Source organism: Ictidomys tridecemlineatus, chromosome 4, assembly GCF_052094955.1.
Source record: "Ictidomys tridecemlineatus isolate mIctTri1 chromosome 4, mIctTri1.hap1, whole genome shotgun sequence".
Classification (NCBI taxonomy): Eukaryota; Metazoa; Chordata; class Mammalia; order Rodentia; family Sciuridae; genus Ictidomys; species Ictidomys tridecemlineatus.
Window position 1 is genome coordinate 18,579,317 of NC_135480.1, and position 72,089 is coordinate 18,651,405.

General features: G+C 38.4%; 6 protein-coding genes across 6 annotated transcripts; 1 reads left to right on the plus strand and 5 right to left on the minus strand.

Annotated features, from left to right (window-relative positions):
• Positions 1-2,979: 2,979 nt before the first annotated feature.
• On the minus strand, positions 2,980-3,888 carry LOC144376760 (olfactory receptor 4C3D). Its single transcript, XM_078045044.1, has one exon. The coding sequence runs from the start codon at positions 3,886-3,888 to the stop codon at positions 2,980-2,982; it is 909 nt and encodes a 302-aa protein (XP_077901170.1).
• A 17,625-nt stretch (positions 3,889-21,513) lies between these two features.
• LOC101955793 (olfactory receptor 4X1) lies at positions 21,514-22,446 on the minus strand. Its single transcript, XM_005330073.1, has one exon. The coding sequence runs from the start codon at positions 22,444-22,446 to the stop codon at positions 21,514-21,516; it is 933 nt and encodes a 310-aa protein (XP_005330130.1).
• An 8,349-nt stretch (positions 22,447-30,795) lies between these two features.
• Positions 30,796-31,725, minus strand: LOC101969305 (olfactory receptor 4X2). The gene has a single exon (XM_005329959.2). The coding sequence runs from the start codon at positions 31,723-31,725 to the stop codon at positions 30,796-30,798; it is 930 nt and encodes a 309-aa protein (XP_005330016.2).
• Positions 31,726-38,654: 6,929 nt separating this feature from the next.
• Positions 38,655-47,204, plus strand: LOC144376645 (olfactory receptor 4B13-like). The gene is made up of 2 exons (XM_078044903.1): positions 38,655-39,570; positions 47,173-47,204. The coding sequence occupies exons 1-2, from the start codon at positions 38,655-38,657 to the stop codon at positions 47,202-47,204; spliced, it is 948 nt and encodes a 315-aa protein (XP_077901029.1).
• LOC101956091 (olfactory receptor 4X2) lies at positions 43,776-44,736 on the minus strand. Its single transcript, XM_005330074.2, has one exon. The coding sequence runs from the start codon at positions 44,703-44,705 to the stop codon at positions 43,776-43,778; it is 930 nt and encodes a 309-aa protein (XP_005330131.2). The 5' UTR covers positions 44,706-44,736.
• A 5,347-nt stretch (positions 47,205-52,551) lies between the features above and the next one.
• LOC101969598 (olfactory receptor 4B1) lies at positions 52,552-53,481 on the minus strand. The gene has a single exon (XM_005329960.3). It carries the CDS (start codon positions 53,479-53,481, stop codon positions 52,552-52,554), a length of 930 nt encoding a protein of 309 aa, XP_005330017.2.
• Positions 53,482-72,089: the final 18,608 nt, after the last annotated feature.

Consider the following 72,089-nt stretch of genomic DNA (forward strand, 5'->3'; position numbering starts at 1 on the left):
ATATGTAGCAAAATGAAATTAAACTTCTATCTCTCACCCCGTGAAAAATCAACTCAAAGTGTATCAAAGATTTAGGCACTAGAACAGAGACCCTGTGTCTAATAGAAGAAAAAATAGGCCCAATTCTTTACCATGTCAGCCTAGGATCTGATTTCCTTGACAAGATTCCTAAAGCACAAGAAGTAAAATCAAGAATAAATAAATGGGATGGATTCAAATTAAAAAGCTTCTTTTCAGCAAAGTAAACAATCAATAACATGAGGAGAGAGCCTACAGACTGGGAGAAAATCTTTACCATATCTACCTCCAATAAAGCATTAATCTCTAGGATATATAAAGAACTAAAAAAACTTAACACCAAAAAAAAAATAACCCAATCAATAAATTGGCCAAGGAACTGAACAAACATTTCACAGAAGAAGAAATACAATCGATCAACACATATATTAAAAAGTGTTCAACATCTCTAGCAATTAGTGAAATGCAAATCAAAACTAAGATTTCATCTCACTCCTGTCAGAATGGTAATAATAAACGTTGGCAAGGATGTGAGGGAAGAGGTACACTCACAATTTGCTGATAGGACTGCAAATTGGTGCAACCACTATGGGAAACGGTATGGAGATTCCTTGGAAAACTTGGAATGGAACCACCATTTGACCCAGCTGTCCCACTCCTTGGCTTATACTCAAAGGACTTAAAATTAGCATACTACAGTAATGCAGCCAGGTCAATGTTTATAGCAGCTAAATTCCCAATAGCTAAACTATGGAATCAACCTAGGTGTCCCTCAATAGATGAATGAATAAATAAAATGTAGTATATAACTCAATGGAATATTAGTCAGCTTTAAAGAAGAGAGACATTTTGGCATTTGCCAGTAAATGGATGGAGTTGGAGAATATCATGCTAATCAATATAAGCCCATCCCCCCAAACCAAAGGCTGAATGTTTTCTCTAATATGCAGATGCTAATTCACAATATGGCAGGGGGAAGGGGACACTAGAGAAGAATAGAATTACCTTAGATTAGACAGAGTGAAGTAAAGGTAGGGGAGGGGAGAGGATGTGGGGATAGGAAAGATAGTAGAATGAAACAGACATTATTACTTTGTGTATATATGTGACTGCATGACCAATATAATTCTACAACATGTATACTCAGAAAAATGAGAAATTATAACTCATCTATGTTTATCAAAGTGCATAAATGCATTATACTGTCATGTAAAACTAATTAAAACAAATTTAAAAATTAATAAATAATACATACCTAACCATACCTGTACCTACTGATAAAGAACTAAAAAAAACTTAACACCAAAAAAATAATAATAAGGTACAGAACTTTACACCAATAGCCTTACATTGTTTTATAACCTGCTTTTTAAAATTCCATATTATATTGCAAACACTTTCTATAACAAATGTCTTTTAAATACAATCATATAATTAGTGTACCATGGAACATAAAATTGCAAATAAATGTATAACTGGCATTATATGTGAAACAGTAAAATTGCAAGCTAACGAAATCGTGGGAACTATCTAGTGTCACTACACAGAAAATGGTATCACCCACAATAAAGCTTTTCATTTTATATTATCATACTTGCAAGAAAGGAATATTTCACTCTGATATCAACAAATCCAGCCCTCAAGCAGAATAGCTGGGATAGCTAATCAGAGAATTCAAAAGGCCCAAGTTGTAGTGAGACATAAAACAAGACAAACACATCTCAATGGGAGCACAAAATCAGGGAATGGCAGTTTACCAAGTAGTTTGGAGGAATCAATACCTCCTTGATGATGAACTTAATAATAACTCTGGATTCTAAATAAATCTGGACTCAACATAACATAGATTGGCAATAAAGACATTGACAAAAAGCTTACAAGGGGAAATATGAACAAAAAAAAACACACAAGAAGATCAGTAAATCAGGAAGCTCTGTGCATTCGACAAATGCAGTTTGAAGCAAGAAAGATTCATATATAGATTCCAGCTCAACTTTGGTTAAGTAACCCAACTTCTATGAATAACTTCAATAAAGTTTTAATTTTTATTGGTGCATATTAGTTATACAAAATGCTAAGTCTCATTGTGGCATAGTCAAACATACATGAAAACATAATTTAATCAATTTCACTCCCCAATATCTCCTTCACCCTCTTTCCTCCCTCTCCCTAATCCCCTTCTTCCACTGTCATGGCCTCCCTCCTACTTTTTTTATATCCCCTTTGTCCTATTTTTCCTTGTAGTTTCCAATTTTTTAAAAGTAAAATCATGCCAATTTCTTATGAGAACTCCATGTGACCTTGCTTACCCAATGATTAGCACAACACCTAACATTAAGTCAATGTTCAATCATTTGTGAGGGAGGATCACCTGACATACCATGTCGAAATTTATTTCTGAATATATATTATGGCTTATTATATATAATCATGCTTACATTAATTTTAGCATGAGCCAGTTCTGCATACTTCCATGATTTGCATTCAGTCATTCCTAATTTCATTTGCTGTATTCTTAGTATCCCAAGCTATAGATTCTTCTCATATTATCATAGATATAAAACACATATAAGTGAACCATCAGGCACTAAAATGATCAGTATTCTGGGGTCCAGAGTTCGATGCCAGTTTGCTAATGTTTTAACAAGGGGATTGGGTTCATCAAGGACACTCAGTATCCCAGGGTGAAGCAAGCTCCCTCTTAGGCACAGGTGAGGAAGTGAGAGGTTGATCCTCCATGCTCTTCAGGTGAAACCATTAAGAAGAAGTTGAACTGTTATATATTTATTTGTCTGGAAATACTTTGGGACAGGGATAGATTTTCCAGGAATTCAAAAATTCCAATCAGTTATATTCAGAATTTTTTGTTGATCTCTCCTGTCTCATCATGACAATATTTATTCTGAGAGTGGCTTATTATTTCTTTCCCCACTGTGCCTTGTGTTGTCCATCCACAATTGTTCATTTCTTCCAGAGATTCTTCACAGCGTTTTTCATCTCTGCATTTCTCAGGGTATAAATCAGGGGATTGAACATGGGTGTCAAAATACAATAAAACACAGCCACTATTTTGTCTATGGACAAAGTGGATGATGGGCGCATGTAAATAAATATACAGGGCACAAAGAACAAGGCCACAACCGTGAAGTGGGCCCCACAGGTGGAGAGGGCCTTGCGTCTCCCCTCTGCACTGTGGGACCTCAAGGTGTGCAGGATCACCATGTAGGAGGCAGCCAGCATGAGGAAGTTCAACAGGCAGATCACACCACTGTTGGCCACCACCAGCAGACCAATGACATGTGTGTTGGTGCAGGCGAGCTCCAGCAAAGGGTACAAGTCACACAAAAAGTGATCGATCACGTTGGGCCCACAGAAGGGCAACCACAGGACCAGGAGGAGCTGAACTGAGGAATGCAGGAAGCCCCCCAGCCAAGCCACCCCCACCAGCATGGCACAGAGACGCCTGGTCATGATGGTTGTGTAGTGTAGAGGCCTGCAGATGGCCACATAGCGGTCAAAGGCCATCACTGTGAGCAAAATGATCTCAGTTCCTCCCAATAAATGAGCAACAAAGAACTGAGCCAAGCAGCCCTCAAAAGAGAAGGCCCTCCCTTCATACAAGGAGTCAGCGATGAGTTTGGGGGTCATACATGAGGAATAGCAAGTATCAATAAAGGACAAACATGAAAGGAAAAAGTACATAGGGGAGCCCAAGGTGGGGCTGAAGATAATAGTGATCATGATAAGTAGGTTGCCCCCAACAGAGATCAGGTAGACAATCAAAAACAGCACAAATAAAAATCTCTGCACCACAGGATTCTGTGAGAGTCCCAGCATGAAAAACTCTGTGATGTTTCGATGACTATCCATGAACCCTGAGCTGCAATAAGAAATTTATAAAGAAGATTTTGTTATCTCTCTTTAGACACATTTCAAAAACTTGAAAAAAAAATCAAGATTTGTGGAATATAATTAACCCAAACTGTATCCCCAAAGAAATAATGCCAATCAGGTCCTGCATTTCTCATTTGGGATTTTGATTGAAAACATAATAGACGAAACTAATAACTTTCAAAACATTGCATCTTTTGCTTTTTGACAAATAAAAAGCAATTCTTTTTAAAACTAGCTCTGTTTTTCAGATTAAAAATTTCTTCATGGAGTTTTTGTAATGGTGTTCTGCAGCACAATGCAGTTAGTATCATTTATGACAGCTTATTATATATTTGATGAAGATATAGAAGAGAGGAAATTTGAGGCCCTAGCATAAAGAAATAATGAAGGAAATGCTAATTACCCTGACTTGATCAGTGCATGCTGTGTGCCTGTGTTGAAATATCACACTATAGCTCACTGACATGCAAAATTCTATCACATGTTAATCAAAAGATGCTGAACAATTCATAAATACAGGAAAAGTCATGTTGTATCCCACAAATAAGCATAATTATTATTTTCAGTTCACATGCCATTTTTAAATTATGTATTCTTTATTAAAAATAACCAATTATAGCAAAATAATTTCCCTAAATATTTTCTGCAATTTTTTGTCAGCACTAGAGTTAGGTGAATTAGCAAAATAAGGAACAACATCATAGCTAATCTCTTCTACCTTGTGTCTCAAACAGCTGCTCAATAGTCCACCTGGCAGTCACAATGTTATTTCTAGGAATTGATCATGCAAATCATTACCCAATTTAAAATCTTCGAAAAGCTCCTCTTTATCTTCTTTAGAGATAAAATACAAGAATTTTATTCTCCTTACAAGGGCCCCACTGACTTATACACCTTGTCTTTTAGGTCCCCTCTCTGTCCAATGCCATGTTCTTTAGACATACTAACTTACTCTAACTCCTTAATCAAGCCAGGCTCACTTTCAACTCCTTGCTTTCCCACAGCCTCTCTTTCTCTGCTGGCCTACTCTTATACATCCTGCAAAAACAGGCTCAAATATCACTCCTCTTTGTAAGGAATATCATCTCTTCCGCTACCCAGAGCTACATTATGAGGCTTTCCATGGCACTCCTACAGATTGCTTCTGCATCCTGATTCTTTGTACACTACTTTTTCTTGATCTACTTCCACCTGCCTTACATTTGCAATATCTTGAAAGCAGGAGTTCTGTGTGATTAATATCCATAGTGCCAGAGCCTAGAGCAGTGTCCAATGAAATGCACACTGAATTATTTAAAACTAAAACCCAAGACAAACATAAGAAGATTACAACCACTGGATCTAAGGCAATTTATAGCTTCTTACCAGAATTGTTATTCCATTCTAACAGGGCAGACTGCTAGAACTAACAGGATTCTTCACAGGTCATCTGGTCCTTTCTTCTACATCATTTGGTCTTCCTTTCCCTTCTTGGAATGACCCATATGATAAATGTCTAGACAGTGTTAAAGGATGTTCCTACAGGGAGAAAATATATGCAGTGAGAAACTACTGCTCCATAATCTCTTCTCTGAATTGCACATGTATCAAAATCTAATTGACCTGGGTTCAAAGAACAAATAAGGAATCTCATCCACTTATGGGCTACAAGGGACTTCTTGAGCCATCTCTTTTGATTTTCTTTTCTAAAAAGCCATTAAGGAAAGAGACTTGTATGATAATCTGATACAAACATCTTTGGTTTGAAAATGCTAAAAATTTTAACCTAGAAAGATTAAGTAGCTGGCCCAAGTCAAAGGACACATCCCATGCTTTCTGACTCTCCAGCCTGAACCCCCTCTTACACCACGGTATTTCTTCTCAGAACCAAGATTACTCAGCCCATAGATAGCACAAAAAAGAACAGAAGAGAAGGCAAAGTTTCTAGCTTCACACTGTGCAAAGGTGTATATCAGCAGAACCTCTCAGGAAAAAGGGGAAGAGATAATGACAATGAAAACTACCTATGATTATTGGACAGAGTTTAGAAAACATTTAAAAGGAAAACATTTTTTCCTTAGTTCTGCCATCCAAAAAAGAAAGCTACCAGCTTCCTAGTGTTTTTCATCCACTCTTTCTTCCACCTATAGATCTTTGTTCATTTCTAACTTATACTTTGTAAATCATGCCATATATTTAATGCTATCCTAATATTATAAGGTAAACATTTTTTAACCACTACTGATTTTGAACAGCTTCTTATGCTTTTCTATCCTATATAGTATCTCCTTTAGATATTATTAATGCAAAAAGGAGCTTAGTGTATGATTGGTAGTTCCCAACTCAGCCTCTCAGATGCCAACTCTTCAGGTTTCTTGCCAAAGCAGCTGTTGGAACTGGTGGAGAAATTTTTATGTCCATGTAACTGTTCTATTTGAATTTGTAACTCAGGACTTTTGTATAAGTCATGTTATTTCATCATTATAATGAGACTGAAAAAATAGGTTTATTTTTCGCTTTGTAGATGATAAAATTAACTGTTTTCACCAAAATTAGTCTCTCTACCAAAGTTTATAAGTAATAAAACAGGACTTGACCTAGAAAGAAAAAAAGTTGTTCCTCCCCTCATAACACTTCTGAGACCCTGTGTGCAAGCTTTCCATGCTAAGCAATACTCCAGTTTTCTATAGAGGTCAACCAGGTGACCTATAGTTTATTTTTATTCTGACACTAACCACTCACAGGTAGTTAGCATAGTACCCACAGGTTAGTCCCACAAGACTGCCTCCAGCTCCAGACCCCAAGAACAAGTAGTGGGTTCCCAGGTTACCCTCACTTCTGTCTGACTTGGCTACAAATCAGGGGATCCCACAAACCCCTCAGACTGTTAATGGACTTTAATTGCTCACAGAACTTAGGGAAACAGTTTACTTAAAACTCCTGGTTCCTCACAATGGATACAAATAAAGAACCAGATACAGAAATACAGGGAGTGAGGCCAGTATTAGCAGGTAATGCCTCTTTCCACTGTCATTCCAGTGACTTTTCTCTTTTCCAGTTATTCATAACTCTTACCAAATTTTCTGTAACCAACCACAGAGTCATATTTAATACTAACTCTTATTTGAATGAGTGAGGACTTCTCAATTAAGAGAAGCTCTCTTAAAACCCTAACCAAAGGTGGTTTTCCAGGATTTCAATGTGACTAGGAGATAGCAATCATCTGTTGGAAGCTCTGGATGTATCACATGATCCAGGCTCCTGCAGGGTTGAAGTTGCTGAGAAAATTCAAGGAATAAAGATAAGCTTTTCTTTACAGAGAGAATACAAACATGTGTTAATATTTAACACATTTAAGACTTTGTGCTAGGCTCTGTATTTTTTTTCCATTTAAAAGCACTCTATTGATTAAAATTCACAGCAACATTATTTCACAAAGCCACAGTACAAATGAAGGAATGAATCACTGTAAGGAAGATCAAAAGAATACTGTTAAATCATGCACAAGTCCACAGCTCTATTGCTTAAAGATTTTATTTTAATCTAGCACGTTTAATTTTTCCAAGATTAGACATACTATTGAGATTCACAATCAACTGACTGGAAACATTTTCAAATGCTTTCACAATGAAATATTTTAAACGACGAAATATCACTTAGATGTGGATGCCTTTGCATAAGAAAATGCAAATGTTCAGTTGCTTTTTTTGGAAGAAAACAACAAGATAGAGCACCACTATGTAAAACAAAAGACTTGCAATATTCTACCAAGCATATCACTGAAGTTCTACTTATTAAAAAATAAATATGTGAGGTAAGATTTTGTTGGGTACCTTTAACAACAGTTGAAACATCAGTTTTCCACATAACGCTGCATCATCTTAATGTATTTTTTAAAAATCATTCATGCTTAAGAAAAATGACTTAGAAAATGTTATCAACATGCAAAACATTTGCCAAATATAAGGTGTACTATCAATCTAGTAAAATTGTAAAACACAGAATACTAATTTAGACATTCCAGAGAAAATTTTAAAGAATATCCATTTTAACCAATACTTTAAAATATAGCACTGAATTTGAGGCAACTTGACATGCAAAACTCTTCAAATGATTATTTCATTCAATTTCCACAACAATCTTTAAAAAAAAAATAGATGTCACTTTACAATGAAGAAACAGGGTCAGAGAAGATAAGTAGCATTCTTCAACTTACTTTCCATGGTCCATAAGCAGCTGCATCTGGACTTGAGTTGATGCTATCTGAATATACCTCAGTGATTGAAAAGGAATAAGCCAGACACACCAAATTTTCAGTTGTAGTCATCTGAGAATAATAATAATATTCCTTCAAAAAGAGTGGATACTCATTCTGAATAAATAGATTTAGGAACCAGATTATCATTAAATCAGAACATTTATGGCTGGGACCCAGGATTCACAGATGGATTACATGGCTAGTTGAGACCCAGCCAGTCCCAAAGAACATCATGACCTCTTTTAAGAATGCAGATGGAGACCAGGCATGGTGGCCCATGCCTGTAATCCCAGAGGTTTGGGAGGATGAGGCTAGAGGATGGTGAGTTCAAAGCCAGCTTCAGCAATTTAGTGAAGCCCTTAGCCACTCAGTGTAGACCTGTCTCTGAATAAAATATAAAAAAGGGAGAATGGAAATGTAGATTAGTGGTTAAACCCCTCTGGGTTCAATCCCCTGTACAAAAAAAAAAAAATGCAGATGGAGAAGAATGGTGCTCATGCTCAGTTGCCCTTTTCTGTTTTGTTTTTTTTTTTTTTTTTTTTTGTGGAAAGAACTTGGGCCTGGGTCAAAAACAAAAATCACTGACATCTTAATCCAAATGAATGGTCCAATGAATATACTGTGCTCAGTGCTATGACAGAACTTTGCCAAAGGAGTTGAATGATCATGGAAGAGGAATCCCACCCAACCTGGATGCAAAGAGTAGAAAACCACCCCAAATCTACTTGCAAATGCTAAACTCAGCTCCCTATGCACCAAGTCTCACTCTATAGAACCATGCACAATTCTGGCCTCTGTCCCTTATGACTAACCCCACATGGGCCATGGTTGGTAGCTCCTTGAACCTTGTCATCCACCATGCTATGTTCTCTACCCCATCCTGGCCCTAATAATGTTACATCTCCTTTATTTACAGTTCTGAAATGCCCTTCTCTGCTTCTAAGCTCTAACTCTCTGATGTCAAAAATTACCAATTAGGGTTCATAAATTTCAAATACATGGAACCTGTTTCTGATGCTTCCAGCATTCCCCCGTAATCTTGACAGTCAAAAACAAAGAAAGCCTAAAGAAGATCCTTTACTGCATGCTACAGAATTGTTATGGAATTGCCAGGTACATTTATTGTTAGCATTTTTAACACATTGTTAGTATTTTTTTAAGCAAGGTCTTTTTAGAAAAGAGCTTCAGAAAATTCTACATTGTGTGCCTTATTATATTCTTATGAAATTAAAGAGGGCTGGCAGAGGACAATTGAATAAACCATACTAAAGAAGTACATCACGATTCCAGTGAATGGAAGACACACTACACTAGACTGGGATTTTCAGTTTCTGGGTCTAGTGGCATATCTGCAGAGCTTTCGGATTTTGAGATTCTGAATTAGACATCAAACCATGGAAGTCCCAACTCCTCAATTCAGCCAGCGTGACCTCCAGGTTCATTTGTAAAATAAAAATTTCAAAATGTAACCTACCTGCCTCTAAACATGTTGAAAAGATCAGATGAGAAAGTATATGAACAAACTGTGGACACCATAAAATTCTAGGGAAAAAAGTAAGCTATTATTATTATTTGTTGTTGTTGGTTTTGTCTCTTTTCTCAATTCAAATCCTTCTATCAAGTATCTAATATGACTTTGGACATTTTAATCAAAATTCAGCAGAGAAAATAAACAGTTTCATTACAAAGGGTCAAACAGGTTATTTCATTCCCTTTAATGTAGGAAGCAATAGAAAATTTGAATTTAACATAAAAGGTATCATGCTGATGGAAAACTTACTTGTCCAGCCAAGTTGAAAGATCTGAATAAGGTACAATTTTGTTCTCTAAGACATTTTCTCTAGGAAAAAAAGTCTAAAGCATTGCAAGTTTCTGAAATGCAGGTTGGCATTTTGGATTCTGTCTGTAAGGATGGTTCTCAAGATGCTGCATGCTGCAACACCACAGCACCAAACTCATCTGAAGCTGTTATACGTCCTGTTCTCCACCTTGCTGGCTCCCTGCAGTCAGAGAGAGAAGAGGAGAGGGGGAAGAGATGGCTGCTCTGTCTCCTAAATGATCCCTGCTCTATCCCTGGTGTATGGACTCTTGGATGAAGTCACTAAATATATGACCCAACCAGGTTAGGAACACCTTAACCCCATTGTCCTTCCTGCCCTGAAAACTAGCATAAGTCAAAGGCGCCTTCCCTGAGTATCTGAGCTGGAAATTGAGCTCTGAAAGGGACCAACCCTCTCCACCTCCCAAGCTGGAAGAAGTTGGCACTGGACCAGTAATTTAAATATCACAGTCCTCTGAGACAAGATCTCAGAGGCTACCAGGTCTACTGAGTGTGCCCAGGGCCAGGGCGTGTAAACACAGAGGAAGTGGACAAACTCTGACACAAATGCAGAGGCAGTGGCCCCAGGTTTCCCGGCTTCCCATGGTCATACTTTTCGCTATCCAAATAAAACAACTCAATACTCAGTCTTGGGTGCCTGCAGGAATCCCCTCCCACTCAGTTTCGTGTTCCTAGTTTTTCCCTTTGGGCAAATCATTTAACCTGTAACCTTCTGTGTCTCCTTCTCTTATCTATAAAATGGGGCTACAAACATTGCCTTCTTTTTAAGGTCCTTATTAAGATAAAATGAGATAGATCTAAAATGCTTAGAACAATGCCTGGCACGTGGAAATTTGTATGTAAGATTTGCTATCACTATTGATCTTTTTTTAAAAATATTTTTATTTTATTTTTACATGGTGCTGAGGACCCAACTCAGTGCCTCACATGTGGTAGGTGAGTGCTCTACCTTTGAGCCACAACCCCAGCCTCCACTATTGCTCCTATCAGCATCATCCTCATTATCATCATTAGCTACTGTTCCCTGACCTCGTATCCCTAGCCACCTCATCACCACTTCCCTATGTCACCCAGTCCTCTCTTCTATCCCTTCAGTATATGGATCCTTGGCTGAATTAGATGACTCAAGTATATCATAAAGGAAGTGCAACAACAAAAAGAAAAATCCTAAATTTTGATACCAGTCATTGGTATTTCCCATGTCCATCAGCCACTCTACAAGTCAGGGGGCCCATGGCCATGCTTGCCGCCAGACTGGGTCTCAAGATATGCTGCTACTCTATCCCATCTACTAGGTCACTTCCCCCACCCAGAGCACCAAGCTGCCTTCAACCTCTTGGAGCAAAAGAACTCAATTAACATCATTACAACTTTTCTGCCCCTGAGAGTCACCTATTTCTTTGGATTATTTGTATTTTATTATCTACTACTAATATGTATTTTTTTTACATTTTATTAAGAAAAACTGTTGAATTCTTTTTTGCCTCTCCTTCCCTTTAGAGACTTTGGACCTTGCCTTCATAAAAATCAAAGGGTTATGAAAATATTTTCCTAAAAAATAGAAGGACTCAACCCAAACATGAACTTTGCTGCCACCCTTAGTGTCTTGACTCAACTATTGTTTTTTAAAGTGTAAATCAAAAAAAATTCCAAATGTTTTGCCTTATCTATTCTAACTACCTTCTCCCAAGAATCCAGTGGCCCTCCTTCCTCTGATTCAACATCCCCATTCTCAAACATCCTCTAAGTGGTGCCTCAAAACCTAACATGCTGTCACATGATGTCACCTGGTTCCAGGATGACATGTGCATCTATTTCCTCCTCCCACTGGCCATTTATCACACAGAAGGGCGTAATAGAACTGTAAAATTAAATTCTAGACAACCTATTAAAATTTTCCTGAAATCATAGAATATTAAACTCTGATATGGATCTCTGAAAACTTATGTAGGTCAAATTTTTTTTTAAAAAAAATAGCATCTCAGAGAAATCAAGAAAGGATGGGAAGGAGGTACAAATAAAGAGGCAGGATCCATCTCAGAAAATACACAAACTTTAATTAAAGTTGCTTTCCTTCTCTGGGCTCTGTCCTTCATCTAAGAGGAACTTCTCACACATTCTCTGGACATTGTGCCTAACGAGGGCTGAGGATCAGGAATGTCAAAGAGATGGGAAATAAGCACAACATAGCTCATTCCCTCAAGCCTCGGTCATGACACATTTAGGGGGAAGTAATTTGGGATCAGAAAGCTTTTTTGTTACTCCCAATCTCATAACTCAAAGTCAGTATGGCTAAAAGGTATCAATAGAGGGATTTATGCTCTCTCTCTCTTATATGCATTACATTTTGCAAAGGATGATTTCTTCCATTAATACCTTTGCCATTAGAAGTGACATGAAAACAAGGAGCAGATGCAGTCTTCAGTGTTCTACTTTGATTTATTGTGCAATGTGGTGCCACCCCACTGACCACTCCTTAGCTCAGGGGTCTCTAGTGAGCTCCGTTCAGATGCAGACACAAGTAAATTAATGATGTTCCTCCATCATTAGCCTGGTCACTGCAGGTGACTGAGGGTATTGTTGGGAAGGAGACATTATGAGGAAGTATCCACAGAGGTAAAAAAAGACAGTGTCCAATGTAGTCCTCAGGTACAGCCAGTAGCATGACAGCTCCTGATCCTATGAATCGAGCTCTTCAGAATGGTAATGCACCCAGGCTTCCTGGGTGTCGATATCTCCATCCCTTCCATTTCTTGTTTTCTTGGATAAAGTCATTAACAACCCTGTCTGAGAACTGGGGTTGTGGCTCAGTGGTAAAAGCCGTTGCCTGGCATGTGGAGGGCACTGGGTTCGATTCTCAGCACCACATATAAATAATTGAATAAAATAAAGGTTCATCACAATTAAAAATATATTTTTAAAAAACCTATCTGTTAGCTCCTATATTAATTGAGTCAGAAATGTTGTGAATAAGTGATTAGTTTATTCGCACCAAGTCCAATAGGGACATGCTTACTCAGGCAGCTCTCCTCCAAACTGTGCTTCCTACAGTGGCCTCAGATTCCTGGGCTCTCCCAGAGTCTCTACCTGGCTAGCCAACAACCATGGGGAGATAAAGGATCAAGGAGGAAATTTTAAGGAATAAGTCTAAACTTAGATTCATCACTTCCACCCCTTAGGAGCATGCTTGTAATCCTAGTGGCTTAAGAGGTTGAGACAGAAAAAATGAGAGTTCAAAGCCAATCTCAGCAATTTAGCAAGGTGCTAAGCAACTCAGTAAGACCCAGTCTCTAATAAAATACAAAACAGGGATAGGGATATGGCTCAGTGCTCAAGTGTCCCTGAGTTCAATTGCCGATACCCCCCCCCAAAAAAAAACAAGACCCCAACTGGATACAAGAGGCTTTCTGTGTCCCCAGAAGAAAAAAATAAAAGGATTTGTTAAACACATCACACTATCTGAACACACTCTCTCATTTACTATCTTCTCTCCCACACCTTACCTCTTCAAAAGCTGTTAATAAATAACTCAAGTCTATTCAAGGAGCCTCTTACTATTAACAGTACTTCAAGGTCCAAATCATCACACAACAAGGAAGTTTAATTTTCACGTTCTGCTATAGTCTATGCCATAAGTATTTATTGTACAATACAGTAAAATTTCATGCTCTGGATCCAGGATCCATAAGTTAGGACTCTGTGATCTTGGACCAGTTATTTAATCTCTCTGTGTCTCAGTTTACTCATCTATAAGTGAGAATGAGAATTAGTTGGATGAGTAGAAGAAACAGTGAAAGATTGATAGTATAAAAAATAGCAGAGGGGCTGGGGATGTGGCTTAAGCGGTAGCGCGCTCGCCTGGCATGTGTGCTCCCGGGTTCAATCCTCAGCACCACATACAAACAAAGATGTTGTGTCCACCAAAAACTAAAATAAATAAATAAATAAATGAATATTAATAAATAAATAATAGCAGAGGAGGGGACTCTAGGATTCCATCTTCCCCCTCCAGAGGAACAACTAATGAGCTGGCAAAAACTGTCAGAATCAGCTTTTGTAGAGCCCTAGAATCTAGCAAAAACTAACAAAGACCAGGAGAAGGTTTGCTGAAGAATGAGACAGGGCTTTGCAATCAGAGTGTGATGGAGCCTTAAACTGGCTGCTTAGTGCAATTAACAATAGCCAAACTATGGAACCAGCCCAGATGCCCATCAACAGAGGAGTAGAGAAAGCAAGCTGGTATGCATATACAATGGAGTTTTACTCAACCATAAAGAATGAAATTACTTTATTTGCAAATGTTGAATGGTTGTAGTTTAATATCGAGTGAAACAAATTAGACTCAGAAAGTCAAGGGTTATATGTTTTCTCTCATATGTGGAAGTTAGAAAGAAAAACATTTAAAAAGTAACCTCATAAAAATGCAAAGGATATCAGTACAATAGAGGAAAGGATCATGGGGAGGGAGAAGAAGAAAAGGGGTGATACTGGGGTAATTAAATTTATAAATTATGTTATGTGCACATATGAATATGTCACAAGGAACCCCACGATTACCATAAAGCACTAAATAAGTAAATAACCTATGTCCCACACCCCATATCCCAAATCTCTTGCAGCTAAGAGGACAGAAACCCTCACTTTAGCCTGTTGCTAATTTTGGCTTTCTATTTTATACTGTAAGGCAAAATGGACATTCTGGATAATATTTGTCAAGGTTCTCTGAAGGATCTTCTAAATGTAGGACAGGCAGAACCTGGAACAAACACACTGACTGAAATAGTGCAGGTCTCTCAAGGATAAGAGAAGGTCTCCTACTGCATCACTAAATTACAACATTGTATATTTTTTCAAATTCAAAATCATTGATGAAATGGACTAAATATGTGCATGCATAATCTTCTACCAAATGGACTCTAAAAGTTAAGGCCCTAATAATCCTGTGTCTACTAAAGTCATTAAATCAGAGATTTAAACATCCCCAGAAAGGAATTTTTCCTAGTATGCCAGAAAAGTAATGTATCATTGCTTTTTATATTTCATCTTTTCATTACTAATGACTTATAATCTCCTAGAATTCTTGGTTTGAGCACTTTTTTACTGCAGAAAATAATAATAGCACTCAACCTCCATAAGAACTATTATAAATTAAAAATAAAGGAAATTTCTTAATCTATGGAAGTATATCTACCCCCAAAGTTCTCTAAACATTCCTATTGGAGAAATTTAGAAAAATTCCTTTTAAAATTAGGAAAGGAAAAGAATTATATTATCAGTGCTTGCATTGGACATTGTGCTAGAATTCCTATCCAGGGTTTTAAAAAGAAATAAAGATAGACTTAGGAGCAAAATCAACAGAATTCACAGATGTGACTGTGTCTAGTAAAAGACCCAAAAGTGTTTAAGGTAACCATAGTCCAGGAGTGATACAATAAAAAGAAACCATGGAACAGATTGTAAAGGTCTGGTCACATCCCTGTCACCTCCCTTACTATTGCTTTTTATGTTTATTTGTTCATGACCTTTATATGTTGTATTTCCAACAGCTAGCACCTGCTTCTGAAGTCCATGTTCCCTCTATTAAATAAACAAAAATGCCTGGGTCTTTATATCCCCTATCCAGGCACAGAGAATCCCTTAATTAATGTCTAAATAGTGTGAGAGTATAAAAACTATACTTCCTTGCCTCCAGTCAAAACAACCCTTGCCATAATTCACAGTCCCTAAGTTCCCTAAAAAATCATCAGGCTAAAGCGACCCTCTGGTGGAATTTACTTGCAACTGCATCCTGGTTTAGATTTTTTCCCAGTCCCTGACTGGCTTCCCTTTTTTCTTTACAGTTTCCCCTGGGAACATTTCTCCAATAAGTCCCTTGTACGGAACTCTATGTGTTTAGTTTTTTAAAGACTTTATTGTCCAGTGCCAAATAAGAGTTAGCCGTACCCATGAATGATTCTATCTCATAAAATATAAGTTCTTCTCAAGTTGATACAACACAATTTCAAGCAAAATTCTAACTGGCTGTTATGTGCAATTTGCAATGTAACTTTTAAAATTATCCAAAAGATGATAGGATTAGAATGAGAAAAAATATTTCTTTGAAGCATGGATTAAAAACCTTGAAACAAATAACAACAACAATAAAAAAGCTAAGGACCAGATAGAATTTCATCCAAGTTCTACCAGACCTTTAAAGAAGAATTAATGCCAGTCCTCCTCAAATTATTCCACAACACAGAAAGGGAGGGAACACTGCCAAATTCATGCTATGAAGCCAATATCACCCTGATGTCAAAACCAGACAAAGATACATCAAAGAAAGAAAACTTTAGACCAATATCCCTAATGAACATAGATGCAAAAATCCTTAATAAAATACTCACAAACTGCATTTAAAAACACATTAAGATAGTGTGCCATAATCAACTATATTTCATCCTAAAGATGCAAGAATGGTTCAACATATGCAAAACAATAAAAGTAATTCACTACATAAATAGAGTTAAGGACAAGAATCACATGATTATTACAATAAAGAAAATTTCTCTAGTTTATAAACACTAGAGAAACTAGGCATAGAAAGAACTTACTTCAACATTATAAATGCTATATATGGCAAACCCAAAGCCAACATCATACTGAATGGAAAAAAAAATGAAAGTCTTTCCTCTAAAAACAAAAACAAGACAAACATTCTACTCTCACCACTCCTACTCCACATAGTTCCTGAAACTCTCCCCAAAGCAATCAGACAAGAGAAAAAAATTAAAGGATTACCAATAGGAAAAGAAGAAGTCAAATTATCTCTTGCTGATAACATGATCCTATATTTGGAACACCCCCAAAAAAAATCCACCAGAAGACTTCCAGATTGATTTTAAAAAAAAACTTAGCAAAATAGGATACAATATCAACATTTTTCCTAAACTACAATAATGAATCTGATGAGAAAAAAAATTAGGGAAAGTATCACCTTTAAAATAATCTCAAAAAAATAAATAATTAAAAATAAACCTCACAGATGCAGTCATCCAATATACTTGACAAAGTAGCCAAAAACATACTTTGGAGAAAATATAGCCTTCTTACCAAATAATTTCAGGAAAACTGTATATCCCTAAGTAGAAGAATGAAACTTGACCCCTATTTCCACCCTGTATAAAAGTAAACTCAAAGTGGATCAAAGACCTAGGAATTAGACCAGAAACTATGCAACTGATACAAGAAAATATAGGCTCAATACTCCAACACATTGAGACAGGCACTGACTTCCCATAAAAGACTCCTAAAGTACAAGAAATAAAACAAGAATTGGGATAGCATAAATTAAAAAGCTTCTACCCAACAAAAGAAATTATTAAGAATATAAAGGAAGCCCACAGAATGGGAGATCTCTGCCACCTGTTCCTCAGACAGGGGATTAATATCCAGAATATATAAAGACTCCAAAAAACTTAACATTAAAAAATACAAATAACCCAATTAATAAACGGGTAAGAGAACAGACATTTCTCAAAAGAAGAAATACAAATAGCCAACAAATACAAGAAAAAAATGTTCAACATCTCTCACAATCAAGGAAATGCAAATCAAAACCACACTGAGACTGCATCTCACTCCAGTCAGAATGGCAATTACCAAGAATGAAAATAATAATAAATGCTGGTGATGATGTGGGGGGAAAATCTACATTCATACATTGTGGGTAAGACTGAAAATTAGTATAACCACTTTGGAAAACAGTATGAAGATGCCTTTTAAAACTAAGAATGGAACTACCATATGACCCACCTATCTCATTCTTTGTTATATATCCAAAAGAACTGAAATCAACATACTATAGTGATATGGCCACATAAATATTTATAGCAGCACAATTCACAATAGCCAAGTTATGGAACCAGTCTAGATGTTCATTAATAGGTGAATGAATAAAGAAAATGTGGTGGATATGCACAATGGGGTTTTATTCAGCCATAAAGAAGAATGAAATCATGGCATTTCTTGATAAATGGATGAAACTAGAGAAAATCAGGCCAAGTGAAATAAGCCAGACTCAGAAAGTCAAGAGTGGAATTTTTTCTCTCATAAATGGAAGCTAGAGCAATATAGGGGAAAGAAGGGGAGATCAAATATTATAAAGATATAGGGAAGATCAGTGGAGTAGAAGAAGATCAAGAAAGAGGTAAGAGGGACAGGAAGGAAATGGGAAATGAATTTAGCAAAATCATGTTATGTACATATATAAATATACCACTGGGAATTTTATCTTTATATAGAAAGCAACAATCAAAAATAAATAAATAAAAGGAGAATCAATAGGAGTAGAGGAGGGAGAATAGAGGGAAAGAGGAAGAAGTGATGAGAGAAGAGAGAATGGGGACTAAAAGATGTACATCAAATATATGTACGATTTTATCAAAATGAATCTACTATGATGTATAACTATAATGCTCTAATTGTTTTTAAAAAAATCTATTCAGACACAGTGGCACACACCTGTAATCCCAGCAGCTCAGAAGACTAAGGCAGGAGGATCACAAGTTCAAAGCCAGCCTCAGCAACTTAGTGGATCCCTGTCACAAAAATAAAAAAGGGCTTGGAATGTGGCTTAGTGGTAAAGGATCCCTGGGTTCAATTGCTGGTACAAAAAAGGAAGGAAGAAAGGAAGAAAGGAAGGAAGGAAGGAAGGAAGGAAGGAAGGAAGGAAGGAAGGAAGGAAGGGAGGGAGGAAGGGAGGGAGGGAGGGAGGGAGGGAGGAATCTAATAATAACTGATATTTACTGAGAACCTACTGAGTGCCAGGCACTAGGCTAAATACATTATCTCACAACAACCTTACAACAATGCTCCCAGGTGATGTATGTTACTACTGTCTCCATTTTACAACTGAGGGAACTGAGTTTCCAGGTCAAGTAATTTTCCCAGTGTTGTTCAGCTAGAGAGAGGAAGAACTATAATGCACTCGCACCATACAACGATTTTCAGGTGATGGCCAGTGTACCAGCTGCACAACTCAGTGCAGGCATTTGTTCTCACACCAGAATAAACTTGATCCTTTCTTGGAGTGTTACAAAAGAGCATATATAAATAATGTTCATGTTTTATACTTAAGATTTAAGTCTCAATAAAAATAAAATATGGCTAAAACTTTTTTCCATCTAAAAATGGTTAGGACACATACCTGCAGCCAAAGTCTTTTTTGGTGTATATACATGATTACACTGTTTTTGTTATAGCGTCCTTCAGTGGCAAAAACTGGCTATTTCTAGAGCTATCTTTCCTCTCCATCCTGTGGGTAAATGTAAACCATCTGTGCAAACCATTTTCAGAATTTCAGAGGAGAGTATGAGAAATAAAAATGCTACAAAACACATATATTTTTGTTGGGAAATTCTGGGAAAGAAAAGATGCTCAATATTCCCAGGCAGAACGTCTTAGGAGATGACATTTCCTTGCTCTTTTCTCTGGCATTGTTCTTCCTTGTTGTTCTCTAACATTCAGAAGCTGCTTTGTTTTGGCTCCTCTATGTAAACCCTTCCTGCCAACCTCAGCAAGTCTATGTATTTCTGCTATTCTGAGTCTTCTATGCACACTTTTCCAAGAGATTCAGGAATCAGAGCCAGTCTAAGTATTTCTAATACAGAGCAGAAGCTCTCTTTACTTTCATGTTATTAGCAAATGTCACTCTATTTGTTTTTTGCAGCCAGAATAACAAAATAATTGTAGTGAAAATAGTGCTGGGACACCATCCTTTGGGATTTCACTTCCTTTGTCCTTACTCTCTGTGAACTTGTTCTTGACAGTGAAACTTTAATAACCATTCACCACCCTCCAGTTGTTATTAATATACTCACAGTAGAACCTCCTGCCATTTTTCAAGTTTATTGATTGACCTGAAGCCCAGCTTTCTAATGCCAATCTCTCTCTCCCTTTTGATATCATTCTCTTTCTCTCAAGTCTTATTTTATCTTTACAATGTTGGGAAAGGCATTTGACAAGGATGTGAGTCGCTTAAGAACCAGTTGAATTTAATACAATTACTTATGACCATTTATTCACAAAGTTACTTTGAGCCTGAGACATCTATTATTTTATTTATTTGTTCATTTATTTGTTTAACATGTTTTTGTTATTTTATCATGTCTATGTCTGATTTGTCTGGATCTGACACTATGTATCTTCCAAGGCAAACACTTGAATGGACTCTGAGTTTGTAGCTAACAAAAGGATTTCTGCATTGTATTCTATTTCAACCATGGTATAAAGAGTTAGGAGTATTAATTCTGACTATCTGTAATTTTACCTATGAGTTTTAGAGCCTGCCTTTACAAAACAACTAAATCAATAATTAGCATTTCCCAGCATCATTGTATTAGTTTGAACTAACATATGCAATGAACTTAGCTTATTTTCTCAGTAACTATTAGTTCAATGAAATAAGATAATGTACAATTGATTCAGAAGGCAATGGGAGTCATTAAAGATTTTTGAGAAGGACACTGTTAAAATCAGAAGGCAATTAGTCTGAAAACGTGGGGAAAAAATAGATCTGCTGAAAGTGAAGGGCATTTGGTTTAGTGTTGGGGCATACATACAACTATTATGGTCTGATAGCTGTCGGAAATAAGACTATTTTGAAAGATGTTTTAAATGCTGTAGGACTGTAATAAGGGGCAACTACAGTTAAATAACCCATACCAGCAGCCCTCAAATGAAGACTGGGTGAAATGGCGCACTCGCAGATGGAGCCCAACTAGGCAGTATGATGGTATAGGAAGTGAGGCACCTGGGTGTTTTATTAAAAAGCATGTGAAGCCTAAGAAGTCAAGAGGTGGCCAGACTGAGAAGAAGGGCAGACAAAAGTGGGGAAAAAAAGTGAATTTTAGAGATCAAAATGTTAATAATACATCAGAAATAAAACATGCACCTAGAAAAAGGGCATCTTTGTCTAGTGCTTTCAAATGACGGTAAAAATCTCTTGTGTTTCCCTTTGATTCTTTAGAAACCCTAATCTAACTCTGGCACAAGCTCATGTGAATCTCCTAACAAATCCATGTCTTCTGAGGACTCCTCTAAGTCAGCTTGGCCTGCAACGGAACCCTCTCAGCAAATCCTCAGGGTGTCAGGCCAGCAGATTCCAGGCACAGGAGGGACCCCTCACTACTGTCACTTCAACACCACAGGCTCAGGCTCTGCAAATCTAGAAGACACAGACCCTGTGGGCTAAAACAGACCTCCTTCTCTCCCACCTCCCCCTTCACCCTCCCAGAATGACCTGGTTTTCTGGAAGAGTTTATTCTCTCCAGACCAGCGGAGCTGCCTCAAGGACCCTGAAGCACTAGAAGACTCCCCCATTTCATCTTAGAGATCACTTCCATCTTACTCAATCCCATACAGAGGAGGACACTGAAACCAATAAAGAAGGCGACTAACCCCAAGGCCACCCCATCAGGCGAGGTAGGGGCAGAGTGGGATCTTAGGAGCCCCAGTTTCCTACCCAGCTCCCCCAGTTTGGCCTCAGTCATCTGCTTCCCTCCCCGATTGCTCTCCTCCTCAGGAGCCTCCACGCGGCACTTTTCACCTCCGCATTCCTGAAGGAGTAAATGACCGGGTTTAGGAGGGGCGTGAGCACCGTGTAAAACACGGCCACAACCTTGTCCGCAGGGAGGGTGACGCAGGGCCGCATGTAGACAAAGGAGCAGGGTATGAAGAAGAGGGCCACCACCGCCAGGTGAGAGGCGCAGGTGGAGAGGGCCTTGCGCCGCCCTTGGGCGCTGCGGCTGCGCAGCGAGCGCAGGATGACGGCGTAGGAAGCCAGCAGCACCGCGAAGCTCAGCACCGAGATGGAGCCGCCGTTGAGGATGATGAGCAGGCTGATGAGGACCGTGTCCGAGCAAGCCAGCTTCAGCACCGGGTGCACGTCGCAGAAATAGTGGTCAATGACGTTGGGGCCGCAGAAAGGCAGCTGGAAAATCAGGAAGGTTTGCCCGAGAGAATGCAGCAAGCCCCCACCCCAGGCCGCCGCCACCAGGAGGCCACAGGCTCGCGGGTGCATGATGGCCCTGTAGTGCAAGGGCTTGCAGATGGCCACGTAGCGGTCGTAGGCCATCACCGTCAGAAGAAAGATCTCAGTGCCGCCGAAGAAATGGAGGAAGAAGATCTGCGTGATGCAGCCCTTGAGGGAAATGACTTTCCTCCTGGTCAAGGTGTCACAGATGAGCTTGGGGGCTGTGACAGAACAGTAGCAGATCTCCACCCAGGACAAATAGCTGAGGAAGAAATACATGGGCGAGGTGAGCCCTTTGCTGGCCACGATGGTCACCACGATGAGGCCATTGCCCAGCACGATGGCCGTGTACATGAGAAGGAACAAGGCAGAAATGACCTTCTGCACGTTCTGGTTCTGGGAAAATCCCAGGAAAAGGATTTCAGTCACGTTGCTTGTATCTGCCATGTTTTAAAGCACAGGAGCTGACCCCTGGAATCAGCAAAACTGTCCTCAGTCATTAGAAACATCCTTCTCGGACCTGGACATCTGTGTCTTTCTGCTCCCCTTTGAGTTCCCTTTCTGCCCTGAGTTTCCCCAGAGCATGGACTCCAGAAGACCAAATGGATAACACAGCAATTATCTGCAGTTTGACACTATTCTCAGAATCCGATTTGACTTGGTTGTGAAGCTACACTGAAGTGTTTCCTCGGATCCAAGCACAGGCTTTAGCTGATTTCATCCTCAAACAAAAATCAGAGGACATTTTATAGATAAAGAAACAGAAACAGAGAGATGCAGTCACTTGCCCAAGGTCACGTAGCTCATATTCAAACTAAGATCCATATTCTTCAAAATTTAGATGCTTGCACTAGGTCTCCTGCTATGAAGGATGACTCATAGGGCTAGGGATGTGGCTTAGAGGTAGAGCCCTTGCCTAGCAGTATGAGGCACTCAGCACTGCATAAAAATAAATAAATAAAGGTATAAAAATATTTTTTAAAAGAATGACTTACACTAGCAGTTTCAGATCAGTCTTATCTTATACCAGAACATGGTACCAATATTTTATCCCAAGTGATAGAATTTCTCAGCAGCAATTACTCTCCAGCCTGTGAAACCAACCAGGCTCCAGAGCTCATAAATGTTCAAACCAAATTATCAACTCTGAGTATAATTGATTATGAATTTATTCTGCCTTATGACCCTGTTCAGACCCCATGTGAGCACTAAGGTGCTCTTGCTGCAGGAGGCAGGTTTGACAACCCCCATTGCTGGTGCAAACTGATAGTATTCCAAGATTCTGATTTGGGCATCTTACTAGCCCTTAGAACAGTTGTCTGCTAAAACATGGGACTGCACATGCTAAGTGACTTTATGAGTTCCTTTATGCAACGTATCCAGAGTAATCAAGTGCATGGAGACAGAAAGTAGAGCAATGGAACCTTGCTTTCCAGGAGCTGGGGAGGGCAGAATGGGGAGTTGTTGTCGAACATTTAACTTTCACTTTGGGGCAGCTCAGGGCTTGTGGATGGATGGTGGCGATGATTGCACACAGTGTGTGCATGTGTATGAAATTATATATGTATAATACTATATATACATACAATATATAATACTATATATATATGCAGTGCAAACAATGTTATGTATACAATACTGTATGATTTTTATTTCTTTTTGTTTTGTTTTGTTTTGTTTCAGTGCTAGTAATGAAACTCGGGCCTCAAGCACACTAGGTAAGACTCTACCACTGAGCTACACACCCGGCCCATGAATGTACTTTAATAACAATGAACTTTACACTTATAAATGTTAAATGGTCAATTTTGTTATTTGCATTTGTCCACAACTTAAGTACTTAATTAATTAACAATTGAAACACTTCTGACATGTTACCACCTCACATCCTTCCCCCTCTCTATACCCACCTCCAAGGAGAGTAGCTGATGCTTGGAGACTTTGTCATATCCCCATACTTTTGGTTTCTTTCTTATGCCTGTTAGGGAGTCCATCTAGTCTCCTAGATGGCAGAATAATTGGGATTGAGAAATTCTGGGATTCAATGTACAAAATTCATTCCACACCGTGTTATAAGGCAAGACTGATATGATGCTCTTTTTACATAACTACTTTAAGATACTCTGCAGAAGTTATGAAAGGTGGCAGAAGCATTTACATTTTTTAAATACAGACCTTGATTCAAAAGAGCTATCTGACCTTGAACAAGTAATCAAACCTACTCAGCCTCCGTTTCCTAATCTGTAAAAAGGGATAGTATGGCCCTCTCATTATTGTCCCCTTTCCCTATACCCCACTGCCATGCTCCTCTATGCACCCAGCTGAAGTTCTGGCATTTCACACACAAGATGTGAAATAATTTTGCAGGAATCTTACACGAGAAGAACAGGTTTCATCTCATGGGGAAAAATGACTCTGAGTGAATATTATCTGTGAACTTTAGCTTCAAAACAAATCATCTCTGTTTATATAATTGCCTCTGATCTGGGGTAGCAATGAGACTTGTCCTCTGAGAGATTGTGAAAGGATCTCTTTAGTCTTCAGATTTAAAAAAAAAAATTATAGTTTGTTTTTATTCAAGACTGTTAAAGGCTAACAGAGCAAGATGTATGTACAAGGTAATTATCAAATTGTCTTAAAAAGTTAAAAATTAAATGGATTTGGAATGGAAGGAAACTAACAAATGCGGATTCTGTAGATAGAAATTTAGAACAGTTGAGAGATTGTTTCATAAAGGGATCATCAGACCAGTCATGATTTTTTGCCTGTGGAGTCTAAAATAACTTTTAATTCTGACTTTTTAATTGACAGACCAAAGCAAGAAATTCAGGGGAAAAAAAACAATGTGATTTTATGAGACAGCAAATTAATTCATAAGGTTTCCATGTTTTTCCAAGGATGGTGGTTAAGAAAACTTAAAATAGGGATGAACATAGAAGCATAAGATCTGCTGACCTCATTAAACAACTTCCATGAAAATTTTCCAAAACTTTCAAATGAATCTAGTCCCTACCTTGTGGTTTCCCATTTGACTTTTCCTATCATAGGTACTGTGTTCTATGAGGTTCTGAAAGATAAGACAGCCCCACTGGCTTTTTCCAGCATTCCCTTTCCCCCGCTTTTTCTCTAGATATCATGTCATAGAGAAACAGAGGGCCCTCTCTTTTCTAGTTTCATCTACTGAGAAAACATAGACCATTAATTTTGGAAAGAAGCTCATGGACTCCTAAATTACAGAAGAGGAATCTGGGGCCTGGAATTCAGCAGCTGCTTGTTAGAGACCTGGGAAGAAAATCAGTTTTCATGGCTCCTGCTCTACACTTGTTTCATTTCCCGTCTCATTTATCGACTTCTCTTCCTGGTGCTCATGCCAAACTGTGCCTAGAAGGGAGGGATACCATGACGAGACAAGAGAACCATGTATATAAAAAGGTAAAGCCAGGAGGAAGCATAAGATGATGATGATGATGATGATGATGATGATGATAGCAATAATAATAATAATAATAGTAAGAAAATAATAATGCAGTCCAGCTTCCATTGCTCACTTGCCCCAGGTATAATTTCTATCCAGGCAGCCTGTGCAAAGCTTAGAAATCCTGAAGAAGAGAGCATGTTTCTGGAGTCAACCAAACTGGGATGCCAAGGAAAAAACATCTTTGCAAGATTTTCCTTCAGAACTAGCGTGCTTACCTCTAGCACCTTGTCACCATTGTCTATATGGTTTACATGTATCAGTCAGGGCTCTCCAGTGAAAATGTAAGCTCTTGAAGGCTGTTGAAGTATCTCTTATATCCTATCCTTCAAAGCACTCGGCACAAATCTGGGAACACAGAGTAGATGTTAATGCATGTTTTATTGTGATGTCTCATTGTTCCATCTGCTACTCCAGCTATTTCAAAGCCAAAATAACTCTGAGGGTGTCCTATAAACAGTACATACATGAAAGTTCACAGAGGAAGGGTATGTAGTCTCAAAAATAAGATATTTTTTTTAAATAATTCTCAGCATGTCCCAGGAGAATTGGTGAAATAATCTTACCTTGAATATGGTTTGTTACCTTGATTCTTAATCTTATTTTCCAGATCTTTTGTAGTCAGAAAATTGATTCACTTGCACCAACTCACCCTAAGAAAACAGGATTTTATTTAACTCACAATGTCCAAAGAAAAAGTTATCAAAGAAATAGAGTATGCTAGTGTTTACTGGTCTAAAATTTGGAAATCTTGGTTCAAGATTGTTCCTCAGCAAATTTTGGGCTTCTGCATGGGCTAATCTCCATTCAGGCTCAACTGGAGCTAATACTTTTATTTCTCCCAGAGAAGGTGATGTAAGGATGTCTTAGGCAGGTCCCTTGAGTTTCTGAAAAGAATATTCCTGAAAATTTTGTTATTCAGAATTTGACTTAGAAAACTAGCTTTGCAAATTATTCTGTGCTGACCATGTTACCAGTAGCTCTGAGGAGAACGACTGTAAAATCCATTCTAAGCCAAGGTAACTTTCTTGTCCTGTCATTTAATCAGACAGGTTTCAACAACCAAAGTTCTGCCCATCAGACGACAGTAAGTCTAAGAAAGTCTGCCCTTGAAGGGAGGTATGTGAAGCAAGATTAACACCAACAGAAAGTGCCAAAAATGTGCATAAAAGACCTCACCTGAGGGTCTGCTCATCCTTGAAGGGGCCCAAGGTTGGACTCAGAATCTGCTTCATCCATAAAAGGCACTGATAAGTGCTGACCTCTCCCATCCCCCACTTCCATGTGCCAACTCCAGCACTTAATGACTTTTTCACGAGGAGAATTATAAGGAAATAGAACAGGGTCGGTCTACCCTAAAACCTCCATGAAGAAGAGCTGGAAATGTTTGTTGGGCTAAGAAGCCTAAAACATTTAAGGTGTATGGAAAGGGAAAGCTGAGATCAGAGAATTGAATTCCCTGAAGTTTTCTAGCATCCTGCATCTGGGGAGTTTCTGGGAAAAGCAAAAATTTCCCAGTTGCTACATTCAGAGGTAAAGGAACCTGTCTCTCTAATTAACCCAATTATAAAGATGAGACTTCTGCTTGCCCTCATGATTGGCCCCCTCCTGTTCTCAAGTAAGTGGCAGAGAAGAATCCAACATCAAATCACCCACAGGTCCCTACCATACACATCCTGAAGGGGCTCTTGGTCTTCTGCCCTTACACTTTATTGGACAGTAATGTCGGTGAGTTCCAGTAAGACTGTAACCAAGTGGATCAGGACCACTTCACACAGTTTCTTTGGACAGTCTGAACAAAAGAATTCCAGACAAGCAATGACCTTCTAGTCTAAAAGGAACACTGACATATATGTTGGTAGCTGGATAAACCAGCAGTCATCTAATTCCTATCCTAAGGGTTTTCCCATTGCTCACTGTAAAATTATAAGCATTTTGCCACAGATTCTCAGCTCATGCTTTTCTTGTGCAGGGGCTTCTAGAAGTCTAGAGTCTAGAAGTCTAGAAGGCTAGAACTCCTAGCCATCATTTCCCAAGCAAAAAAGATTATTACATCTTTTGACTATTCTAATCTGCTCTGCATAGCCATGCTGCTTCTCCAAAGTTGTATATCTCTGGTGAAATGAAGAAGGAAATATAGATGTACAGAAATATGAAGTATAGACATGGCATTTTGTTCCTATTCATACCCCACCAGAAACACTATGGAACTCAAATTCTGTCTTTAAAGCCCCGTCTGCACTATTTAATGACATCTATTAAATCTTTCTGTATATCACCTTCACAAGCCCCTAATTTATTAGTTTCAAAATAAACAGCATTGTCTTCTGTCACAGTCACATCCTTTCCCAACTTCTCAGTAACACACCTCTGAAAGAGAAGAAAAAAATGTTGCAAAACTCACACCAATGAAAACAAATGAGAAGAATTTTTTTAAGTTAATAAAGACTGGCTAAATGGCATGAAGAATCAGAACAGATAGCCCATGCAGGCATTTCTACCAGCCTAAAGAAAAAAAAGGAAAAGAGCTGTTTCATTCTGCCTCTTGTCTCACCACACACACACACACATACACACACACACACACACACACACACACACAATGGAATACTTAATAGAGACCTATTACTCTGCTAAATATGTTGCATGAAATTTTATGTAATCATCAAAGGAATCCATGAAATAATTACTAGTGCTGCCCCATTATGTAGATGAAGAAACTGAAGTATAAATTTATAATAAACTACTGAAGGTCACATACACCAAGTGACAAAGGTATAATTTAGAAGTCAGGATTCTGATTCCAGAGCCTATGTTCTAAACCTCAAATGACAGCTGACCAGTCCTTACTGATTTTTAAATAGACAGTGATTTTGCATACAGGATGAAATAAGTTTAATTTTTTTCTTCTTTTGCACTCTTCTTTTTCTTCTTTTGCCGATGGATATACAGTTTTCTCAACAGCATTTATTGAAGAGATATTCTTTTCCATTCTGTACTCTTAGCACCTGGTTAAAGTAAGTTCACCAAATATGCACAGATTTGTTTGTGGACCTCAATTCTATTCCATAAGTCTATATGTTGGTCTTTATTCCAATACCATGTTTTGGTTACTACACCTTTGTGATATGTTTTTAATTGAGAAAAAGCGAAACATCCAGCTTTGAAATATACACATGAATGCAGTTTCATTTCTGGAAATGTATCTCACAGATTAGCTGCACGTGTTTAAATCAAGTTTAATTGCTTATAAGACTATTTGAAAATAATCCAAATATTCATTAGTAGGCGACCTCTTAGGTAAATAATGATACACCCACTCAATGAGTATCAGGAAATTATAAGAAAGAAATGGGGAAGTTCTTGTGTTAAAATACAAAAATCTCCAATAGGCACAAAACAATAAAGCAAGTTTCATATCCATTCATAGTGTGTTATTATAAAAGGTGAAGATGAATGAGAAACTACATATTACATGTGCATTTGCTCTTAAAAAAAACTCTGAAAAATATAGGAAACTGAGAAAATAAAAGTAGAAAAAGGGAAGGAAGAAAGGGGAAATGAATAGAAAGCAACTTTTTACTTGTGTACCTTTTCATTTTGTTTATTTTTAAACTTCTGAGTATGTTACTTTTCCACTAATTAAATTAAAACTTTTAAGTAATTTTAAATAAAATATGAATTTAACTGATGGCATAAGATAAATGGAATAAATCAATACAAAAATCTAATCAATTTTACTTAATAAAAATGTAAAGTTTATAAACACTGAAATCTTGATAAGATTCAAAACCAATCAAACATGAGAATATCCATCTTCACAAAAGTATCAAGGAAATGCAAATCACACAATAAGATTTCTCTCTAGTTTGCAAAACATTTTAATATTTTACTGTAAAATGATTTGCCTTACAGGGAAAAAAATGAAAACTAGAAAAAAAGCTGTTTCCCCTTAATCTAAATTTCCCAAATATTACATTTTTTCCAGATTTTCATTATGGTTTATTCTTAAAAATTAAAAGATATACAAAGAGATGGATAGAATTTTTCTCATAAAGCGGAAAAAAGAAGTAGGTTGGAGAATACAAATTTTTAGTTCTATAAGATAAATCACTGTACCAATCAAAAGTATAGCATGGGAACTATATCTAACAATGTTATGTATATATTAAAATTTTGCTTAGAGTAGACTTTAGTTACACTTACCACAAGAAAAAGCTAACTTTGTAAGGTGATGGGTATGTTAATAGACTTTGCTATATGTGATACATTTTGCTATATATGTCTAACAGGATGTATTCAGCATGTACTCATCTTAAAATATGCAATAAAAATAACGAATAAAAAAATAAAAACATTTTTCTAAAATTTTTGAAAGTTGCCAACAAAATGCCCTTTTACAATTCTAGCTAAGCAATGAACAATTCAAAAAGCCAAGGACATTCTCTAATATAAGCAAGAAATTATTTTCAAAATCAGCAAACTAATATATGTGCAATTATTTTATCTCATCTATAGTTTTTCCGCTAATGCTCTTCATTTCCCACTAATGCATTTAATTGGCATCAGTCTTAATCTGCAACAATTCTTTTATCTTTCTTTGTCTTCACACATTTGAGGAGTGAAAGGCAATAATTGTTTCAGAATCTTTTTAAATTCAGGTTTCCTTAATGCTTTTTTCATGACTGCACTCAGGTTATGTGCTTTGGTAGGAATACCACAGTAATGATGCTGTGTGCCTCATAAGTACATTGTATCAGGAGGCACGTGGCATCAATTTGGGTTATTCCTGCTAACATTAACTCTGGGAAATGATGAGAAAGGACTATGACATTATATTTTTCCATTTTAATTAATTACTATCTTGTTTGGAGACACTTTGAGCTTAGTTACAACATGATTTCTTAATAAGCAAATAATTAATGGCAGAGTTGCCTTCTGTTAAAACTTTCATAAGATACGTGACTCAATCGAAGGCTGTACACCAAAAAGTCTTTAGGATCTATAATACAGTAAACTTACCATAGGAAGCAAGTCTACAAGAAAGTCAGAAGTATAGGCGAATATCTCTAACCAAGAATATTTACCACAGTGTCATGAAAGATAGTTTTAAAAAAATAGAAAAATTCTAAAATGGCCGGTTATATTTTTGGAACATCCATAAGGAAATATTTTATACACAATTAATATGAAAGTTTTAAAGAGGGGCAAAAGATAAAATACCACTAACACTTCCAGATAGCTTTCCTTGTACCTATTAAGCCCCATCAGTTGGGACTCACATCATTCCAAACGCAAGGACCAGTACCAAGTCTCAGTCTCTATTTCTCATCTAGTTTCATTGTCCTGATCCACAGCCTCTTCATGGCCTTCTTCACCTCAGCATTTCTCAGGGAGTAGATGACAGGGTTGAGGAGTGGGGTTATCACTGTGTAGAACACGGCTACCATCTTGTCTACAGGCAGAGTGGTAGATGGTCTCAGATAGATGAAGACACAAGGTGCAAAAAATAAGACAACCACGGTGATGTGGGACCCACAGGTGGAGAGGGCTTTGCGCCTCCCCTCAGAGCTCCGAGTCCTCAGATGAAGCAGGATGACCACATAGGACACCAAGAGGACCACAAAGCTGATCACAGACAGGGTCCCCCCATTAGCAACAATCAGCAGACCAATAAGGAAGGTGTCTGAGCAGGCCAGTTGGATCACGGGAAGCACATCACAGAAATAGTGGTCAATCACATTGGGGCCACAGAAGGGCAGTTGGAAGATGAGAAGGATCTGGGAAAAAGAATGCACAAAGCCACCCACCCATGCCATAACCACCAGGACCATACACACTTGCTGGTTCATGATGGTGGTGTAGTTGAGGGGCTTGCAGATGGCCACATAGCGGTCATATGCCATCACCGTGAGCACGAACATTTCTATGCCACCAAAGAAGTGCATGAAGAAAAGCTGTGTCATGCAGCCCCACCAAGATATGGTTTTCCTCTCAGCCAGCAGATCTGAGATGAGTTTGGGGGCTATAGTGGAGGAGTAGCAGATCTCCACGAAGGAGAGGTAGCTGAGGAAGAAGTACATGGGGGATCCCAGACTTCTGCTGGTCATGACAGTGAGCACAATGAGGGAATTCCCCAGGACAATGGCCATGTACAAAAGCAGAAAAATCACAAAGCAAACTCTCTGCACCTCCCAATTGGGAGACAGTCCCAGGAAAATGAATTCAGTCACGTTGTATGTATTAGCCATAAGATCACCTCCAACAGGCAGCTATTTGGGTCTCGTGACCTGAAATTTGTCCTGTAAAAAAAGGATGTAGAGTAATTGAGGGGTTTACAGATGGCCATGCCACCAAAAATGTTTATCAACTGGAAAGTAAAATCATTTTGTATACAGAGATTGGACTGGTGGAAACAGAGCAGAGAAGGGGTGACCTATTAAGAAGTCAGTAAATAACTTCATTAGACAATTTGGTGCAAAGGACAACGTGACTGTCCATGTAACATAACTTTCTATTGTCTTCAACTATTGTCTGCAACTTTACCAAATTGCTCTTCTCTGCTTGTTTCCCAAAATTGGTTTCCAAAACATTGTTCTCAACCTGTCCACATGCCCCCTTCAGAGGCTTCAGAAGAGATGTCCTTTGGTGCACCTCCCTGGACTCAGCACCCACAAAAGGACCACAAAACTTTGTCTGGATTCTAATTTTGTCCTCCCCTCCTATTTCTTATCCTCCATACTTGGTCACTGTGTCCTGTTTGCTTTCTAAGGATCCATTTAATCCATGAGCAATTCTCCTCTTTGAATACATTTTCGTTTCCGCCAATCATATGGGTCCCATGTCAACAAGTTTCCCACAGCCCTCCACCAATGCCCACTCATTCTGTGACTCATCCTTCTCTACATCACAGTCTTTCCACACCTTGTCATCCCCAAGATTACCCACTGATTGGCTTGAAGACTGTCCTGGTCCGTATTGGATTTTGGCTGAGCCAGCTGTGGTCAACATGGTCTCATACAGTAGCAATCCAGAGTCCCTGAACCTGGGAGCCAGACAACTTGCACTCATGCCACAGAGTTTCCTTTCTTCACAGATGGAGATTAAGATGGTTAAAGACCACCAGGAGGCAGAGGGAACTCACTGAAAGAACTTACAGAAACAAAAGGCAAGGTCCATACCTAAAGTCTTAGATCACTGGGCAAATCCAGGAAGACATTCATGGAAGAAAGCAGTGCTAACAGTCTGGACTCCTGGGTTCACATTCCAAGTTTTGCAGATAGTAACTATGTGATATATAGAAAGTTGTCTTATTTTTGTTGCTGTTGTTTGTTTGTTTCTTTATGGTACCTGCTAAGTAAGCACTATACCACTGACCTGTATCCTCAGTCTTTTATATTTTTTTTTATTTTGAGACAGGGTCTCCCTAAGTTGCTCAGGTTAACCTCAAACTTGTGATACTCCTGACTCAATACTCCTGAATAACAGATTACAGGCTTGAGCCACTAAGCCCAGCTACAGCTTTTTAAGTTCTCTGACACAGGAAGTTCAAATGAGCATGCAGTTCATACCTACCCCACACACAGAAGCCCTGAATTCCACCCCAGCAGCATACTAAGTTGTCATCCTCTGTACTGCCTAGATCTGTCTAAATACAAGAAACCCATGTCCAAAGACTACAGGCCCTCAGAACCATGTCCCTTTTCTAAGGTTATTTCAGAATCACAGGAGTTCACAATGGCTTACATTGTTTTAGGTGGCCAACTGCCCTACTGTAGTCTAAGCCTCCTGAGGAGAGATTGTATCTTCTCACCACTGCATCTCCAACGCTTACTCCAGTGACATCCATCTAATAGCACTCAGTGAGTGTCACTGGGGTGACAGTGGGTATACATATTTCCTGGCCTTCTTAGCACAGTTTTTGTTATATTATAGGTTTTTAACCAGAATTGTAAGAACAAAGGCCCCCAAGGATCAAGACTATTTCTGAATCCCAGAGCACAAAACTGGCGCTAACACCAGACCCACAAAAAAAAAGAACTTTGCAAACATTATGAGCCTCAGAGCCCCATTTCCTTTGCCTTAAAAGTGAAATCAATCATCACATACCTAAGAAGTTCATGTTCACAAAACAAAACTGACACCCGTGTTTCTGTTCTGAAGCCAGAGATTCAATTCCCTCCCTGAGAACAGCCCTGGGCTCATGCGAGTTGCCAGTTAGCCAAGGGAGAAGTATTAGGCCAATCGAGGACCAGGACTCCTACTTGCCGGAGTCCCAAGGCAGGGGATCTACTACCCGTGCAGCCTTAGACTTTGGAATGTGGGAAACTGAGGCCCCAGAGTCTCAGATCCACCTGACTTAAAAACAAAAGCAAAAGATTTGCACCTCGGGTGCTCCACCGAGAACTAAGAACCCTGGCAGCTCAGCCTTAGGTCCATGCTGCTTAAGGGACACCTGGGGGGGAGGCATGATCAGGTGAGAGGAGGTCTCCAGGGACCTGTACCCTTTCCCCTTCCTAATCAGGCAGAAGGTCTCAGGGGAAGCAGGACCTGCACAAGCCTAGTAGGAAAAAAAATAATTGGGAAATGTGAACAAATTAAATTGTCCCATAATTCACAGGGCACTCCCCTGCATGGAATTGTTCACAAGGCAATGATCCTTCTCCTGCTCACCAGGAGCTTGATCCTGGGGCTTGATATACAATGAACAGTACTTAAGAGGGTGGATCCAAGGAGTATGGAAACTGAAATAGCTCATCTCAAAGCCTGTGGTGTAGAAGGGGTATAGATGGGTGGTTCCCAGCCAGGGGTGATTTACCCCAGAGGACACTGGGTAATGTGTGGAGCCATTGGCTGTTGTCCAAGATGACTGGTGAGGGAGGGGCTCCTGACATGAAGCAGGGAGAGCCCAGGGAAGCTGTGACATCCTACAGGCCAAGACTGTCCATATAGCAGAGAATTACCCAGCCCAGTGTCCATAGGACTGCCCAGGAGATGCCCTGCTATAGCTGAAGCAGATTTGCTCTGAATTCATAAGCATTGAAATGAGGTGTGGAGAACATGGGGATTCCTTACAGTGCTTTGACCTCACCTGTGTGTGTTGTAAATTTAGTGTGGTGGAATGTTTTAGAGATGCTATAAAATAACTTTATAGAATGAATGTTCTCCACGCAAGTTCCACTCACAAATGTCAACTCAGCCTTGACTAAAATGAAAGTTGAACAAAGTGCCCTATATGTCAACTAATGATTAAGGAGAAATCCATGATGAGACATTTTAAGGTTTATGGAGATGTTTGACATGATTGTCCCTTACAAAGAAAAAAAAAAACACTGGGGAAAAGTTTAGCAAGCTATTACATAAAAGCCTTACATGTTTATGCAAAACTTCTATGTATTCTGCAATAAGTTTCATGAAGTTGAGCTTTGGTGAAAATCTGGCAAAGTATTGTCTATATGCAAAGTTTCAGCTTAATAAATCTAAAGAAGATCAATTTAGTATGTGATTATGAGTGTTTGTTTGTTTGTTTTAAGGAAACTACTGTTTTAAAAATACTTGTGTTATAAAGCTGTGCTTATTTACCTAAAACTGTAAATTGGGTTTGGAGGTTGATTTTATTTCCAATTCTGGTAAAGATTAACCCATTGACTACGAACTTTGCTATGATTTGATAGGTGATGTCCCCCAGAAAGCTCATGTCTGAGACTATGCAAGAAGTTGTTTAGAGGTAGAACAGTAGATTGAAAGAGTTGTAACCTAATCAATGGAATAATCAACTTACATGGATTAACTGGGCAGTAACTGTAATCAGGTAGAGTGTGGCTGGAGAAGGTAGGTCATAGGGAATATCCCTTTGGGGTATGTATTTTGTCCATGGTGAAAAGAATTCTCTGCTTCCTGGTGCCATGTCCTAAGCTGCTTTTCCTCCACTACACCTTTGGGCCAAGGCACTTGAGTCTGCCATCTGTAGACAGAGACCTCTCAAAGTGTGAGCCCTAAACTCTATATCCACTAATAGTAGTTGTTGGATCTTTTGGTCAAAGGGACAAAAACGCTGACTGAAACAACCTTGTTTTTCCAGTTCCAATTAGAGCCTACCAACCCTTTGCACTTTAGAACTAAGAATATATTCATATACATCCTACCTGGGAAAAGTTATTTTGCACGAATAATAGATGAATGTCTATCAGTTTATGCTTTTCTTTTAAGTTGAATATAAAAAGTGGTTGTAGCAACTTTATTTACCACAAACAAATAAGGAAATAAATGTCTACCAACAAGAGAATTTTTTGGTGAGGTGGTGTGCTCTTTCAGTGATTTATTATTTACTAAATCAAAAGAACTGGCTATTGGAACCCACAACAGAGATGACTCTCAAAAACATTACACTGAGTGAATAAAGCCATAGAACAGGTGGTGAGCTGATTTGACTGAAGCCACTGTTTATCCAGTTGAATCTCGTTACAACCAAATGCACTCCTAGCTATGTACCGAGTGCATATCACCATATCACTGGCCGTACCTCAGAGGCAGATAACACTGTCTAGAAAAAGGCTTTTAAAATTATTTGGATGCAGATAGCAATGGTTAATAATGGTTGTCTTGCATTTTTGCCTCCCAGAGATATTTGCTCTCACAATACCTCCCTTGCTCATGAAATAAAGCTCCTACCACGGACTTTCATACATAAGAACCAGGCCAAAGGGAAGAAGGCATTCAATGATGTAGAAATTGCCCCAAGATCACACTGGTGAGGAGAACCAGCCAAAACATAGATTTTTGTTTCCAAGTGCCACAGTTCTTCCCCTTCCACATACATGCTAACCCCAGAGGTGAAGTACACAAAGCCAGGATCACACTACTGATAGGTGACCAGGTGGAATTCCATTCCAGGTGATAGATCCCTAAATTCTAAACACTTTGTACTGCTAACTACTGGAGAAGGGTTGGAAAGAATACTAATCTAAACATACTATACTATACTGACCACCATGACAGGGCTTGTAATGATAGCATGGAGATAAAGTGACTCACTTAACATACAGGAAAAACACAAACAGGTAAACTTTTGTTCTGCTACATCACAGTTGACTAAAGTCAGATAGTGGTGGTGGTGGTGGTGGTGGTGGTGGTGGTGGTGTTTTTAAAAACACTAAACAGGAAAATGAAAACACAAAACAGGAAATACCATGAACAGGGTGTTTTTTAAGTTGTTTATATATTATACATATTAATCTTCTATCAGAAGAATAGCTAGCAAAGATTTTCTCCCATTCTGTAAGTTATTTCTTCTCATTCTTGTTTCTTTTGCTGTACAGAAGATTCTTAATTTGTTGTCATCCCATTTATTAACTCTTGGCATTATTTCCTGAACTTTAGGAGTCCTATTGAGAAAGTCTTTGCCTGTGCCTATATGCTAGAGTTTTTATCCTACTCTTTCTTCTAGAAGTTACATATTTGTGGTCTAATTCCTACGTCTTTAATCTATGTTAGTTCTGGGTGAGAAATAAGGGCTCAGTGCCATTCTTCTACATATATATAACCAGTTTTCCCAGCACCATTTGTTTAAAAGGGTGCCTTTCTCCAATACATGTTGTTGGCACCTTTGTTGAGGATCACATGACTGTAACTAATTCATCTGTGTATTTTCTATTCTGTACCATTAGTCTATGTATCTTTTTTATGCCATTACCATGCAATTTATAACAATAAGTCGTGTAGTATAATTTGAACTCTGACTGAGATGTCTTCAAACTTGCTATGGGGACTTAAAACTGCTTTGACTATTCTGTGTTTTTAATTCTTCCAAGTGAATCTTGAAGTTGCTTTTTCTAGTTCTGTGAAGAATATCATTGGAGTTTTCTTTCTTTTTTTATTTGTTGTTTTTAGACACACATGACATTAGAGTGTACTTTGACATATTATATATACATGTAGTACAACCTATTCCAGTTAGAATCTCATTCTTGTGGTTGTACATAATGTGCAGTCATTGGTTTTTCTAATGGGTATTGCATCAAAACTGCATATTGTTTTTGGTAGTATGGCCATCTTAATAATATTAATTCTGCTTATTCATGAACACAGGAGGTCTTTCCAACTTCAATGGGAGGTTTTTTCATCTTCAGTGTTCTTCATTGTTCTATAGTTTTCTTTGTAGAGGTCATTCATCTCCTTGATAGATTTATTCCTCTGTGTGTGTGTGTGTGTGTGTGTGTGTGTGTCTTGCATTAATATACACATTATTTTATGTTCTTCACTAGAGTTTTAGGATTTTCTCTCTGAGCATTTTACATTTCTAGTGCTTTATATTTATAAAAAGTTTCTTACTGTTATACATGCAATATTTTTCAGTTGCGCTTTCTAATCAGTGATTCCATTTGAAGTTTCTCATTATTTTACTCATTATTATTTATTATTATTATTTTTGGTGCTCATAAATCATTTAATCCATTCATGGGTTAATAGATTAATAGACAATCCAGGAAGTGTTGTAAAAGGAAGTCTTTGGCATGCTTGCTATGCTCACCACGTAATGCTCTCTACCATGCTATGACCCACAGATAAGGCCACCACTAGGTGCTGTGCAGAGACCCAGGCTACAGTTTTGGACTTCACAGCCTGCAGAATTGTGCACTAATTAACCTCTAATTTTTATGATGTTCCCAGTCTAAGGCATCCAGGTATAGCAACAGAAAATGGATTATGACATTCCCTGGAGCAAACATGAAAGCAACAAGGAACACAGGACCAGAAGTGGATCAGGGGGATTCCCCAAGAGGAAGAGCTATCAAAATGCAAGATAGGTAATAGAAATATAGGCTATTCACTTCAGTGGCTCCCCCATTCAGAATATCTTGCAGTGAATGAGAAAGATGTCTGGGCTCAAGGTCAGAAAGATTGGTTCTGAATCCCAGAATTCACCACTTTTCTGTGTAACCTTGGGAAAATGACTAGCTCTGAACTTTCACTTAAAATTAGTAAAATTAAATAAATTAAAATAATACAAAGTGTTAGATTGCTAATATTTAATGGTAAATGAGTACTTACTGAATGATGAGCCTATTATAGATTGGTTTACACTGTCTTATGTGCTTAAATGAGCTGAATCAGAGCTAAAAATCATTGCTCCATTGCAGGCTTTTCACTATCTGATGTCCAGCACACTTGAATTGGATCTATGGCCAGTACAAACAACGTGACTGAGTTAATCATCACTGGCCTTTTCCAGGATCCCGAGGTGCAGAGAGTGTGCTTTGTGCTGTTTCTCCCCGTGTACCTGGCCACTGTGGTGGGCAATGGCCTCATTGTTGTGACGGTCAGTGTCAGTAAGAGTCTGCACTCCCCCATGTACTTCTTCCTTGGCTACCTGTCCCTGGTGGAGATCTGTTACTCCTCTACCGTAGTCCCTAAATTCATCACTGACTTACTTGTTAAGGTTAAAACCATCTCTCTGAAGGGCTGTCTGGCCCAGATCTTCTTTTCCCACTTTTTTGGGGTCGCTGAGATCCTTTTGCTTATGGCGATGGCTTATGACCGCTACGTGGCCATCTGCAAGCCTCTTGATTACATGAACATTATGAGCCGTCAAGTGTGTCACATGCTGGTGGCTGGTTCCTGGCTGGGGGGCTTCATCCACTCCATAATTCAGGTTCTCATCACCATCCCACTGCCCTTCTGTGGTCCCAATGTGATGGACCACTACTTCTGTGACCTGCAGCCTTTATTCAAGCTAGCCTGCAAGGACACCTTTGTGGAGGGAGTGAGTGTATTGGCCAATAGTGGGTTAATTGCCCTGTGCTCTTTCCTCATTTTGGTGTCCTTCTACATCGTCATCCTGTTCAACCTGAGGAAACGCTCTGCAGAGGGGAGGCGCAAAGCCCTGTCCACCTGCGCCTCTCACATCACAGTGGTCACCTTGTTTTTTGGACCTGCCATCTTCCTTTATATGCGGCCCTCATCCACCTTCACTGTGGACAAACTGGTGGCTGTGGTCTACACAGTCATCACCCTCATGCTGAACCCCATCATCTACACACTCAGAAACGCAGAGGTGAAAGCTGCCATGAGGAAGCTGTGGGCCAGAAAGGGGAACTCAGGGATGGGAACATGATAAATAATATGTGTCTGATTTTTGTCTTTCTTGGAATGGATTTTAAGTTTTGTGTGATTTTCAAGAATGGCAACAACAAATATAAGAAATTGATGGTATTGCTAGGACAATTCTCCTTAGTAACTAGGACTCCCTTGTATATTGGTATAATGGTCCAAGGACAGAGGTCAAATATTCTTGCTGAACCTCATGGAACTTGGTGATTCTCTGATATCCAATAATAGAATGGTTTGGGTAATTGGAGGGACAAATCAAATGTAAATGCAAGGATAATATTTTGATGAATGTTTTGTAGGCTAAAATTACTTTCTTGCTTCCTTTTCTTCTTTTATTCTTCCTTCAATAGCAATTTTACTTATTTGTGGGGTACAGTGTGACATTTCAATATATATACACAATGTGTAATGTTCAAATTAGGGTAAAAATACATAGATATGATCAGATAATTATCATTTCTTGTGTTGGGTAAGCTGTCATTGTCTCCACTTGTTATCCATGAAATATTCATTAATTTGTGTCACTGAAAGCCACTTTACTATGTGATAGAACTTTAGGAGCTGTTTCTTCTATCTACCTGTATTGCTAAAAAGAGCTCATTGCTTGGGGTTGTGGCTCAGCAGTAGAGCACTCGCCTAGCGCGTGAGAGGCCCTGGGTTCGATCCTCAGCACCACATAAAGATAAATAAATAAAATAAAGGTGTTGTGTCCAACTACAACTAAAAAATAAAAATATTTAAAAAGACATCATTGCTTAAAATCTGTTCCTTTCCTTTTTTCCTCCCTTTTTAATCTCCCTCCTTTCTTTCGTTCTCCCTTTGTTCAACATCCTTCATGTTAACAACTTGTACTTCACATAAAAGAAGACCATCCACAGGAATTAGTAGGGCATATTTGGGTATGAGAGTATAAATCTTTTTTTCTTTTCCAATATGGACAAGAGTATCTTTAAAATTTTCAATTCTTCTTGCTGGCTCTTGGCATCTAGTACCATAGCCATATGATCATGGTCATCAGAAAAGTCCCTGGAGTTCTTTTGACATGTTGACTCACAAGGTAGAATTGGGACGTCTCACGGTGTCCAACATTGGTAAATAAAAACAATATCAAAATGGCATCAGTTGTACTTATCAATTGGGCAAAGTGAAGTCAAATTTATTCATAAAAAGGAATTTTTTTACCTTATCTAGAAGTAGAAATCATAGAATGTTAGACAATAGTTACTGTCCAATTAGAGCATGAAGGTAGGGGTTATACTGTCCATGTGTTTTCATTCTAGAACCATGTCCCTTATTTTCACTGACCATGGCACATTTATTTTTTTTTAATGCTTGTTAGCATTTCTTGTTGAAGGAATATGAGAGTCTGGGTCTATGCTGTTGTTTCACCTCTTGGGATCTCCATGTCACTCACCCTCTCACATCATTGTGAACAATTTAGAGAGTATCACAGAATTGGCCAATTTTGGAACCACAGAGTGGCACTGCGTTTGCACTGCATCCACCAACCTTTTCTGAGGATCAGGTGAAATGCATGCATCCTCCCTGGAAGAGTGATGCAGCATCCTGGGTGTGTTGGAGGCCTTGAAGATCGTTCCCTTTCTCCTGTAGGCACTAGTTCAGAATGTAGGTGAGTAGTGGTTGTAAGGCCCCAGGACATCTTCATTTTCCTTGGAGTCTCTGCTAATCATACCCATGGATGGCCATTATTAATCCCTGAAGAAATGCTGCTTGTTCTACCTGAAATGACTTCACCTTCCTTTTCCATATGCAAAATTCTATACATTTTTCAGTCTGTATTAGTCAACTTTCCACTGCTATGATCAAAGTGCCTGATAATGACTTAGAGGAGGAAATTTTATTTTGAGCTCATGGTTTCAGGGGTCTCAGTCTATGGTCAACTAACTCATTCCATTGTCCTGAGCCCAAGATGAGGCAGATCATCATGGCAGAAGGGCCTGGCAGAGAAAAATTGTTCCCCGCATGGCAAACAGGAAGAGGAGAGAGAGACACATAGAAAAGAAGGAATCAGGGACAAATATTATTCAGCCCACAGTGACTTATTTCTTCCAGCTACAACATATGTGCTTACAGTTGCCACCCATTAGTCTGTTGAAATTATTAATCTATAAAATGTACTAATCCACTAATGAGGTTACAGCTCTCATAGTCTAGTCATTTCACCTCTGAACATTGCTATAACTTCTGTTACATCAATAGATTACTTAAGTAAATGAGAACATTTTCCTAGTGTCAATATAGAAAAAAATCTCCAATATACACTGTTATGTCTATAAAGCAAATTTCATATCTCTTTATATAGCATGTTATTATTCACATAAAAGGTAGAGATATAGAAACCACCTATTATACATGCATTTGCTCAAAGAAACTGTGAAAAAATATAGGAAACTAAGAAAAGTAGGACAAGGAAAGGAGGAATGGGAAAAAGAATGAAAAGAAATTTTTCACTTGTGTACCTGTTCATTTCGTTTATTCTTCAAACCTTATGAGTATATTACCTGGGCACTAATTAAATTAAAGAATTAAGTAATTTTAAGGTAAAATATGAATTTAATTAGTGGCATAGGATATTGTAAATGCAAAACTAATGGAATAAATAAATAAAATATAGAATTATACCTTACAAAACTGTAAGCTTATAAACATTGAAAATAAGACTCAAAACCAAAGATGAGAACACTTATCCCCACCAAAAAAATCAAAGAATGCAAATTATACAATAAGTTTTTCCCCTAATTTGCAAAACATTTTACACTGTATTGTAAAATAATTTGACTTACAGAAATGTTGAAAAGTAGAAAGAGTTCCTACTTCCCTTATTCCAAATTCCCCAAATATTAGTATTTTTCCATATTTTCATTATCCTTCATTCTCAAAAAATAAAAATATACAGACAAAGGCATAGATAGAATATTTCTCATACAATGGAAATAGGGAGAAGTGGATTAGAGAATACAAATTTGTAGCTCTAAAAGATAGGTCTCCAAAGCTAATGTAGAGCCTGGGAACTACATCCAACAATGTTATATTTTCTAATGAGAAATTGCTTAGAGTGAAAATTTTAGGTAAACTTATCACCAAAAAATCCTAACTATGGAAAGTGATGGATATGTTAATTCACTTCACAGTATACAAATCATTTCATTATGTATCTATATCAAACAGTATATAGAAATCCTTAAATATATGCAATAAAAGTAACAATATTTTTCTAAACTTTCTGAAAGCTACCAACAACATGCCCTTTTATCTCTACTTAATAAGTGAATCATCCAACAGTCAAGGACATTTTCTGACACAGCAAACATAAGTTTCAAAATCAGCAAATTAATATTTATATAATTATAATGGCTCATTTACAGAGTTTTGCCCCAATATCATCCTTTAATACAGAATTCCACATTGCATTCAGTTGTCATCAATGTTTAAACTGCAATAATTAAGCCTTTTTCTTCACATGTTAGAAGAGTGAAGAGAAGTAATGTTACAGAATTCTCCTTAATTCATGTTTCCCTTATTCTCTTTTTTCTTGATTATACTCAGTTTTGTGGTTTTGGTAGAAATACTATTGATGCTTGTCTCACCAGTGAATCACATCAGGAGACATATGGCACTGACTTATGCCACTCCTAGTGATGTTAACCTTGGGAAATAGTGAAAAGCGGGCAAAACTTTTATTTTTAAGTTTTATTTTTATCCACTTGAAATTAATAACTGTCTTGGTGGGAGATTCTTTTTTATTAATTAAAATGTTATTTCTGGATGAACAAATATTTAATGACAGAGTTGAATGTTGTAAAAAGCACTTTCAAAAGACAGCTGATTCAATTTAATGCTGTGCATCAAGTGTCTTTACAATCAATTACACAGTAAATTCACTACAATAAATGAGTCTAAAATAAAAGCAGCAATAGAGGTACATATTCCTACTCAAGAATATTTACCACAATATCATGGAAGTAGTAAAAAAAATTAAAGACAACTTAAAATGGCTAGGTAGGTTATGGAATGTCCATAAGGAATTACAAACAAAATGAAATTTTTGAAGATGGAGAAAAGATAGAATACCACTAATATATCCTGTGACCTTTCCTCCTACATAGTATGCTCATGCAGTTTGGATCCCAGTATCATTATAAACCCAAGGACCAGTACCAAGGCTCAGCCTCTATGTCCCACCGAGTTTCATTGCCCTGATCCACAGCCTCTTCATGGCCTTCTTCACCTCAGCATTCCTCAGGGAGTAGATGACAGGGTTGAGGAGTGGGGTCAACACTGTGTAGAACACGGCTACCATCTTGTCTGCAGGCAGAGTGGTCGAGGGCCTCAGGTAGATGAAGACACCAGGCACAAAGAACAACATGAGCACGGTGATGTGGGACCCACAGGTGGAGAGGGCTTTGCGCCTCCCCTCAGAGCTCCGAGTCCTCAGATGAAGCAATATGACCATATAGGATGTCAAAAGGACTGAAAGACTGATTACATTCAAGGTTCCCCCATTAGCAACAATCATCAAACCAATGAGGAAAGTGTCTGAGCAGGGAAGTTCAAGTAGGGGAAGAACATCACAGAAATAATGGTCAATCACATTGGGGCCACAGAAGGGCAGTTGGCAGATGAGAAGGACCTGGGCAAAGGAATGCACAAAGCCCCCCACCCATGCCATTCCCACCAGGACCATACACATCTGCCAGTTCATGATGGTGGTGTAGTTGAGGGGCTTGCAGATGGCCACATAGCGGTCATAGGCCATCACTGTGAGCAGGATGATCTCAACTCCCCCAAAGAAGTGCAGGAAGAAAAGCTGTGTCATGCAGCCCCACCAAGATATGGTTTTCCTCTCAGCCAGCAGATCTGAGAGGAGTCTGGGGATTATAGTGGAGGAGTAGCAGATCTCCACGAAGGACAGGTAGCTGAGGAAGAAGTACATGGGGGATCCCAGACTTCTGCTGGTCAGGATAGTGAGCACAATAAGGGAATTCCCCAGGATAATCGCCAAGTACAAGAGCAGAAAAATGACAAAGCAGACTCTCTGCACCTCCTGATTGGGAGACAGTCCTAAGAAAATAAACTCAGTCACATTGTATGTATTAGCCATGAGGTCACCATTAAGAGGCAGAAATTTGTGTGGTGTTACCTGAAATGATACAAAACAACAGACTTCTTCTTGAAGTGGGTGAGTTACACAGAGACACTTGCCTGTGTCCGAGGCTTATGACCATGGTATTAAAAAGTGTGGAGGAGTAAAGTGTAGAAGGGAAGAGCATCCCAGAAATTGAGACAGCAACTGTAAATGCATCATATGTGGCTGGAAGAAAGGAAAGAATAGCAACCAATAAAAGTGTAGAGAGAGACTAGTACAGGTTAATAAAGAACTATTAAGATCATCATCATCATCACATCATCATCATCACCAAGGCTATCCTGCTCCATGCTGGACTTTGTCCAAGCTAGCTGAGGTCAACATGGTCTCATTCAAGGGAGACCCCAGAGCTGCTGAGCCTGTGAGCCTGAGGACTTGCACTCACACCACAAAGCTTCCTTTCTTTCTGGCTGGGGTTGTGGCTCAGTGGTTGAGCACTTATCTAGCATGCAAGAGGCAATGGGTTCAATCCCCAGCACCACCTAAAAATAAATAAATAAATAAACAGAAAAACGAAAGGTATTATGTCCATCTACAACTAAAAAAATATTTTAAAATAACATTATGGGTTTTTGTTCTACAAAATACAGGGATTCATCAAGTATATTTGTCACTTGGAAAGTAAAATCATTTTGTATTCAGAAGTTGAACTAGTGGAAACTAGTTAACCACGCAAAGGAGTGGTTAACCTATTAAAAGTCAGTAGGTCCCCGCATTGGACAATGTGGGGCAGACAGGGTGTTCCTGTGTCTATGTAATAGAGCTTTGCATATTTTTAATTATCCTTTAACTGGAACTTTCTTACATCATTCTTCTCTTTCTTGTTTCCTAAAATTGGTTTCCAAAACAGTGTTCTCAACCTGTCCACATGCCCTTCAGAGGCTTCAGAAGAGATGTCCTTTGGTGCTCCCCCAAGACAACCAATTTCTCTGAATCCTTATTTCTGTCTCACCACCTATTTCTCATCCTCTAAACTTGGTCTCTGTGTGACTTATTGCTTTCTTAGGATCCGTTCAGTACATACCCAATTTTCCTCTTTACCAGCATTTTCCATTTCTTCTAATCATTATGCATCCAGTGCCAACAAAGCTCCCCCATCTCCCGACTGTCCTGCTCCATGCTGGACTTTGTCCAAGCTAGCTGAGGTCAATGTGGTCTCATTCAGGGAGACCCCAGATCTCCTGAGCCTGGGACTTGTACTCACGCCACAAGGCTACCTTTCTTTCTGCAGTGATTGAAGACAAGCGAAGGTTGTTAAAGACCACCAGGAGGCAGAGGGGACTTACAGAGAGGACTTACAACTACAGAAACAAAGAGAAGGCAAGGTCCATCCCCAAGTTCATAGATCAGTGGGGAATTCTGCCAAGTCATTCATGAAAAAAAAACACTGCGAACATTCTGGACTCCTGGGTTCAAGCTAAAGTGTTTTTCAAATACTACCTATGTGATAAGTTCCTTAGCCTCTCTGGACTCATGATCCAAACTGTAACATGCAAATTATTCCTAGCTCAGAGGAAGACACCACCAATGCCAATCCCAGTACGATTCAATGTTATAAAGTTGCCATCCTGTGTGCTGCTGTGAATTCCTCTCAGGTAAAAATCCGTGCTATGAGACCAAAGGGTCTCACAGCCAGTGTCCCCCTTCCCCTCAGGACATTTGGCAATCACAGGACTTCACAATGGATTAGATTGTTTTATATGCCCACCTGCCCCGCTGCCATCTGAGCCTCCCGAAGAGAGACTGCATCTTCTCACCACTCCATCTCCACTGCTTGCTCCTGTGACCATCACCTAATAGCACTCAGTGAGTGTCACCGGGGTGAGTGACAGTGGGTGGGTAGTATTTGCTATATCATGTTTTCAGTAAGTATTGTAAGAACAAAGGTCCCGAAGGACCAAGACTACAGCTTCTCCATTCCTGAATCCTGGAGCCAGACACAAAGCTGCCACCAGCACCGGACCCACGGAAGAGAATGTTGAAAACCATCCTGAGCCTCAGGGCCCATTCTCTTTGCTTTAAAAGCGAAATCAATCTTCACACCCTAAATAATCTCATGTTCACAAAACAAAACTGGCAGCAGTGACTTTTCTGTTCTCATCTCAGAACAGAGGTGCAAATTTCTGTTCTGAACACAGAGATGCAGGTTCCTCCCTGAGAGCAACCTTGGGCTCATGCAAGCTGCCAGCTAGCCAACGGAGAAGCATTCGACCAATCTCGGAACCAGAAGCCCTGCTTGCCAGGAGCTCCAAGACAGGGATCTGCTACCCCTACAGCCTTAGACTTGAGAATGTGGGAGACTGAAGCACTTGGATCTCAAATTCCTCTGACTTAAAAACAAGAGCAAAGTAGACTCTCCTCCCCTGTGTTCCATGGAGAACTAAGAACCCTGGCAGCTCGGCCTCAGGTCCATACTGCATAAGGGACACCTCGGGGAAAGGCATGATCAGGTGAGAAGAGGGACCCAGGGGATCTGTAGCCTTTCCCCTTCCTAATTAGGCAGAATATCTCAGGGGATGCAGGACCTCACAGGCCTTTTAGAAGGAAAAAAAAAGGAATAGATGAGAAATGTAAACAAATTAACTTCACCCAGTGCTCAGAGGGCACTCACCTGCATGGCGGTGTTCACAGGGCAATGATCCCTCTCCTGCTCATCAGGAGCTTGATCCTGGGGCTTGATATAAAATGACAGTACTCAATAGTGTGGGTCCAAGGCTTAGGGAAACTGAAATAGCACCTCTCAAAGCCTGTGGTGTGGAAGAGGAATAGATGGGTGGTTCCCAGCCAGGGGTGATTTACCCCAGAGGACACTGGGTAATGTGTGGAGCCATTGGCTGTTGTCCAAGCTGCCTGGTGAGGGAGGGGCTGCTCACATGAAGCAGGGAGAGCCCAGGGAGGCTGTGACACATCCTGCAAGGCACAGAACTGTCTACACAGCAGAGAATTACCCCAGCCCAGTGTCTATAGGACTGCCCAGGAGATGCCCTGCTATAGCGGAAGCAGATTTGCTCTGAATTCATAAGCATTGAAATTAAGTGTGGAAAACATGGGGATTCCTTACAGTGCTTTGACCACACCTGTGTGTGTTGTAAATTTAGTGTGATGGAATGTTTTAGAGATGGATTATATTGTTTTATATATACAACAAGATAATATTTTGTAAAATGAATATACGTTTGTAAAAAGAATGGGCTCTAGGCAAGCACTACGAACACATATTTTCAATTCAGGCTTGACTACATTCAGAGTTGAATGGAGATGACATACATTTCAACTACTAACTAAAGAGCAACTATGATGAGACATTTTAAGATTTAAGTTCAACACAATATGTTTTGCACATATAAAGACTGAGTTAAACATTATTCTTTATAGAGAAAGAAACACAAGGAAGATAATTGGCACACAATTACATAAAAGTCTAAAATTATTGAAGAAAAATAATTACATAAAATGCTAAAATATTTAAGTAAAAATTTTAAGTGTGTATAATAAGTCCTCATGAAGTTGAGTTTCTGTGAAAATCTTTCGACCAAAATATTTTCTATGCTGAAAGTTTGTTTTAATAACTCTACAGAAGTCAATTTTCAAATTTGTGTCTGTGAATGTTTATTGGAGAAAACTACATTTTTAAAAGTATTTTGTGGTGTAAAAGTGGACTTGTTCATATAAAACTTTAAATTACATTTATCATAAGGAATTGACTTCATTTCCTAACTTGGTCAAGAGTAACCATTGATTTTGACCACACGAATCCTTTTCTTTTAGAATTAAGAATATATCCAGGCTGGAAGTGTATTTCAGTGATCAAGCACTTGCCTAGCATGCACTATCTCTAACATCATGATCAATAAATATATTCTTTAAAAAGAATTAGGAATGAATCCATATACATTCCTCCTTGTGAAAAGTTATTTAGAAAAAATAATTAACTTTATATTTTTAAAGAATAATAATTTTTTAAAAGTCTCCAGGAGGTTTTACTTCATCAACAAACAAACACTGAAATCAATCCAATATCTAACAGTGAATTTTATTTATTGTGGTATCTTCATGCAATGAAATTCTACTTAATACAAAGAGCATCCATTGTAAGGCAGAAAGATAGAGAAGGATGCAGGAACTTTGGTTTGTGTAGAAGGGAGTGAGGGAAAGGGGTGGGGTTGTGGTGATGGGAAGGACAGTAGAATGAGACAGACATTAGTACCCTGTATACATGTATGATTACACTACTGGAGTGACTCTGCACCATGTACAGCCAGAAAAAAAAGGAGAACTTGTGCTCCATTTGTGTATAATATGTCAAAATGCATTCTACTGTCATATATAACTAATTAGAACAATTTTTTTAAAAAAGAACAAATTATTGGAATCTAAAACACAGACCATTTCCAAAGACATTGTGTTGAATGAAGAAATAAAAAAGCCAGATACCAAAGCTTCCATTCATAAGTACATGGGAAGAGGCCAAATTAATTCATGATGATAGAACTTAAAGCTGGGGTTGGGGAAGGAGATACCTACAAGAGCCAAAAGAAGTTTCTGGGGTGATAAAATATCTACATCTCAGTTGGGATGCTCATTAGTTATCCAAAGATTAAAAAAAAAAAAACACTGAATTGTACACTTAAGGTCTTTACGTTTCACTGGATATAATTTTAAGTTGATTACAAAGTAAAACCTATCTGAGATAGGGAACTACAACAGAAGGAAATATCTGAATCAGAATAGTTGGATCTGGTCCCAGACATGTGCCTGATTTATCTTGGAGCAGATCACAGGTGTTACCAAGACTTGATGTTTTCTTTCCTGTAGAACATTAGAACCCCTAAAGATTTATTGGAGCAAGTGCCCACATGGAATGAAATAAAAATTATATTACCCAGGCTTCGTTATAACTTTGAAGGGATATACACTTATTTTGTCACTTCTTTTATAAGGATGGCAGGAACTTGGCTCTGAGAAACGAGCTCCAATAGCCCTCTGGGGCCATGAGGTGAACACTGGAAGGGAAGCTATGAAGGATGGAGAAACATGGTGAAGAGAATGTTTCTACCCTGAATTGTTTATTTTTTTTTTTTACTTCTCTCTTGTTTCAGATCCTGATCCTTGCAAGTAAAACGTATGTTTTATTTCTTGTTTCATTGACTTCACAGGATTTCTTCGAGACTCCAGTGAGGTAGTAGACATGAAATGGTTTTGGAATAATAATAATAACAAGGTATTATGCAAATATAAGGCATATCAATTACAATATTAACAAATCCAAATATGCCTTCTAGGTATATCCACACAGTTTGGAAAGTTGGTATTGTTTTACTGCAAGATGATGTGTGAAAACCTCTTTTTGTCAATATCTTAATTGTATCTCAATAAGAGAGTCCCCTCACTCCAAGGGACCACACATCTGACTTAAGCCCTTCCAAATGATGAAGACAAATGTTGACACAATCTTGACATTACTCACTCAGCAGCAATTGAGTGTCTATCATCTGTCGTGCCAACTGCAAAGTCACATGGAAAAGGGCACAGACACAAGAAGGGGTGAAGAAGTGAGGCTGAAAGTCAGTCTGACCCAGGTAAGTTTGGTTCACACTTGAGACATCATGCCCAGGCGGGATGTTCCTCTTCTATACTTGGAACTATACTATTCTTTGCTTGAGAAAATAAAACCAAGAGTGAAGAGAAATAGCACAGCAGTTGACTGATAATAAAACTCATCAAAAGAGACATAACACCATATATTTAATCCTTTTACATTCACTGTTTCCAAGAAGTTCAAAGACACACAAAAAGTTTCAAACTACCTAAAATCTTCCCCACAAATACATTGTTCATTATTGACCTCAACAAGACATAAGAACTACAAGTTTTATAAAGGGTTGCTGGAAACATGTTTTGATAGATCAAAAGTTCAGGACATTACTCATGTGGTAATTCACCTACATTAGCAAATTGCAATGTGAGGAATGAAATTGTAATGAATTGGCCCCAGACCTTAGGTATAGGAATACATATGCAAATAGGATCCATTCTCTGTCCTCAAAGACTCCAAGAGTAGTTTGTCCCTGATTCCCAACTCCCAGGCATTCACATCCCAGCTTTGCCTTCTATCCATCAGAGGGAGATGAAAACTGGGTCTGCTCTTAGGAAAACTGTGACATTAGGACAACCATCCTGCTCTTTGCCCTGAATTTCCAAGACAAGGTTACAGAATCATGGAAAATTTCAGTTGCCTATCTCACATTTTCTAGTCATTCAGTGGTAGATTTGGATTTTATTCAGTCAATCTGGTGACACAGTCAAATCTTTAACTACCTTGCTATGCCCAGGTGCACCAATCTCCAAGAAACCATCTCACCAAACCTCCTATGGACAGAACTCCCTCCTTCAAGGCAAACCCTGAGGTTGTTCTAATAGCAATGTGCCCAGTCAGGGCAGAAACTTTGCCTCATCTAAGCCCATCATGTAATCCCAACATCATTTCCCAATGCTCTCTTTCCCAGCCTCCTTTGCATGTAGGGGTAACCTCATGACCTCTTTCTGCTAAAAAACAAAAAAAACAAAACCCTAAAATTTTGCTGAAACATTTCTCAGAATTATTTCTCAAAATAAGGAATGGGCCTTTCCCACTCTTCATATGAAGAAGATATGAAGCTTGAAGCAGCTGCCATTCTGCATCTTGCATCCTAGGATGAAAATATAGAGAGCCGAGGAGGCACCAATCCATGTGCTGCAGTTATAGAATTAGGAAAACAGCATCAAACCATTGATCTGCAAAGTTTTCCTTTAGAAAGCAAGACATGATTCTGTGGCTTAAACCAAGACTGGGTAAACTTTTTCTATAACGTTAGAAAATAAATATTTAGGGCTTTGCAGACTCTGCAATCTCTGTCACAGCTTCTGCTAAATTTTTCCCATGAAGCATAGAAAAAGGTACAGCTTACCTATAAAATATGAGCATGACTCTCATCCAATAACTGTACTATGGACATTAAAATGCGAATTTCACATAACTTTTATGTGTTGAAAAAATCTTCTTATTCTTCTGATTATTTTTATCAATCATTAAAAATATAGAAGCACTTCTTAGGTCACAGTCCACATAAGAACAGACAGTGAGATTGGTTTGATTGGAGCTGTTCTTCACCAGGTCCAACCAAACACAGTCCTAGCTACATCACTGGCCTTCCCTCAGAGCCCAGATAACCACTGTCTACAAGAGAAGAGTCTTTTAAATTGTTTAGATTCAGATAATAATGGTTAGTAGCACTTTTCTTGACTTTCACTCACCCAGAGACATTTTCATTATAACAATGCTACTCTTACTCATGAAATAAATTTCCTACCGTAGAATTTCAGGCATGAGAACCAGACTAATAGGAGGAAGTCACCAAATATAGTACAGAAGGCTGCCTGGAACCACCCCAAGATCACACTGGTAAGAAAAACCAGCTAAAACATGGACTTTGGTCTCCAAGTACCATGAACCTTCCCCCTTCCACTACATGTTAACCACAGAGGTGAAATGAATACAGCCAAGGTGACACTGCTGAGAGGTGACTTGATGAAATTCCATTTCACGTGATCCATCTGTCAATTTTAAAGGCTTTGCACTGCTGACTATTGGAGAAGACACGGAAAGCATCCAAATGTGAACACAGTACCATATACAGATAGCTATGACAGGGTCTAAAATGGTACCATGGAGTTAAATTAACTCATTAGAAATACAACAAAATGAGGAACAGGTGAACTTTTGCTCTGGTTCTTCACGGTGGACTGAAATCAGATTGCACTTTTATTCTATCCTTGAGTTCACTTTTTTGCCCCACAACTTCCTAATGGCATTTTTCACCTCTGCGTTTCTGAGTGTGTAGATGATGGGGTTCAGCATGGGGGTGATGACCGTGTAGAACACGGCCACCAGTTTGTCCTCAGTGTAGGTGGAGGCGGGCCTCAAGTAGAGGAAGATGGCAGGTCCAAAAAACAAGATGACCACCGTAATGTGAGAGGCGCAGGTGGACAGGGCTTTGCGCCTCCCCTCTGCAGAGTGGTTCCTCAGGTTGTATAAGATGACGATGTAGGAGGACACCAAGAAGAGGAAGGAGAATACAGAGAACAATCCACTGTTGACGAACATAATAATGCCAACCACAAACGTGTCTGTACAGGCGATCTTAAATAAAGGATGAAGGTCACAGAAATAATGGTCAATGACATTGGGACCACAGAAGGGCAATGGGATGGTGATAAAAATCTGAATAATGGAGTGAAAAAAGCCCCCCAGCCAGGAACCAACCAGGAGACGGTGGCACACAGGACGGCTCATGATTGCTGTGTAGTAAAGGGGTTTGCAGATGGCCACGTAGCGGTCATAGGCCATCACAGCAAGCAGGAGGATCTCAGTGACCCCAAAGAAGTGGAAGAAGAAGATCTGGGCCAGACAGCCCTTCAGAGAGATGGTTTTGACCTTGGCAAGTAAGTCAGTAATGAATTTAGGGACCACAGTAGAAGAGTAACAGATCTCCACCAGGGACAGGTAGCCAAGGAAGAAGTACATGGGGGAATGTAGACTCTTACTGATATTGACTGTTAGAACAATGAGGCCATTGCCCACCACCGTGGCCAGGTACACTGGGAGAAACAACACAAAGCACACTCTCTGCACCTTTGGATCCTGGAAAAGGCCAGTGATGATTAACTCAGTCACGTTGTTTGCACTGGCCATGGGTTCAGTTCAGGTGTGCTGGATACCAGATCCTGAGGGAACCTGCAATAAAGCATACAGTGGTTGTATCACTTTAGAGGGTGAAAACCAGTTTACAGTATGCTTATCATTCAATCATTCATTTAGCCAACATGTAATCATTTAACATTAAATTTTAGCAATCTAACAGTAACTCATTTTAATTAATTTACTTTTATTATTAGAAAATGAAGGCTCAGAAAATCATTATTTTTCCATGACCACACAGAAAATGGTGGATTCTGGGACTTAGAACCACTCTTTCTGACTTCTATTTGAATGTTCTAATTCACCACAAGATAATTCAGAATTTTATGAGCCACTCAGGTGAATAGCCTGTATTTTTACTACATGCATTGCATTTTTATAACTCTCTCCTAATGGGAAATCCCCTTTGCACATACCATTACTCCTGTGTTCCTTATTTATTTTATCTGTGCCTCAGGAACTTACTTCTCACTGACAGCCCTCCCTTTCCCAAAATCCTCTCTGCAGTCTCCTTTCCTCCATCATACCAGTCTTCAATTCATGCAGATCTATGTTCTTCACCAATCTCACAGCTTCAGAGAGCATGTCTCTATGACAAATGCTCACACACTCTGGGGAGAACTGAATTCACTAGTCTTCCTCCATCATTCCACCATTTCACACCTACTACTACAAACTACTACTACAAACTACCATTTCACACCTACTACTACAAACTACTACTACAAACTACCATTTCACACCTACTACTACAAACTACTACTACAAACTACCATTTCACACCTACTACTACAAACTACTACTACAAACTACTGAAAGATCCTACACTCTAATAGCATGTCCTCTGAGAACTTGCTATGACTAGTAGTTGCAGGTGTGGTTCTAGGTTGATTAGTCACTAGAAAAGCATACAATAATTTCTTCTCTGGTGCAAATACTGTGAAGTTTTTACATAACTAAACACCTACCAGATTACACGGAAGAAATGCATACCACAATACATACCTCAGGATAAAAATATCATGTAACCCAAAACAGTATACTCCACATGAAGGTTCCCCAGTTGAAGTTTTAATTATATATGATCTATATTAATAGGAAAAATTTGATTCCTTACTATAAAACTTATTCCTATATTTCCCCTCTTTTTTCTTTTTTTTCAGACAAACCATGTTTTATTCAATAAGATAAAATACTTTATGCTATTTTATACTTTATCAAAACACAGCTTAATTTTCTTTTGTATATAGGATTATTTTTTCATGAATTACTATTGTTTATTTCATAGATTTTTTATTAATTTTTTAAAATTTATGTATGACATCAGAATGCATTACAATCCTTATTACACATATAGAGCACAATTTTTCATACCTCTGGTTGTATACAAAGTATGTTCACACCAATTCGTGTCTTCATACATGTACTTTGGACAATGACGATCATCACATTCCACCATCCTTAATAACCCCATGCCCCCTCCCTTTCCCTCCAACCCCTCTGCCCTATCTAGAGTTTGTCTGTTCCTACCATGCTCCCCCTCCCTACTCCACTATATACTACAAAGACACAGCCACATCAATGTTTGTAGGAGCACAATTCACAATAGTTAAATTGTAGAACCAACCTAGATGCCCTTCATTAGATGAATGGATTAAAAAATGTAGTGTCAATTATATAAGAGAAGTAATCATGAAAACATAGAAATAAGATATACTATTCAAAAGAGGATGCTAGAACAGTTGTTAAACTATTTTGGGGAAAATTAAATTTGATTACCAGACTTTCACACACATTAAAATTAATTCTGAATTAAAGCATTAGAAATAAAAATACAAATATTTAAAGAACACAAAGCAGAATTGGTAATCATGATGGAAGTCTGATATAAATGATAGTAGATAGTATTTGAATATACACAAAAAAATAAAAACTTTTGAATAAAAAACAAAAAAGCATAAACAAAACCATTACTCAAATGATAAAATCAGAAAAAAATGCAAAAATATGTATAGTAAATCTCAAGAGCCTTCTATTTTTGAAATCTTTCATATCTCTAACATGTTCATGCATTCCAAAGGAAAATGAGCAAAGATAATAAATGAGAAACTCACAAAGACTAAAAGATCAATATACATATGAAAGAATGTTCAGCTTCACGAATAATCAAATAAATACCCACAAAACATAACAAATATCACTTTTTATTTATAAGTAAAAGGTGGTCTGTGAAAAATTAGTGAGGATAAGATAGCAAGAAAGGGTTAGGATTGGTGTTAGCCTCATATTCTATGGAAGAAGTAAAGATCAGTAAAAGCATTCTGAACAGCAAACCTGATAGTGTGTATCAAATACAAATGCTCTTTCTACCTCCAATAATATATCCCAGGAGGCATTGGTCAAGTGTTGGAGGCATTAAGTGTTGGAGGCATTGGTTAAGTGTTGGTGGGACACCTCAGACCGACTTTGGGTGCATCTTTTTTCCAAATCACATTCAGAAGTGTTGCCTAGGTAGCCTAAAATCAGCTGAGCTGGGAATATATGCACACTGAAAATCAGCAAAAACTACAAAGAACTATTTCTTAAGAAAAGCCCATGGTTAAACTGTTATAGTCAATGTTTTCATTGCTATGACCAACATACCTGACAAGAACAACTTAGAGGAGAAGAAGTTTATTTTGGCTCACAGTTTCAGAGGTTTGGTCCATGGTTGGTCAACTCCATAGCACTGGCCCAGGACTGAGGCAAAACATCAGGTTAGAAGAATGCAACAGAGGAAAGCAGCTCAGGACATGGTAATCAAGAAGAAGAGTGAGGATCCACTCACGAGGGACAAAATATAAATCCCCAAATCATTCCCCCCACCCCATGATCTACTTCCTCCAGCCACACCTGCCTAAGCTACTACCCAGTTAATCCCTGAATCATTTGAAATCTCATCTTATTGTTTATCTTTGAACATTCTTGCATCATCCCAAACATGAGTTTTTGGGAGACACCTCATATCTAAACCATAACATTCCACCCTGGCCCTAAAAAACTCATGCCCATCTCACACTACAAAATATATAATACGTTAACAGTCTATTATTACCCAAAATTCCAAGTCCAAAGTCTCCGGAAAGACTCAAGACAAACTCATGGATATTTTCCCCTGTAGAGAATAAAAGCAAGCCACATATATCCAACACATAATGGCACAGAGGAAACATTGCCATTGACAAGGGAGAAATAAGGGCATAGAAAGAAGGAATAGAACCAAAGCAAGACCAAAATTCAGCTGAGTCCTGTAGCCCCATGACCAGCATCTAGGGCACATAGCATTGTGTCGTTCTCTCCAAAGGGCTTGTGTAGCTCCTGCCCTATGACCTTTCTGGCTGGAGCCCACATGGTCTCTTGCTTGGCTCATTCCTGTTTGAATCCTGCAGCTTTGTTCCACACTACTTATATCTCTTAATCTCAGGGTTCTCCACATGGTAGCCTTGGATTCATTTTCACATCCTCACAATCACACTCTCAGGGCCTGCCTGCAGGGATTTCAACTCTGCTACACTTTTCCTGGCCTCCCAGGCCATCCTTAGAAATATCAGTGGAAGCCTTCATGACCCCCTATCTCCAGCATCCTGCATTGCTGCAGAACCAGGACCACATGGTTGATGTCAAGGTCTGCCACCATTTCAAATAGTAGCCAGTCCTCCTGGAACCCTCATTGCAGCAGCCTCTAAGGATCTGAGTGACTGAGCACAGTGAGACAACTTCCTAGCCATCCTGGGCAAGCAGTGTGCCCCTGTAGTCTTTTCTCAGAGTAATTATTACTTTTATACCCTTGAACCTGGGATGGGTGTCCGCTTGCTAGTTCCTGAGATGTCCTCAAGTCACCATTCCTACTGTTTGTGTGGAAAGTACCTAGCACTTATTAAGTGGTTCTATTGTCTTTAACAACCATACTACCTCAACCCAAGCTTTATTTGCACTGCTCTGGACAAACTGCAAGTTTTTAAAATATTTCTGCTTTGCTTTCTTCTCCTCATTATCACAGTAACCTCAGCTAAAAGCCACCAACAATATCCATAGCACTACTTGAATGCTGTACTTCCTTGATATTTCCTCCACCAAATTAGTTTATTACCTTTAAATTCAACCTCATAGAAAGTCTCAAGATATGGGACAATATAGACAACTTCTTTGTCAGAATGTAACATGAATGGCTCTAGTCCGATTTCCAATAGAGTCCTCCTTCTCCCAAATCTCATGAACCAGTCTTTAGTGTTCATAGTCCTATTGGCATTCTGGTCTTTTGAGCTTCCACCAGAATCACCCATTCAACTCTGCCTACAACATTCTAAAACTTTCCTGACTTGTATCTTTAACTTTTCGAAATTCTTCCCTCAAACCAAAAACAAAAATTTCTGATCCATGTGGCCAGGTTAGTGACAGCATTGACTGCAATCTTGGTACCAATTTCTCTTTGGGGAAATTGGTCAGCTTTTGAATTGCTATGACCAGTTGCTATCTGAAAAGAACAACTTAGAGGAGCTAAAGTTTTCTTTGGCTCATAGTTTCCAAGGTTTGGTCCATGGTTGGTCAACTCCATAGCTCTGGGTCCAGGGTGAGGCAGAACATCAGTGGGGAAGGATACAGCAGAAGAAAGAAGCTCAGTACATGGCAACCAGGAACAAAAGAGAGGGCTCCACTCACTGGAGACAAAACAAAAGCCTCAAAGTCACACCCCCACTCTGTGTCTTACTTCTTCCAGACAAAGCTATCTGCCTACACCTACCATTAAATTAATCCATGTCAATGGATTAAAGCCACTGACACATTTACCAGTATATCACTTGATAAAAGGTAATGGAAGAACATTTTTTTCCACTCCTGATGTCTCCTTGCATGTGAAGGGAGTTACAAAAACAACATTCCCAGTCCCACCCTGCCGCGGGTGAGGTAGAGTCCGTTTAGAAAGAGACATTAGGCACAGGTGGGCCCTTCCACTCTCATCCTTCTCTTACATGAAATGCAGCAGGAACACACTTTATACTCAGCCTCAAGGGAAATCTCTCTCTGTTTGGGGTACAGTCTGGATCCTCTGTTGGGTGGATCCAGTGCTGCCATGACTGGGTGTGCATGTTTACCTGATTCTAGGATGAGTTTTAGGAAGGTCCCTAGTAACAGATATAATCCACCATCTCAATAATTATAGTTATCAGTAACAAAGGCAATATTTCTCCCAAATGACATATTTCTAAATTAGCTCAACATTCATACAGGGAAGAGATGCATTCAATTTCTCAAACACATCAAAATAATATCTCTCTTAATTGGTTTAAAGCAGAGAAAAAAATTTAAGCAATATTAATATATATTAAAGGTATAATAGGATTTTCTGTCTACCCATAAAGGAGTTATAGCTGTTTCATGTTTTAGACAGAATGTCTGCTACAGGGGAAATAAGAGGAGTGGCACCTGGTAGAAGAAAAGGAAATCAGACATTCATAGAAGCAGAAAGAAGTTTTTTAACCAAGAGCTAATGGTTTGTGAAAAAGATCAGTTCAGCAAAATAATTACATTGAAACCCATGGCCAACACAAGCAGCATTGTTCATCACTATTGTGTGCCCTGACCACTAAGGGCAGTGATGGGATACCAGGCACCCCGAATCACTAAGAATAACTCATCTACTTGGAAAATCAAGTTGGTGAATGAGTATAAATCGTGAGATCCTTAGAAATCACCTTTCAACACATCTCACGCACAAGCCCAGGGAAAGGGCAGACAGAAGTTAGGGTCACAGCTGACGGGACTAAGTGGTAAGGTCACAAAGATCAACAGGCAAGTGTTGTTGATACTTGGATGACTCTGTTGTGCTCCAGCTGCCCAGCCTTGTAGCTTCTATATCAGTTACGATTTGTGCCTTCCATTCATTTCCACCATCCAACTGGCCATTTCATCCCATTAATTTAACCACTGCACCACCATCCCTGGGTGCCCTTTTGTCCCCATTCCTGCTGCCATCCCCTTTCTCACAGTCATCTATGCCTAAAGTGCCAAAGCCTTAGTCTCCAGATGGGCCCTCTCCATCCCACACACTCCACCTGGAATATTGTCACCCACACTGTTCTTTCTTAAATCACTCCACGACTTAAGGGAAACTCTGAATTACTCACTTTTAATAACTTTCACATTCTGAGCCATCTCAAAAATTCACCCTTTTACCCATTCAACTTCAACTCCCTTCTATTCAACTCAGGGTCCTCTCCCCAGCCCACAAGACCACCCTGTCCATTCCCACCACAGAGCCTCCCTTCACCAGAAATGCCCTCTCCTTATCCCTTCAAATCCTGCCAGTCTTCCAGGACCAGTTCTACTCCAGTGTGCTTAGTGAGGCTCACCATAGCCACTCCAATGCATATGAATCTTCTCTGAGCAAATATGGAAAAGTACTTTAGTCATTTTCCTTAATTATGAATCTGATCATGTGACTTTTTTGCATAAAACCTAACAACAATTCCTTGTTGCCCACAGCAGGGTGTTCAAGCTCCTCATCTGAACTGACCATGATCTTCCTTTGCAAGCTATTATCCCTCCCCAGAAGAACACTATGCAGCTATTTCCTACCCCAGGATGCCCTCTCTTCCTTCTTTCTGAATTGCATACAGAACCTCACCACATAAAGTTCCCTCTTTATCATACTTTATCATATTCTTTTTAAACAATTAATAGATTGTTTTGTGATTGCAGTTTCTATGTCTGCATTTTGTACTAAGAAACATATTATTCTACTATTCAAAATTTCTAATATTATTCTTAAATCTTCGTATTTATTTGCAGTTTTGACTGGTAGCAACAACTAGCATTTCCATAGTATTTACTGTACACTACATATTTATACATGCTCTGTATGCATTAATTCACTCAGGTTTCAAAGAAAACCTATAAGATGCATATAATTATTTTCCCTCCTATATTTTTGTCATGAGAAAACAGAGATAGAGAAGAGACTTAAAAGCCAAGATTCTGTGCTTTTTTTTTAAAGGTAATGCTAGGGGCTGGGGATGTGGCTCAAGCGGTAGCGCGCTCGCCTGGCATGCGTGCGGCCCGGGTTCGATTCTCAGCACCACATACCAACAAAGATGTTGTGTCCGCCAAGAACTAAAAAATAAATATTAAAAAAAATTCTCTCTCTCTCTCTCTCTCCTCTCTCACTCTCTCTTTAAAAAAAAAAAGGTAATGCTATATCATTTGCAAGAATAGGGCACATAACTAACACAGCAGTGAAGAGTTCAAATTAAATATGACCTGCTGTTAGAAGCCAAAGGTACATTTTTGGCCAACATAAACCATCTCATCTGAGCATAAACTCAATCTTTATGTGGCCCATTAGAGCAAGTAAGTAAATGTACCTTAAACCAATCTGAGAAATCACTCCGAGATAAGAGGAAAATCATAGACCATTCAGGTTTCTCTAGGCTTTATCCCCTAGAAGAGAAATAACTGCTAGCTTTCCTCTTTGAAATCCATCTTTCCCTTTTCCATCACATCTTTCCTATATTCATTCCTCTGTCTGCTACCCCTCATCCCCATTTACCTGCTCCTACCACGTCTCCAACTTAGCTGGTGAGAAACGTTTACTTCCCCACACACACACAATGCTGCCTCACTCAGAAACCAGGGAGTGGAAAGGTGATCAGCATATATAGAAGCCACAACCAACACACCAGTGAGTAGAATACATGTCAGGGGACCTGCTGTGCATCACACCAGAGCATAATAACAGGATGCGGACAACGCCTAGAGAAAGACAGGAGAGCCTTGATGCACCCTTATGACTGACCCAAGTGAAATAGTGTAACCTTTACCCCAATCATGGCTCTCCCTTGTAATTGCTAAATAATGCCCACAGAACCTAAGAATGTAAGGGGCTTTCAAAAGTGTGGAGTTTTATGCTATGCATATTTTACTAAAATAAAAATTATCAACTTAATTTATTTTCCCCTGCCCTACCCCAAGATCATCACAACTGACCCCCTCATTTCACACGTGAACTACCACAGGTCCAAGAACAAATTTAAGATACCCAACATCCTACAGCAAACAGATTTAGAAATCTTGCAGCTTCAATACTAAATACATAAATACATACTAAATACATTTCTGTTCCCATAACCTACCTTCAGGTCAATAGAGCTGGTGTGGCTTTGCTCTGCCTTGGAAAAAGGAATTAGACCAGATGGACCTCAAAATATAGTCAAGTGTCTCCAATTCATCACGAAGTTAGCACTCCTCTGGAATAGACCATTTCTTAAGGACCTGTTCTGGTTTGGGAAAACTTATATAGGAAGGGGCATTGGATCCCTCCCTGAAAATTCTGACACTTCAGCCAATAAGTTCTCTGGGCTAATCTTACCAACCAGTAGATTTCTCACTGAGGAACCCAGTAGACAAAGTCTCAGTTAAACCGCTCTAAGAGTGGTGCTGAAATGACTTTACAGAGGTATTCCCTTCTCTTCACAGATGATGTGAGAGAGGCTAAGAGGTTTTGTCTTCCCAAAACCACACTCCAGTCATTTTCCAACCTAGGCTGTCTTCTAATGGTACTAGGTGGGAGTTGCTACTGCAATTGAAGGATAAGGTTCATCCCCAAGGACAAGCCACCAGTGGTCCTGAGAGCTTTTGAAAAATAAAGAAATGATGTAAGATAATAACAAAGAAAGAAATAATCAAAACTATTCTGTGTCAGGGTTAATATTTGGGTTTATAATTTTTAAGAAACAAACAAAAGCTATAGGAATAGCAAACCCAGAGATCTTGAGATCCTGTTTTGAGGTAGAAATCCTACCCACCCACATAAAGTCCAAAGGTTGTGATTAAATGGTGAGAGCTTTGAACTATTATAATAAATTAAGTTACATGCTATAACCAAGGGACCAACTCCCCTGCTGAATTTCTTTTCTCTACAGTGAAACTTTGACAAATTACCTATGACTTCAGGAAAGACTCAATTGTTTCAATTACTTGGTAAAATTAGCACAATTTTTATGCTCAATGACGAAGAATTAAAAGAAAAATGTTGAAATTAGGACAGAAACAAGCTTTTGGCCCGGACTTGCCTACTGAAAATAAATGCAATGATGATAATAATAATGAGAAAGAAGGTCCCTGGGTACTGGTTCTGGTTCAGTAGTTGACTAACTATCTGACTATAGCCATGATGTTTCACTGCCACCCCCCATATCTCACTCCCCCCTGTTTCTACTTCTATATAAAATGACTGCATTTGCCTAGATTACCTTCCTATTCTCACATTCCTGCCCTAACATGCATATATTTATGCATAATATTCATGTATATAATTACCCAGTCTTTCTGTGTCTCCGTCTCTCTATAGATGATAGCAGTCATAAGCATGCAATATTTTTATTATAATAATTATTAGGAGGTATTAATTGTACAAAATAATGAGAATCATTGTGAAAATTTAATATACATATATAATATACTGTGATTGTATTCATCCTCCCAATTTTCCTCTCCTCCTTCTTTCCAGTTCCCCTTCTCTTCCTCAATAGCTCCCCTTCTAGGAGAATGGTAGAGTAGAACAGGGGATCCGGGGAGGGAGGTAGGAAGGGAAAAGGAAGGTACGGGGGAATGAAATTCTTCAAATTATCTGCATGGATAAATATGTCACAATGAATTTCACTGATATAAATAAGTGTAATGCACCAAAAAAATTAAAATACTCTTCTCGTTCATGTCATCCAACTTTAAATTTCTTTTCTAAATTCAACATTTGAGAGAAAACATATGATACTTGTCTTCCTGAGTCAGGTTCATTTCATTTAAAGTGATAGTCTCCAGTTCCAGACATTTTTCTATAAATAACACATCATTCTTTTTATGGCTGTGTGTGTGTGTGTGTGTGTGTGTGTGTGTGTGAGAGAGAGAGAGAGAGAGAGAGAGAGAGAGAGAGAGAGAGAGAGAGAGATCCATTCATCTGCTGGTAAGCATATAAGATGATTCTATAACGTGGCTAATCGTGACTTGTGCCATGACAAATGTGGGAATGCAGATTTGATTATTGCATACTGACTATGATTTTTTTAGATATATATTCATGAAAGTTATGTCTAAATTATAAGGTGGATAAATTTTTAGTTGTTTTAGGAACTTCCATATTGTCTTTCATAGCAACTGCATTCCCACCAACAGTGTGTAAGGATTCCTTATCCCCCAAATACTTGCCAAGATTTGTTACGTTTTATATTCTTGATAACAGACATTCTAACTGGGGTGAGATGGAATCTCAGTGTACTTTTGATTTGGATTTCCTATTTGACTTAAGATGTTGACCATTTTTTAAATATACGTATTAGCTCTTTGTATTTCTTCTTTTTAAGATGTGAATGTTCCATTATTTTTCCCATTAATAATTTGATTACTTGTGGAGTGTTTGTTAATTTTTTTAGTTCTTTATATATTACAGGTGTCAATCCTTTATCAGATGAATAGTTAACAAAGATTTTCCCCCATTCTGTAGGCTCTCTCACTAGACTGTTTCCTTCGCTGTGCACAGTTTTCTTAATTTGATGTAATCCCATCTCTCAAGTCTTACTATTATTTCCTGAGGCAATGGAGTCCTGCTCAGGAACTTGTTGCCTAAATCTTAAGGTGTTTTACCCTTGCTTTCTTGCTAGTTGTTTTAAATTTTAGGTCTTATTTTAACGTCTTTGGTCTATTCCGAGTTGATTTTTGCACAGGGTAAGATGGAAGTCTAACCCGTAATCTTCTATCAGAGAATATTTGGAAACTTCCTCTGAAAGAGATGTCACTCATTCAAAAAATTCCATTTAGTCTTACGACGTACAAAGCACTGTCCTAGGTGCTGAAGATTTGGCAGTGAATAAACAAAGTCCCTATACTTATGGGATTTATTACCTTCATATGCCCTCTAGGACATAGGGAGGTAGAAGAGAAGCAAGCAAAACATATATAAAGCTTTAAGGTAACTCATCAATAAGGCCTCTGAAGGAAATAAAACAAATTAAGGATGACAGGAGATGCTGGGGAATGTTATTTTATAGAGAGGTAGTAAGGAAAAGCCATCTGGTTTGAGAAGCTCTGGTTGCTGTCCTGACCTGAATTAAAGGAAGTAGGAAGCATAAAGAAACCAGTGAGGAGACATCAAAATACTCCAGTCAAGAGATGATTGTAATGAGGACCTTGATGGTAGTGATGAAGCTTTTAGAAAGGTATCAAATTTGGACACATTCAAGGTAGAACTAACCAGATTTGTTGGTGTTTTGGCTGAAAGATGAAAATAGAAAATCAAGGATCCTGCCAACATTTTAAATCATCCAATCAGATCGGAGCTGCCACTTCCTGATGTGAGAATAACTTTTTTTTTTTTTTGAAAGTGGAGAGCAGGGAAGACCAGAAGTTTGATTCAGGATAAGTTCGATGAACTTGCATTTCAAAATTCCCAGCTAAGTTGTTGACTGGAGAGTCAAGTGTTTGAATCAAAGTTCAGGGATGAAGTCCAAGATATAGCCACAAGTTTGAGAGTCATCAACTCCATAATGTCATTGAAAATCACAACACTCAGTGGGTTGTGTTTAGAAACTCAGAGATGGAGCAGTGATGAGAACAAAGCTCTGGACTCATTGATGCTACGAAGGTGGAAAAATGAGAAGGAACCAGCCAAGGACCAAGGAATGGCCAGTAGGAAAGCAGCCAAGTGATAAACATTTCATGGGAAATAAGGGAAGCTATTGTTTCAAGGAGGGAATAGTTAGATGCATCTAATGCTGCAAAAGGTCATTCCAGGAAGTGGCTAAACATGAAGCAGGAATTCACAAGGACCTCAAGTCCATTCCTGAAGCAAGAGTGGAGACAGGAAGGGAGAGAGCTGACTGGTGAAGGCCCGTGGCTACTGCTGGTGTCCCTTCTCTCCAGTCACCCCGGCACCTGGTGTGGAGAATGGGTGACTATGTGAGGGTGGATTAGAAGAGCTGGTTAGTGAAAGGTAGTCACCAGGACACTAGGACAGCAGCAGTCTTGGGCCAACTCTGAGTGACAGCTACAAGTTTGAAGCAGAGGTGAAAACTTGAAAGCCTGTAGACTTCTGCTGTCCGGATTGGTAACCACTAATCATAGGTAGATATTTAAATCTAAGTTAATTAAAATTCAGTAAAGAAAAATTCATATTTGTCAGTGACAGTCCACGTATTTCAAGTGTTCAGTTGCCACATGGCCCAGGCTACTGTGTATGCATCAGAAAGCAGAATTTTTCTCTAGAATGTAAGCTCCATGAAGGGACTTTCTCTGTCTTGTGTGCCATTGTATCCCTAGCACTTAGAACACAGCCTGGAACATAGTACACATTCAATTAGTCATGTTGAGCACATTATTAAATTGCTCTAATACCCCTGGAATGAGAGACTGATTAAATTGTGTTATGAGACAATATGTGACAGCACCAAACCATTACAAATCATGTCTATGACAAAGTTTTCTTCACATGGTAAATTGCTGTAAAGTGCCTGAGAACACATGCAATCCTTACATCCATTCTCCCCTTTCTCCTTAGGAGCAAAGAAACCTGATATTTAGCTGAAAACAATTCCACACAGAATCAAAGATTCAAAGTCTGCCTTGTAATTAAGGATGGGCATGTGACTAATTTTTATCTAGTAGGATGAAAGCAAAGATGCTATGTGGCACATTGAGAGAATCTCCTAAAATGAAAGTGATCAGTTCTTTCCTTCTGCAATATAAATAAAATTCCAGAGCCAGGTTGTTCCACGTGGTGTTCAATGACCACATGTGGCTATTTAAACTTATTAGGTTAAATGAAATGAAATAGTAATTTCTCTGTTCACATTGCAAATACTCACTAGCCACTCCCTCACTGGACAGCAGAGATATGAAACATCTCCTTTGGGGCTGCACTTACTACCTATGGACTTTGTAATTCTATCCATTAACTTGCTTTGCTTTCTGGGTAGTCCAACCTAAATCTACACAGATGAAAATACCTAATGGAAAAAGAATACACTATTGCATATGAAGAGTAGATAACTACCTTCTACAAATTTCATTAAAAAGATTACATTATTTTTGAAGGTAAATTTTTAATAAGAGATTTACAGTAAAACTTTATTTCTTAAGATTAATTTATCAACATATTTTAGGTTTCAATAAATTATTTGTTAATAATAAAAGTAATGATGACTAAGACCAAAAGAAACATTTTAAATGTATGCATTGTGTACAATATAATATTATTGGTTTAACCTAGCATTATAGTCACAGGAAATTTTTAAAGCTAAATTTACATATATATTATTGCAGAGAATCATGATAGGGTAATCAATAAAAGATTTTTCAAGCATAACATTATATTACTTTGGAATACCATTCTGTAGGAGAAATAAAATGAAAAAACTTGTTCAAGGACAAAAAGCCATAAAAAAATTCCTGTTATTTTTAATGAGTAATTTTGGAACTTAAATTATTATAGTATTTTTATTTCATTAGAACATTTAAAGGAGTGGTATAACATTTTATTTTAAATCATCAATATTCATAGCATGCCAGAAGTGGCATCTTTTAAAAAAGTGTAAGTTTTTAATGGTGTTACAAAATCAGCATTTGAGTGCTCTTGAATGCAGAGTAGGATAGACTACTGTGACTTGAGAAGAGAAGTTTAAATATTTCACATTTCACACTATTCTCTAAAATACTGAAAAATGCCTTCTTCAATTTCTGCGTTTTTTCAAGTGAGACAGCAACAACATGAATAATTAGCTCTCAATAGACCCACCCCATCTCAACCCTCAGTAGGCGAAGTAATCCCTGAGCATTTTCATAGTTCAGTTACAGTAAGATTTATCAGCGTGCAATTTCAAATGACTCAAGAGTTCATTGACAATATTCTGTCTCTCTCACTGGGGAAACCAAACCATTCAGGAGTAAGCAACCCCTACCATGGCCTTTATCCTCAAATCCGCCTGATTTAAACAAGCAAGGAAGGTGTCCAGAGAGGAGCATAGTACCTTTACAAATGTTTTTAAACACACATAAAAGGGTATAAAATGCATTTAACATAAAAGATAAGGAGGAAGCTAAACTCAATCAATATCCATTTATCAAATATTAAATGAATGCCCAATGCCAAGTACTGGGTTAGGCACTAAGAAAGTAACTAAGCAACAGAGAATGTTTACCCCAAAATCCTCAAAATACAATGATTGAACTGCCAACAAGTCCTTGAAAGCCTTGGTGATGGAATTAACACCTATTCTGGTCTTTTTGCAGGACAGAAAGACCAATGTGTGGACAAGAATAGAGTGAGCACACAAAATAAAATTAATGGTGATGATCCTAAGGATTTATATTTATATAGAGCCATGTTCTCTGTACCATGTTGTTTCCCAAAAGCTTTATATGTGTGTTATTTGATTTAAAATTCAGAATAATCTTGTGAAGTTCATGCTTGGGTTCATTGAATTTAGGCAAAAATGGTGTTCACAGAAATTCACAAGCTTGGATTTTGGATTGTGTCTGACAGGCAATTGGAACAGCCTAAGAAATTTCAAAAACTGAGCTCTCAAAATAGATCTTTGACACATTCTCAAAGGCCGACATACAAATGGCTAATAAATATATAGAAAATGCTAAATATTGCTAGTCATCAGGAAATGCAGGTCAAAACTACACTGAGACACTATCTCATTCTACAGTTAGAATGAATGTTAATGAAAAAAAGAAATGCGGATGAAGATGTGAAGAAAAAGAAAAAGTAATTCTTACAAATCATTGCTGGGAATGGAAATTAGTACAGCCACTATCGAAAACAATAGGGAGACTCTTCAAAAACCTAAAAATAGAACTACCATACAATCTGCTATCCCATTCCTGGGCATAAAGCCAAAGGAAATCAGTATGCAAAAGAGATTCCTGCATACCCATGTTTCTTGTTGCACTACTCACAATAGCTAAGATATAGGATCAGCCTGTGAGACCATCAATGGATCAGTGATAAAGAAAATGTGATATTTATATAACATATATATATAAAACAGTTATATATTTTTATATATCACATTTATATATTTATATATTATATTTATATATCACATTTATATATATTGTATAATATATATATCATACATGTATATACATAATGGATTTGTTATCTGTGTGTGTTATTTTCCCTTTTTTTGTATGTCCATTTTTTTATACATGACAGTAGAATGTATTTTGACATATTATACATATATGGGAAAAAACTTCCCTTTCTTCTGGTTGTACATGACGTGGAATTACACTGGTTGGTTGTGTATTCAAATATGAACATATATGAACAGAGGTAAGTAATCTCCAATTCATTCTACTAATTTTCCTACTCCCACTTCCCCTCCCTTCCTTTCCTTCCCCTTTGTCTAGTCCAAAGTATTTCTATTTTTCCCTATCCCCCATATTGTGAGTTAGTATCCACATGTCAGAAAGAGCATTCATCCAGCCTTTGGTTTTTTTTCTTTTTTTTTTTTTGGATTGGCTTATTTCACTTAGCATGATAGTTCCCATCGATCCATTTACCAGCAAATACCATAATTTCATTTTTCTTTGTGGCTGAGTAATATTCCAGTGTGTATACAAATCACATTTTCTTTATCCATTCATCTATTAAAGGGCATATAGCCTGGTTCCATAGTTTAGCTATTGTGAATTGAGCTGCTATAAACATTGATGTGGCAGTGTCATTATAGTATTCTGATTTTAAGTCCTTTGGGTACATACCTAGAAGTGGGATAACTGGTTCAATGGTGATTTCATTCCAAGTTTTCTGAGGAATCTCCATATTGCCTTCCAGAGTGGTTGCACCAACTTATAGTCCCACCAGCAATGTATGAGTGTACCCTTTTCCCCACATCCTCACCAACATATATTGTTGCTTGTATTATTGAAAATTGCCATTCTGACTAGAATGAGATGAAATATCAGTATAGTTTTAATTTGCATTTCTCTAACCATTAGAGATTTTGAACATTTTTATATATTTATTGACTGATCGCATTTCTTTTTCTGTGAGTGCCTGTTCAATTCCTTTGCTCATTTATTAATTGGGTTAAAAAATAAAATATTTTGGAATCAACCTAATAAAAGAGGTGAAAGAACTCTACAATGAAAACTACAGAACACTAAAGAAAGAAATTGAAAAAGATCTTAGAAGAAGTAAAGATTTCCCATGTTCTTAGAAAGGCAGAATTAATGTTGTCAAAATGGCCATACTACCAAAAGCACTGTACAGATTTAATGCAATTCCCACTAAAACTCTAATGATTTTCTTCCCAAAAATAGAAAAAGCACTCATGAAATTTATTTGGAAAAATAAGAGACCCACAATAGCCAAAGCAATCCTTGGTAAGAAAAGTGAAGCAGAATACATCACAATACCAGAGCTTACACTGTATTACAGAACTGTAGTTACAAAAACTGCATGGTTTGGGCACCAAAATAGACGTGTGGACCAATGTTACAGAATAAAATACACAGAGACAAATCCACATAAATACAGTTATCTCATACTAGAAAGAGGCACCAAAAACATAGTTGGAAAACAAGACAGCCTCTTTAACAAATGGTGCTGGGAAAACTGGAAATCCATATGTAGCAAAATAAAATTAAACCTGTATCTCTCACCATTCACAAAACTCAGCTCAAATTGGATCAAGGACCTAGGAATTATATCAGAGACATCATGTTGGCTTAGGAATCAGCTTCCTTAATGAAATTCTTAAAGTGCAAGAAGTAAAATCAAGAATCAACAAATGGGATAGAATTAAACTAAAAAGCTTCTTCACGACAAAGGAAACAATCAAGAATGTGAAGTGGGAAAAAATCTCTGCCACCTGCATCTCAAATAGAGCATTTATCTCCAGGATATATAAAGAACTCAAAAAACTTAACACCAGGAAAACAAATAACCCAATGAATAAATGGGCAAAGTTAGTCAGCTTTTAATGGCCATGACTAAAATACCTGGCCAGAACAACTTAAAGAAGGAAAAGTTTATTTGGGCTCAAAGTTTCAGAGGTTCAGTTCATAGTGACTTGACTCCATCCCTCTGGGCCAAAGGTGAAGCAGAACATCGTGGCATGGTGGGGGAAAGCTACTCACCTCGTGGTAATTAGGAAGGAAGGTAGTGTCCAAGGATAAAATATAAACCCCAAAGGCACCTAGTGACCTACTTCCTCCAACTGTGCCCATCTGCCAATTATCACCACACAGTTCAGTAGTCCTTTCAAAATGTTAACCCATCTACTGGATTAATCCACTTATTAAGTTATAGCTCTCATAATCTAACCATTTCACCTCTAAACATTCCTGCATTGTCTCACGAATAAGCTTTTGGAGAACATCTCTTATCCAAATGGTAACAATAGAATAGCAATCAGATTTAAAGAAGAATGAAATTCTATTACGTGCAGCAAAAAAAAAAAAAAATGGAACTGGAGACCATGTGTTAAAGCACTATAAGTCAGGCAAAGAAAGACAAATATCATGAATTCTTCTCAAATGTGGAAACAAAATATATAATGAAAAAAAAAGTCACCCTGAAAGTAGAATAGTGATCTCTAGGGACAGGAAAGCAAGTTGGGAAAAGGGGGAAGGAGAATGCATAGACTATATGATCAGTGTGTTTTATATGCACATATGGAAATTTCACAGTGAATCCCATTAATATACACAAATCAACTGTGTTAAAAATTATTTTTAAAAAATTAACATGAAGAGATGTGCTGCTCATCTTGAAAGTGTTCAAGAAGAATCTATGAGATTTAATTAACAAGGATCACATATGGGCCTCAAAGACTGTGCTCAACAAGTTCTTATGAAGCACCAACAATGGGAATAATACTTAGAGCTGTGAAAAGGAGAGGCCTGCCCGCAAACTTACAGTCTAATGAGAGAGATACACACAGTATATTTAATCAATAGGGCAAGATGTCATATTAATATAAAATGACAGTAGAAGGGAGACATAATTCCACCCAAGGACAAGGGAGGTGGCACAGGTCTTAAATAGCTGGTGACTTTAACCTGGTCTTAAAGATGCATAGGGCATTCCCCATGGAAAAGGGAGGCCCAGTCATTCCATGAATATCCTCAGGGATTAACAATGGACATCCATGGACAAGGATGAATGGAGACAAGGGAAATGAAGGTTTCCTGCTACCTTTAAAACCTCTACTCACCTCCAAGTTCAACCTGCACTGACAGGAGGAAGGGAAACCCCTAAGGCACACAAGGGTGCTCTCTCCCTCTGTAAGAGCTCCTGCCTGCCTTGTTGCAACTGATCTCAAGGAAAGGTGCAAGAATCCAGGGAAAATTCAGTGCAACTTGTGTGACTCCAAAAACAAGAGGGACCATTTTTGTGATAATCTCTAAATTGTCCATAATGTTAAGGGACAGTGTGGTGACGTGGAGATTCTGAGAAGTGAAATAACAACATAGACTGTCTCATCTCCCTTCACCAAGAAGCAGCAATGGTCACCAAAAGAATGGTATTGACAAGGTCACTTACGATAAGGGACAGAGGT

Bases quoted from the DNA above. Each gene is read 5' to 3' on its own strand.
- LOC144376760 (XM_078045044.1), bottom strand. From the start codon at position 3,888: ATGGATAGTCATCGAAACATCACAGAGTTTTTCATGCTGGGACTCTCA.
- LOC101955793 (XM_005330073.1), bottom strand. From the start codon at position 22,446: ATGGCAGATACAAGCAACGTGACTGAAATCCTTTTCCTGGGATTTTCC.
- LOC101969305 (XM_005329959.2), bottom strand. From the start codon at position 31,725: ATGGCTAATACATACAACGTGACTGAATTCATTTTCCTGGGACTGTCT.
- LOC144376645 (XM_078044903.1), top strand. From the start codon at position 38,655: ATGGCCAGTACAAACAACGTGACTGAGTTAATCATCACTGGCCTTTTC. The intron at 39,571-47,172 runs CAGGGATGGGAA...CATACTGCATAA, and splicing joins GTGGGCCAGAAAGGGGAACT to GGGACACCTCGGGGAAAGGC.
- LOC101956091 (XM_005330074.2), bottom strand. From the start codon at position 44,705: ATGGCTAATACATACAATGTGACTGAGTTTATTTTCTTAGGACTGTCT.
- LOC101969598 (XM_005329960.3), bottom strand. From the start codon at position 53,481: ATGGCCAGTGCAAACAACGTGACTGAGTTAATCATCACTGGCCTTTTC.